Raw genomic sequence first — 72,089 nt, forward strand, 5'->3', positions numbered from 1 at the left:
TAACCGAAGCTCGTATACTCTTACATACTCTTCCACTATCAGCTAAACGCCTCTTCATTAAAGTCTTCTACAATGTGATTTATTAAAACTATGTTCTCAACGCTAAACGCTAAACCCTAAACGCCAAACTCTCACTGATTCGCAACTGACTCTCTCTCTCTTCTGACATTTTCAACAAAAAACTCACACCACCTTATCGGTAACCGAAGCTCGTATACTCTTACATACTCTTACACTATCAGCTAAACGCCTCTTCATTAAAGTCTCCTACAATGTGATTTATTAAAACTATGTTCTCAACGCTAAACGCTAAACGCCAAACTCTCACTGATTCGCAACTGACTCTCTCTCTCTTCTGACATTTTCAACAAAAATTGACTCGTTCGTATCCTAATGCACTGATTTTACCTTCGCATTCTAAGACACTTTTCACTCGCATTCAATACTGCCATAAATCTTCCGTTCATACGATCCTTGCACTCGGTTACTCGTCCTTCGTACGTACTCCAGCATCAACCTAAACGCTGAAGTAGAACCCGAGATCGTTGTTCATTGTTACTCGTTTTCGAGACCCAAGCGTTCCCATACACTCTACATTTATACTCATACAAAGGATAATGTCATCCAGGCGATGACCTCCTACATATTTATCGAGTATACCATCGATAAACACTAATTTTCCTGTTTCTAGCTGCCATGCAACCCCATACCGTGATATTGCTACCTCCATGTTTGACTATTCGTTTTAAATGCTTTGTTTGCAAATCTGTATTTAGTTCTCACCAAACATAATTCTGCCTATCCGAACTGTTGGGAATTTCGTGGAGGAAATAGCAAAACACGCAGGGAAATAACTGTATTTAGTTGTACAGCTATCTTATTTGTAAAAGGTTTATTATACACTATATAATTAAAGCGTATGAGTCTTTTTGAATGACATTATGGGTCACAATGTATGAACTAGCTGTTCTGTTTTTAACTTGGGAGTGAGGAGCTCTGAGGGACGGCAAGCCCTTTTAAACCCTCAAAACCGACCCCTTGAAGTTCAAAGATCGGTATTGCCCTGCAACCTTCGACAGGCATGTCGTCATCGTTGCATGGGCGTAGCTGACTTCCAACACGAACTGAAGACGTTGAATTTAGATTTGTCTGAGAATATGGATTATAAGGAGACTGCAAGACCTTTGGGCCACCGATTTAGTTCAAATTTTGTAGGATGGTAGATTTATTTTTCCAATTTATTTAAACTCCATTTTGCGTCCCGAACACTGCAACTCGCTCGAGGAGTTTCGCGGTTGTAAGGCCCGTTTACGCTGCTACGGCAATATTGCTGGAATGCGGTCTACCCTAACTTGATAGAGGTAGGTCTGGTTATGGTTGAACTGCAGAGAGTTCTATAGTAGACAGTCTCCTTTTTTTTTTTTTTTTTTTTTTTTACGTGGGAGAAATTTTCCAAAGATACCCGACCCCCCTAGGGGAGGGAGTGGGGTTATGTAGGATTTTTACACACTAAAACCCCCCCGATGACCAGCCTACCGTGGAGCGCCCTGAACTTCGCGAGCGACGCAATTGCCAGGACGCTCCCGCGAGACACACCTGATGGTTCCCACCCGGCGCGCTTTGGAACACGCACCGCAACCTTAGTAGACACTCTCCTGCGTTGAGTTAGTGAGTCTCGATGATGATAGTATGGTCGTCTCGAAGTTTTTAGGAAGAATCCTTCGTGACTGCCCCGTCGGTGGTTTTATAAGGTTCGTCTATCTGCTGATTGGTCTGTATAAGATGTTAAAGGTGGGTGTGTCATTCCGCGGTGGTGGAAGTATAAATAATTTGGGTCCTCGTTACGGTTTACCCAAGTGGTGGTTTAGATGACGCTGAGTATATACAAGTCAAAGGACGCTGACAATATGGACATAAAATAGTCCTCCACTTGACCTGGGACATTGCGGTGCTACGGCCGCAACACCATGGCTACAAGTGTGGTGTGGTGTTTGATAAATTCCATGTTGAATCAATCGGTAAAATAGGGAAGGTGTTATAGGACAGAAATACTGTTGTTTCCCGAACAACTCGCACGGTATGAGTTTCGCGGGGTTGTAAGGCCCGTTTACGCGGATGCGACAATGTTTCTGGAATGCGGCCTACTCTAAATTAATAGAGCTAGACCTAGTTAGGGTTGAACTAAAGAGTTCTATGGTTCTCTCGCGCTGAGTTGATTGTCGTAGGTCTTGACTGATAATCTGGTCGTGGTGCTTCTCTTGTCTTCTTGCCTTTTGACTTCTAACACTTTTGGTAATTGCTGTCTCGGTGGTTTTATAAGTTTTGTATGTCCACTGATTGGCCGATGCGGGTGCGCGTCTTTCGATTGGTTATTAATAATATCGGTGGAGTGTGCGCCAGCCTCAACGTCCCCCGGTGACGGTGGATGATCAAACAATTTGGGGCTCATTGTCTTCAGAATGATTTACTAACCCTTGCTAAGAATCACTCAAATGGTGACAGGCGGCATCGAGTGTGTACGAGTCAAAGGTCGCCGGCGATAAGGACACAAAGTAGTCCTCCGCGAAGACATGGAAGGTTCAGTCCTGGGACCGTAACAAATGCAAAGGACGTATATTTACGCCTTTCGTATATATCGATGGACTTGTGAGAGTGTATATACATACGCCTTTCGTAGTAGGGTTAATGGCTTCCACGGTTCTTTCTGGAAATGCTTTGGCAAGCTCTTGGTTAATAAATCGGACATTTGCTTTCACCATATAGGCCTCATGCCTCGCGAGGAGAGCTTCCTCTTCATCTTTCCAACGCACTTTTGAGAGAGAAGTCTTTATTTGGATGGTGTCACCCTGCACAGGGATCTATGTTTCCTTCGGGGAACCATCTAGCTTATCTATTCTCGAAACCGAGTTGAGTAACGCAATGGATCATCATAAGGCTTATAAGAACCTGGTTGAAGGGTTCACACTTTTTTACAATCCACCGTCTGCATCACGAATCTTAGAAGACTCGAATCTCCGTTCATTTGTGCCACAAAGAAATATAAAATATACCCAAAGTTAAAAGTTCAATTTTATAAATCCGATCTTTACTACACTTTCTTCGATGTTATATTGCTCTTAGCGTCATTCCAGTCGGCATATGCTCGCCTATGGTGAACATCTCTTCCTATGGCTGTATCGAAAAAGCTGCTGGATTCAGGAAATTTGCAAATAAATTTAGATCTGCCTTGTTCAGGATCGCAATTGGTTGTACATCCAGGATATCCACTATTAGAAGTATTAGTAGTGGTGGTTGGAGGAGGATGCCTAATGGTCTGAGGGCCTGAGGAGCCTGAGGCTCACCGTTTGAGCAGCTACATCCGAGGCTACTTTGTTCGTCTCGACCATCTGAAGCAGTTATGAGGGAAGGTAGCCCTCATAACCGAACGCAGAGGTGGTTCTTGGTTTCCCCTCCGAGGAGGGTACTCACGGCGGAAACCACGAGGAGGTGACCACTTGCTAAACTATGCTCTACATAAGGACTAGTCTCGGATACCAGGGCGGATAATCGCCCTGACACCTCAAACGACCGCCTTAAGAGAGTCATAGTTACTCCCGCCAAAAGAAGTGGAAGATACGTGCAAAAAGAAGCAAATGAACCCTCACTGAAACTCAGGAAAAACTTTTTTAGCATTTCACAAGTGATAAAAATGTCTACCATTACAAGCAACTCAGCTTTCACAAACACCTTTTCTGATTGCCTCGTCACAAAATATGATAGGAAACTACAGATCCTCGAACTCTTCTACTACAGAATTCACAAATTAGAAAAGGAATTAAATACTAAGTTTTCCTCTACTATCCCACAAAGTAAACAAGAATATCACTATGTATTATACGTTCGAGAAGAGATGGCACAGCGTCTTTAAAATCCTCACGACTGATTAACTCCACTGATTCTTCTTTGATCACAGGAACTATTGGCCGAAAATGGTGACGAAGATCATCAGCAGATCATAGCGATCATAAAATATGGCGGCATCAACGTAGTCTTTGGAGCTATTAACCCTTTGTACTCGGCGATTTTTTCGTTACAGGAAAATAGTAATTCGAAGACTTTTTGCCATAAAGTCGACGATATTTTTAAAACGGTAAATAAGAAATCGTATGAAAATTAAGACGTAGAATTATTTTACTTCGATATTCCATGCATCGTTGGGTAATTGTAAATTTGATATATTAATTAACATCCATTTTTAGAATCTGATTAACCCTTTCTGTGGACGGTCCGCGAGACCGATCGTCAGAGGTATTTGGTTTTCTGAGTATTGAGGTCCGTAATAAACAAATATAACAAAATACTAAAATACTATAGCAAAACAAAATACTCACACTGCATGTCCAGAGTGAGGTAATTGATGTGCAATAACTGCAGATGCTCGTCGTATATACAATATATGGCATTTTATGGAGAGCGACTATAGTCGCCCGTAGTAGCGAAAGGGTTAAATGGTGACTGAGAGGCGCCTCTCGAGTGCAAAGGGTTAAGAAACAAAAAACTAACGCCGATGATGCCATATCCTATCTCACTCAGTCTCACTACGATCCATCGATGATCTTCGTCACCTTTCGGCCAATAGCGGCTATTGCCTGTGATGATGGGAGTGTCAGCAAAGTCAGTCAGCTGTGAGAATATAAACACGCTGTGCCTTCTTTCCTCGAACGCACTATAATACCATGCATCTCTGTAAGAGTAAGCGAGCTCTGGTTACCGTTCAAGCGACGTGAGTGAGAAACACGCAACGGCGATAACCGAAGTCGCAAACAAAGCGACGATCTGCGGATAGACAAAGGAGGCCCACCTTAGAAAGGGCAAACCGAGAAGCGAACGAAAGCAAGTTTTATATGAGAGATGAGAGCGGCGTATGGTAGACATAAGAGAATATTGTATCGAGAGTTAAGTACGATCAGCCACTTAGAAATAGACTTATTTAACCCAGTCATCTCCTTTCCTTTTCTTACAAATTGTCATGTTTTTGATTGTAAGGATGCCTAAATTGGAAGAAACGGTTAGTGGGCAAAACTCAGAACCTCGAGGTGATTCTTCGACAACGTTCATTCGGCTGTGTTACAGATTCGCCGTTTTTATTTTTGCACGTGCGACAGAAGAGCACCTGTTTTGACAATAACATTGGGCCTGTGTTGTCGCGGGTGGGTCAGTTCGTTGCTTTCGACTATGAATACTATCCTAATTGAGGATATTCGGCTTTGACTTATTTTACTTACATGATAAACATATTCCATACATTTTTATAAAATTTGTATTTTGAGTTTAGAATCTGCTTAGGTGTACAATCTGAATTTCAAAAAAACAGAAGGAATCATCTTTATGCAAACACGAAAAATTTTTAAATTTTAATCCGCCATATTGGATTTGTTAACTCGAATATTTTATTTTTGATTTCCCGCATTTTTTTATTTTTGACCAGTTTTAGTAAGCTCCTGGTCCATTGTATGATGGACCAAAAACCGAAACGGGTACAGGATATGAAACAATTATCTTCGGCCTCTATTTTCCAATAAAATTAGCTCTAAATACATCAATTTTTACAGCTAAAGTAACTGCCTTATATTCGCGTCATTATTTTCAACGATTTCATGAATACCTTATTAGTTCTATAAAACATTCAATCAGACAAAGATATAATCTTCCAAACTCAAAAATCCAACACGAAGCCATTGAAAAAGGAAATAAAATAATATTGGATTACCCGTAGCTACGGCCCTGCCGAGTCTTGACACGTGAACAATGGCTACATGGTGACAAAACAACTTACGCGTTTCAAATATATATTTTACAATGCTATTAACATTGAAGATCATTCTGATATTTTCTCTGCATAATTTCTTCTACAGGAATATCTGCAGAATACGATACTGTATAACTAAGTTGTGAATAAAGAGCTTTCTGTAAAAATACAAAACTAGTGTGTACTCCGACGACTTATTTTTAAACTTTAAATTTTTATGACCAATTACAATTATTCAAAAGCATAAATAATTACAATTATGGACACTGATAAGCTCGCGAATCTCTCACCTAACTTTTAAGATAAGAATGAATCCCCTAACCTTTTTAGTTTTCATGCGTTTTTGGAAAAACCTTATATTTTTCGAAAACTGAGGTATGATGTAATTTGATTTGTTGAGTCGTATTCAGGAAGGTAAACACTACAAGAGTTACCTAATGGATATTACGGATCTGAGAAAAGGTTAAAATGTGTTATACAGTATTATTTGACTTTTTTTTATCTATTTTCATTAGATAATCTCTCTGCAAAATTTAAATTTATCAATATACATAGACTATTTCCAGTGCATGTGCAATTTTTTGCTGCAAATACCATAACAAAATTTCTTCTTTGTTGTAGTATTAATTGAAATGAACTTCCTATCCTTGTGACCACAATTCTTGCTTTTGCAATCTGATATATAGGGAATGTTATTAATATTTACCAAATGTAGGAAATATATGTTAGAAAATAACTGTAAATAAAAATAAACAAATGCGGAAAGAAAAATATAAAAATAAAGAAAAAAAATTTTTAAAAAGTAGTATCTCTTATGAGATTCAAACTCCAGAACCTTAAGGTACAAATCTACATGCATCATCATAATTGTTATAATTCAATGAAGAAGCTACATATATGTATATCAAAATCAACAAAATTAAATATTAAATATATTGCTTAAAAAACATTAAATATTAAACAAAATTAAATATTGAATATAGCATGGATATGTTTCTATTTATTTTTGCTTTGAAATCACTAAAAAAAAGTTTGAATAAAATCGACCACCCCATACTAGTAGGTACAACCTCTCCTTGTAAGAGCTCAGTGAGAAAAAGAGGAAGAAAGAGGAAGGAGAAAAGAAGGGGTTAAGAATAGACGAGGAAGGAACAGAATGGGAAAATATTGGAATGTTGCAGGATTACAAGGGAAGGATGATGAGTTCTGGAGGGACTTAGAAAAGTAAAATGTATTTGTTTTAATAGAAACATGGAGAAAAAGGGTGGGAAACAATATGAAAGGAATCTGTCAAAGTAGATGGGAGGTACAATGGATAACAAGGAAATATAAGAAGGGTAAAGTGAAAGGAGGTATATTAATAGAGGTAAGAAAAGATTTGATGAATGGGAAGAGAGTAAAGGAGCAAGATAAAATAGCAAAATGTATTATAATAAAGAGAATAGTATTAGATAAGAAGAAGTGGAAGGTTTTAGGTGTATATATAAACAAGGATTTGGAGTAGAAAATAAGAAAATTAAAGAATTGATTACATAAAGGAACTGAGGAAAAAATAATAATAGCTGATAACTTTAATGCCAAGACTGGTAAGGAAGGGGGAGAATGGAAAGAGAAGAAGATGAGAAAAAAGGAGGATAAAAAAAACTGAAGACAAACTAGTGAACACAGAGGGAAGGAAGATGTTAGAGGAAATAGGAGAGGTGGAATTTGAGGTTTTAAATGGAAGGAAGGTAAAGGATGAAGTAATAGATTTTATAAGAGCTTTTTAAAATATAAACTTTTGACAATTATTCATAAAGTACATGTAATGTTTATCTGTCATATTTTCAAATACTAATAAGTAAAGATAATTATGGAAATTATTTTGATTTAAAACATTTAAGTTATTTAATTACAATTAAAAATATAATACGAATTATAATATATAGAATACAGTAATGAACGAATATGAAGCATTCATACCTCCTTTCTTGCTGTTTTCATTTTCCATACTATTTGTCAGGCAATAGTCTTCAAATGTATCCACTGAAATTTGCCTCCTATTAGTGTCATTGTTTCATGTACACTGATATCTCACTCACACATCTCTTTTTATCTTTGCTCATTTCAAATTGCATTAGTTATTTATTTGCATACAAGACTTGTGGACTCATGGGTATTCACTTTGTGACAGATAATCAGACATGTGTATATCAGTTCATTATTTGTAGTTCTTTCTATTATTTTCCATATTATTCTGTATTTTTACATATTTTACTGAATGTACCAATGTTATACCTTTTAATTTTAAATAAAATTTTTAATAATTTTAATTTTAATTTTAAAAGTAGTGCAATAATAAAAGTTGCACTATTTAAAATTGCAAAACTATAATAATCATATATCCTTTTTCTACATAGTACAATTCATAGAAATATACTTGGTAAATGATTAATTTCAGCAAAAAAAAAAGGAAAACCTTTTCCTCTAAACCTAATATTTAAGAAACTTTTGTGAAAAATGTTAGATTTGTTTGTATATCAGGACAAAAATATATTTAGCTCATAGATAAGTGATTGAATTTAGGTGAAAGGAACAAAATTGCAAATGATAATAAGGTAAAGATCTTGCTGTCAGGCTAGCAGTATTCATAAAATGATAAGTTAATCAAGAAAAAAATATGATATAAAATGGAGAAAGAGAATTTCAGATACGTATTAACAGTTGTGTGTGTATGTACTGTATATATCCAAAAACTGTACACTATGAATGCAGAATAAATTATTATTATTATTATTATTATTACTATTATTAAACTTCCAAATAAAGATTTTGAATATAGGATTTTCTTTTAATTCTTCCAATAAAATTAAAATATGATGTGCTTTAATAAATTGCTCTTAATTTCAATAAACCTAATTTCTATAATTCTAAATTCCATTTTGTATTATTTACAATAAAAGTGTTAAACTTTTGAAATTTATTCTTATTCGATTCATACTATCATTATTTATTTCATATTTAATAAGTTATTTTGCTGTCAAAAAATTTAATTTAAATAATTTATTTAATGATTGAGTTACATAATTAACAAACCATAAAATGCTTCTAAAAATCTTATTTGATGAAACTAAAAATTTTCATATCATTTTGATACCTTATGATTACTTATATATGTTATTAATAACAGAGTTATCAAATTCATATGATTTTAGTAACTGAATTATTATATTTATTATCTGTATATATACCTGTATCTTAAATGAAAATACAGAAAAAGAAGTGAAGAGATATTTGTATATCGAACTCTATATTCTTACCACATGATCTTTCTATAAATGCATTACTCGGATACTATAATTATATTATTCTTGTTTTTTAATAAAATGTTTAATAGAGTATGCAATATATTTTTCTATTTTCTTTAAAAAAATATATAGATGTTTATATCTTAAAAACATTAAATGTACATCATTAAGAAATAATATTTTCTACTTGCATTAAATTATTTTATAAATTGATATATTTTATTTTAGAAATATAATTTTATTCTTATTATGTTTATATATTTCAAAATAAAATGTCTAATTGTGAATTGGTCAAAAAGGTTACATTACCTAGTAATATACAAATACACATACAAGAATAAAAATATAATATACACAAAAATGTACAAACATGGATCTACAGATCAATATAAATTAATATTCTTTTTTTAGTTCGTAGTAACTATCATTTGTATGCGTTATATTTCCTATTTGTATTATATTTGGTATTCATATAACCTTAATTCTTAGATAGTCTTGAAAAATTGAATCGTATTTAATATTATGCGGCCCACCTGTTTTCCTAAACATATATTTATTCTGTCTTTTATATTTAATAATGTACTTTTACATTCATGCTTACACTTATCAGACCCCTTATCTAATGCATTTAAAGAATATACGCACGTGATCATTTTAACTGTTACATTTCCACAAGAATGAAATACAAACTGTTTACATATAATGTACTATAGTACGAATAAAAAAAACTATAATTATAGATAAAAAATGACAACAAATTTTAACTTTTTCTCTAATCTGTAATATTCAATACGCGATTCTTATAGAGTTTACTTTCCTAAACACGAATCCATAATCGAAATTGCTCTATCACCCACAATTTTTCAAAAATGTCAGTTTTTCTATAAAGGCACGATTTTTATCTAAAATGAAGTATTACGTAAGAAGTAAGAACGTTAGGTAACCTGTTTAGGAACAATATTAGGATGGTGTTCAATATTGATAGGATGGTAAAATATATCGACAACCCGCAAGCAGGATTTTGACACCACACAGCAATTGCACGCATTGAACATTTAGTTTCGTCAGGGCCGTAATCACACGTAATCGACACCAAAACCATGGTCCAGTAAGTTTCATTTTTTTTATATATATCACATGTATATGTTTACGTATACTCTTTTATACTAATCGCAAAATCATAAGAAATTTCTTTAAATCACTTGCAATTTGAAAGTTTCGTTATTCGATACATTAATGACTGTTTAATAAAAAGTAGTTAAAAAATAAACTCCCGTCTAACTTTTAAGATGAGAATGAATCTTCTAACGCTTTTGCTTTTCGTGTTCATTTTAACCAAAGATATACAGAAAATAAAAATATTTTGACATACATACACATGTCACGGAAATTTATTTGTGGAAGCGAGAATGCAGTTTTTTCAGGTTTTAATTATTTTTCTTTCTTCAAATTTTCTTTCGTCGTTTTTATTTATTTTTATTTGAGTATTCAAATATTTCGTACAATATCCGAATTTTTCATCATTGGTTTGTTTATGTCCCTTCGTTGGATTGTTCATGTCTCATCGGGCTATTCACTGCATTTAGTTGACCTTTGTGGTTTATATTCATTTCATTTTTACTTTCTTTCCTCTTACTAATTCGTTTCATTTCAGGTCTATTTTCTTTTCAGCTTTTCAAGATTTTATTCAAAAGACATCGTTGGACGACGTGGATTACGTGCATTTAGACCTACGAAGTTATAAGATAGATCCCTAGCCTAACAAGTTTCTAACTAAGTTTCATGTGCGTGCCTTCTGTACAAAGGTAAGCTACCTAACCTGGAGCGAAATATATAAATTCTCTATCCTCCTCCTATCCCTCTTGTTTACCAAATAGAACATAATTGTTTTCGCGATAATCGCAATTGTACTTTAATACCGACTAGCTTACGCGATGTACTTTCGTGTACTATGCGTTGTAGACAAGAAGCCCGTTATTTCGACACAAGGGCAAGGGGGATATTCCACTCGCTTCGCCTAACATGCTCGCTCGTAGTCCCCACTCTTCTATAACGACGTTATTGTAATAGCTATGTTCAGGTTTGGTAACACTATACATTAACATAGATGTAAGGCATCCGTAAAATTCCTATACTCGAATAATACATTGCAAGCCTGCGAACATGAGAGTAATACTGCACGAGTAAAACATGATTATTTTCACTCATACTTCACAAATATTGGACACATATTTAATACGTGTATGAAATATAAGTATAGTTACATAAAATTCAGAAATAAACATTCATCGGAAGAATCTGAAGTTAATGCTTTAGGGATAAGTTTACGCTCTCGTATCTATTTCTTGCGTCTGTCTCACTTTGTCTAAATTGTTTCGTTCGCTTTCTTTGTCACACAGTGATATATGATCAGGCTAATAGGAAAAGATCATTTCTGCCAATAAGGAAAGCGCGTTTACTTCTGCGATAGAATTAGAATGGGTGGGTTGGTGAAGGTTGGTGGGGATTCGGTCCTATGTTTTGCTCAGCAGACTTCTTGTCTGTAACCTATAGTACACACCATTTGTTCTTTCTTTGTTAATAAGAGCTGCAAGATGGCCGAAAAGAAAATCGAGCTACAATTATTCATGGACAATGTAGTCATCATGGTGCAGAATGCTATCTGTGAGATAAACTGCTTAATCATGAAAGATATTCTTGCAAAGTTAATCACTTCTGCAAACACTAGAACAACGTAAATAATAATCTGCATCAAGAGAGGGCGCACGAAGAAATTTATAAAACTTAAATATGGGAACAGAAGACTAAAGAATCTAAAACAATACCTTTACCTTCACATTACGCTCTAAAGATCTGGTTTTTCCAATGCTGGAAAACATTTGAACAACACTGGTAGCGATCTAAGTCTAATTAGTTAGACACCTAAACTTGGACTTTTTGAAGACTTTAAAGTAACTTAAAGTTCACTGTTCAAATTAAAAATTCTTGTGCCTTCACAAACAGCCAATCACAAGCGTATCGCTTGCAGGTTAATACCTGATAGTCATAAGATCTTTCATTTATCACAATTCTAATAAGGGTTGCCAAGTGCATACATATACAGGGTGTCCCAACAAGAAAGAAAAGAATACAATTTTTTCATTCAAAGCTTCGTTGTCAAGAAAATCGACTTTGAATATTCACCGAGTGTGCGTGCACTTAACTTTAATTAAGACAGATGAACCATCTATGCATCAGCGTATTCGATGTATATTCACAGTCAATTTCCTTGACATCGAAGTTTCAAATGCAAAAATTTTATTTTTAATCTTCAATTTATTTTGTCATGTAAAATCATCCCCTCCTCGATTGTACTACCGATGCTGATGTGTTGATGGTCTATCCATCTAAACCATAGCTAAGTATACGTATACTTGGGGAATATTCAAAGTCGATTTTCTCGAAAACGAAGCTTCGATACAAAAAATTTTATGCTTTTTTTTAAATTCGTTTCTGCATCTAGAATTACCCCCTTCCCGATTGTACTACCGTTACTGGGACACCCTGTATATTTTCGTATAAAACTATTTTCGCTTAAAATTGAATGGTTTTTATTTAAATTGATTTCTAAACCGAATCTTTTTGTAAATTTTTTATTCAAAATTGTCATACATATTGTTTTTAGGATTTATATTATTGTAATACATATATAAAATCGATCACACGTAGCAAACTATACATTTTTCAATAATTTAATCATCCAGCTGACATAAACAAGCTACTCCCCTTTTAATCCAATGGGATTCTTCGACATGTGTTGATAATAAAATATACAACACAAAATTAGAAGAATGACCAGTGGTTGCCAAAACACCCCGTCTTTCACTTGTCTTGTATACGGGACAATGATATACGAATTCAATAGAAAATTGAGCTTTTATACCAGGTTTTAACCATATTATAGGAAGAAGATCAAACATTATTTTTGGTTTGGACTCATCAACTTCTTTCAATTCTCTGTTCCACCTTGCTCCTTCTAAAAATAGTCCCTGGAAATTCAAATAAGTTTCCTCAAAACTGTTATTCATTTATATGATTCTTTATTTACATATACAGGGTGGTTCATGCATCATATGCATCTCTCTAACTTCCAAAATATTCGTTTCGAGGTGTACACTGTTTAGTACATTTATTCTTTTTATAGATGGAGGCGCTTTAAAAATTTGAAGATCAACTTTGTTTTTTAAACGGAATACTATATTTTTTATAACAAAATATGAAAGAATATTGAATTTCAAGCAAAAAAGTATCGATCTTCATTAGCCCTAAAATTAATAGCTAATGAGTGATTTCACTTTATTTCTTGAAAATTTTCTTCGCATAATATCAAGTTAGAGATTCAACTTTATCACAGATTTCTACAGAACAGCGAGATGTTTAGATGACAATGGTTATATCACAATTTTTATTATTAGTATTACAATATATTATATTTTTATTATATTTTCAAGAAATTTTCAAGAAGAAAAGAAGAAAGTAGAAAGAAAATTTTCAAGAAATTTAATTATGTTTAGGGCAAATAATAGTCAATACTTTGTTTTAAACTTCATTTAATTGCTAGAAATAAGTAACTAATACTAAATTCTCTAAATTCGTGATCCAAAGCAAATACTCCTTATATAAATACGTGTTTACATATACATAAGAAATGTGACGTTAGAAGAAGATAATTTTCATGTCATTTACTTTAACAGTAAAGTTACCATTATACAAAGTGTTGTATATATCATGACAAAAAAATTTTAATTTCTTTAAAATTAGAAAGAAAAGTAATAATAGTAAACCATTTTATTACTTTATATCCTTTGCATCCACATTTTGCCAATTCTTAACCATTCATATACATTTTTCTTTATGTTTAAAGAATATTCTACATGACGAAATGCATATTCGCATAAAGTATGTAGCATAAGAATTTCAAATGTTTTCATGCAATTATCTAATTACAAAGAATAATTGTTAATTGCTCAATATATTGTACTATACATTATGCATGTATTATATACATAACTTCTGCAAATACAGTCAAGTCTCCTCTAACGCCATTAATTTGTACCACGTTATATGGGAACCGTGTTATAAGAAAATCAGAATTAACTGAAATTACTAAATGCGTTCTATGGAAACCGTGTTATGAAAAACATAGTAACAAGAGAAATCATATTAATTTATATCGTGTTATATAGAAATCGCGCTATAAGAAATGGGATGAATTCGTACCGCGTTATATGGAATCTGAGAAATAAATAAATTGTACATAAATCATACCTATATAAAAGCTGCATTCTCAAAGAATCAAATTGCGATTGATACTGTTAATAAATAAAATTTTATAATAGAAATGGCAATGAATATGTAGATTTTTACATATTTGAATTTAGGTTTATCGAATATAATACATAGTTCATATAATAAAATTATAAACTAAAAAAATTGTTTCCACCAAAAAAATTTAATTTGATACATATTAATGACGCATCCTAATTTAAAATAGTATTCTAACATGTTAAAATTAAACGGTTTATTACTTTGTTTTATATAATTATCTTTCGGGCGCCTATCAAAGCCCTTATTAAAATCTTTCCAATCATAAGTTCTCTTATCCATCATTGTTATTCCATATTTCCTCTTATTTATATTTATTTCTGCAACGAATGTTTTATACTCAAACACTCTTATGAAATCGCTTCAGTCTGGTCAGAATTCAGACATTCTTATCATGTGGTTTATATACTGAGGCTACCACAATTAGATTGTTTTATTATTCATCATCACTGTCAAATATTTGCAGGCTAACCCATTTTTTTCTAATTGGCCAACAATCCTCTTTACTCTGCAAACTTTCTTTTTGGTTTTCAAATGTACTTTTATTTTGTATCTCTTCCAAAACCTCTTTATACGTATCCAAGCAATTTTGAAATTCTTTTTTAAATTTTGCACTGTGCATCGTTGAAGGATCACAAAAATTGAACACATCGAGTATGTGCTATCATAGATAAATATTCAAAGCTATTTGAGCTGTTGGAATGTTCTTATACGAAAAACGCGTTATAAGGAGACCGCGTTATAGGAGAGCACGAATTTTCGCTCCACATTATATGGAAATCGCGTTATGAAAACACCTCGTTATAGGAGACTTGAGTGTAATGTAAAACTAAACAAGTGAAATATTCAAAACAAAGGCAGCACGATATTAAAAATCTTACCCTTATGTATACTCCATAAGATGGTATAGTGTCCACACTAGTTTCAAATTCTGTTACTTCGAATTCAAAGTCCAATCTATCAATTGGAATCTTGTACTTGCGGGCATAGTTTTGTAGAACACCCGTAAGGAAAGATTGCGTGAAGAAGAATCCGGATATCCAAAATACGGTTGGTGCATCATGATCTATCCAATCTTGGAAAAATTCTAACCTCTCCATTAAGTCATTGACATAACTTCCCAGCGGTTTTAAAGAAGGATACGACTTCCTGCTCCAGGTGTCTGGCACTTTACCAATACTCAAACTGTGGAAAACTTCTTCTAAATCGGAAGACATTAAAACCAATCCTTTAATAGCTTTCTGTAGATCCACCAAAGTAGTTTTAATCACGCCCACAAGGGCATTGAATCTGATAAGCTCTTGGCGAAGAACCGTGTTCATGCTATTCATATAAAGCACCGGATATTTCTTAGAAACTGCTAAGACATCGAATTGCAGTTGCAACTTGGACGAGATGTCGTCGCATAAACTGTAAACCATGGCATCCATGTCTCTCACTACCCCAACTCCAGTAATGTGTGGCTGGGTCAACAAAGTGCCCCTAAGCAGTTGTGCCGATTCTTGATTGTCTTTTGTTATATCTGCGTTTTCGTGCAAGCCATACACCTCTGGTTGTTGGTCAATTGGTAGAGTACGAATATATTCTAGACATCCGTGATAATCGGTATTTTCTGGTAGACGATATATACAACTCGGTGAAAAACAGTACCTATATTAAAAATATAGGAACATGTAATTTGTATTTTCATAGAAAATTGTTTATTTGTTGCGAAATTAATTTAATGCGAATTATTCGGAAACAACTCACTATATATATAAAAAAAAATTCAGACAAAAATTCAATACTTGTTTTAACTACTTGCGGTGGGAAGACGTGCCACGCACGTCGAGATGCTTCTGTTACCGTAACACCAGCGACGTGTTACACACGTCGTCAGGCGATTGTTGCAGAAAGAAAAATGACGTGCATGGCACATCAACTGTTATGAAATTCTTTACCAAGGCACAGTTTCTGCTTGCACTTCATCAGTTGATGCGTCTTTATCCGTTGGAGTCCCAGAGGGTTTTGAAAAAACAGTGTCCACCATTCCCAAACAGCGCGACCGCGCTGCCTCTAAGTGGGTACGGAGAGAACCAAGCAGCGCGATAGCGCTTCTTCTATTTTATGTCGATATATCCCAAGCGGCGCGATAGCGCTTCGTTTATATTATGGTGATGAATGGCCAAGTGGCGCGATAGCGTTTTGACTTCGACAGTCGGTGACGCACCGTCAGCTGTCGAGAAGGCTTGAAATGTGCTGGGTTTTCTCGACATGAAATCTGAACAGCGCGATTGCGCTGCTTGGGACTCAAACGGTTATATTCTCTTCTGGAACCCCTCGAACGCTGCCTGAACGCGCCCCGAAGTGATTTGCACTCGACTGTTCTGGCACGCGCAACCGTGAATTTCTTTGCACCGCAAGTGGTTAAGGGAAATATGAAATAGTTAATTTCCTAATGTTAGTTAATTTCTTTGTAGGCGAACACATAGAAGACATATGAAGGTCAACTATGATTTTTTAAATGGCATCGTGTTTCATAATGTATTAACACTAGAACTACCAACCCATAATTAGTAGCTACATATATTTTACACAATTGAAAATAATTGTAGTGATGCGGAGCAGACGTATAACTATAGAGTGGTCCAAACTTCGCGCAAGATTCAAATTTTGCGCCATTTGTGCAGTAAAGTGTTACCAACATAGCGTAACAGCTGACAGTTTACGGTTATTAAAAATGGAGCGTTACACGAAAGAACAACGCGTCTTCATTGTCAAGCATTATTTACAACTTTTAATTAATAACCTATGCTTTCTGTCAAAATTACTTCTTGCGTGAATTTTGAGATTCCCAATATAAACAATTATATTTCGACCTGAATAAAAGCGAGCATAAATTTTGTCAAAAGCAGTTCATATTTCCTGAGAAATTAGAAAAATAGAATATTTGAAACAAGTCATTCTGACCCCTTTGGTAGTTCTAGTGTTAATCAATGCAATTCGGTTTGTACGAAGAAAATGTACAAATTGTAAACCGTGTATATCGAAAAATTATTTTAAAAAATACTTTAACTTGGATATTACTAAGAAATCGTTAATCTCTTTCGATTTGTTGTCTAAAAACAGCATCCCACAATATGATATCTTAAAAATGTAAGCTAATAAGTTATTAGTTTATAATATTTCTTAAATATTTAGAAGTACGTATAAAATTTACCGTGGGTTGGTAATAACTTCCTCGTTGTAATATTGTGCTAATAACGAATTCAGTAAACGTCTGTCCTTATCATCAGTCACACGACCACCGTAATTGCACTCACCCGTTAAGTATAGAAGTGCATCAAATGGTACTTCTTCGTAATCATTTAAAAAAAGCTAATACAATGAGAGAAAAAATTAATTAATATTTTAATATTTTAATATTTTATTATCTTACAACGAGTTGTGAGAAACTTTTACGTTTGCAGTTGATTAGTTGTTAATTCCAAACAAAAACGCAAATAAAATAAATACAACTTTCTGATATTAACCCTTTGCACTCGGTAATCTTTTCGTTACAGAAACATAGTAATTCGAAGACTTGCTGCCATAAAGTCGACGATATTTTCAAAACGGTAAATAAGAAATACAAATTAATTGTAAGACGTAGAATTATTTTATCTCGATATTCCATGCGTCGTTGGGCAATTTTAAATTTGAGATATTAATTAACAACGATCTTTAGAATCTGATTAAATGGCGACTGAGAGTCGCCTCTCGAGTGCAAAGGGTTAAGAGGACAAGACAGTTTCACGCGCTCAAAAATTAGTGGTACATTAAAGAAACACCGGAGAAAAAGTAATCGCTTAATTAATATAAGCTTTTGTGACTTGTTTCAACATATTCTAAGCTATGTAAAACAATATTAAATTTTCGAAAGAGTTCCTTATTTAGCTTCGTGACGTCATCATTCTGAAGTAATTTTTTCCAATATGGCCGTTCAGTGTGCAGAATTACAGCAAAATGAGGTTAGTGACATAAAAAAATAAAAAGGATTTAAAGCTATAACATATTCTCTAGGCATTGACGTTGGAATATTTCAATTTTTTTGGAACTTGGCAATTATTTATAGTTGATCTATCGAATTTTTACGAAAAATTTTGTTGTTTTTTGTTTTGCTACGCAGAATTCAAGCCAAATAGGATTAGTGACATAAAATCGAAAAGGACTTGAAAGTATAATATATTCTCTAGGCACTGACGTTCGAACATTTCAATTTTTTCAAAAATTAACAAAATGGCAATTATTTATAGTTGATCTATCGAATTTTTACGAAAAATTTCGTTGCTTTTTTGTTAAAATTGTAAACAATTTTAAAAAAGTAGAACATCTGTGCCTAATAAATATTATCATAAAGATATATGCAAAATTTCATAGTAATTGATCGATTAGATCTCGAGATATCTTGCACACCGTTTTTAGAAACATAGTTTCGAGAAAGACGCGTTTAATCCTTTCCACTCGACAATCTTTTGGCTAAAGAAGAGTATTTTTATATTTTTCTTTGAGCAGTGAATAAGAAATCACATAATAATTAACACGCAGAATTATTTGATTTCGATACCTCGCACACCGATATATTATCTTAAATTTGATATATTAATTAATATTGATCTTCAAAATTTTATCAAATGGCAGCAGAAGGGTGCCTTTTGAGTGCAAAAAATTAAGTAAGGGTGCAAGAATGCGGGCGGGGCAGAGTGTCAGAAAAGAAAGTCAGTTGCGAATTAGTGAGAGTTTAACGTTTAGCGTTTGGCGTTGAGATCATAATTATATAATAGTATCGACTAATCTCAGATTTTGACTGTAACATATACAGAATATTATTTCTCAAATTAATTCCCCAAATATCTATAAAACTATTCTCAAAAAATTACGGCACGATATTCTATATAAATACTGTTTTTTTTTTAACAATAAAACAACAAGAAAACTTATAGAAACAAAAGATATGTCCTTTTTCTAAAAAACAGGAAAACAAACTAAATAAGTTCACGTTTGACAGAACGTTTAAACACACGTGCATACAAAAGAAGGGAAAAAGGAATCTTTTGAAAAATAAAAAGTAAAATAAAACTTATAGTGCAGATACTTTAGACACGTGTCATGCACGATTCTTAACCCATTTGCATCCAAGTGCGGAATATTCCGCGAACCGTGACTGTCTACTATCACCAAGCGCGGAATATTCCGCGAGCCCGCGACTTTACTCTCACCGAGCGCGGAATATTCTATTTATAAAATAATATTTGTTTCTTTCCCTTTTCATAAAGAAATGTAAAATGCGATGTTTGCGATGTAACATTGTGTATCAATCGTTTTACACAGTACAGTTTTAATAAACTCCGCGAACAATTTGGATGTCGTTTACTGTATATAAGACCGACCACGCGCGGTGATACGAGCCAGTCGTCAATTGAACTTCACTGATGTTTCAGCGTGGTAGTCTAAGTAGAGTCATGATGCAAATGGGTTAAAGCTGTGTCACGTTCCAACTATATTTGTTGTTATCAAAATATATAGAAATTACCCAGCTTCTTTTATGATAACCTTACCTGTAGTTGTAAAATACTAATACGAAGATCTGACTCATTGAATTCGTACGGAATGTTCCAACCTAATGGTCCGAAATTACGTCTTTCTTGCACAACTGCGTGGAAAAAGCACAAAGCAAAAAGGAGGGTCCTCCAGTTACTCATTTTATTGCAACTATTAAAGAACTTTATATCCGATATCGGATCATTCAAATAACTTCTCAGGAGATTATTCTTCAACCCTTTCGGTGGCTCGTTGGTCATTTTCACTCCATTTTGCAAGATAGAGATAGGAAAATCCTTGGATGGGTAACTAGTTAGCCATAAGCGAAATTTAAGGTGCGTGTTCTCTGGTATGATAACTTCGTCGCAAATTCTATCCAATTCTTTCATCCAAGAAACTGCCAAGTGACAATTCTGAAGCACCACCCACTCTCCACTCTTTATTCCTCTGTTTATCATGTTCACTGCTATCGGACCTTGACCTTGCCCTAACGATATAGTCATCAGGTTCTCTTTCGATACTCCGTAATCCTCTGAAAATCTGATTAAGCCTGCCATTGGGTCAGATCCAGGAGACAGGACAAAGATAAGAGGAGTTACGTTGCTGGAATCATTATAGCACGCTTGAAGGTCAAATGGCGGGGGTTCCACGAAAGCCTGCCCCATATTGTACGTAACGAACATTCGCACAGCAGCCACGATTTTATCCGGCCTTATACATTTCAGTATCACCAGTTTTCTCAAACTTTCCGGCTCATTCTGAAATGGCTGAGGAAAATGTTCCTCTTGAGGATTAGGCGAGTCGTAATAAGCCTTCCACTGTGCCGTCTGTGTTTCAAAAGACTGTTTTAATCTTTCCAGCCTAGGCAGATTTGTAGCTCTGACTACTTCGGACCAGGATTTTTCCGTTAGCCAAGTGGAATCAGGATTAGGGTAAGGATTATCTAGACCCACGTCACCTGCCAATAAGAACGTCCAGAGTTCTTCCTCTACCTTGTTAACAGCGCGTAACAGACCAATGCACAAAACAAAAGAGAATATCAACTTGTCCTTCTCAAACAAAGAACGACATACGTTTCTATAAATACTAGCCGTGAAATACGTGTTCAAATTTTCTATTCGAACCTTCAGGTTCTTGCTCCGTTCGCTATTGGCTATTGACATCTCGTAGAGGTGAATGAACCATGGTAAAGAATATTGGTACATAGGATCAATGTTACCTAGTTCAGAAATACAGAAAAATAGGACCGAACCATGTCCGGAGACAGGCTTATATTCATTACGAGCATTATCAATCTCTATTGCAGTCTTGGCAGCTACCTCTTGCTTAGCTTCGATATCCTCTGCTAGCGTTTTCGACGTTGACAGTATCGTAATAGCTGTTTCGTCCTCCAAAATGTTGCCCTCCGAGGCTGACAAAACTTCTAAAATTTGATTCTCTATCTCCTCCAATATCCTTTTGTTGTTCGCACCCTCCACTATCAACTGATTCTTACGTTCTTCTAGAACGGGCAGTTCTTTAGCCACGACGATACCTAGCAGCTGATCCTGCAGTCCTTGAGGCGTAATCATGAAATTCAACAACGTTACCTTCACGACTATCTCTGGTAGATAATGGGGATTCCTTAAACGCGTTGTTATGTAAAATCGAAAATTAATGTTATACTCGATCACGTTTTCCCCAAATTTCATATACAAGATACCACGTTCTCTGTAAACATTTTTCAGCAACACGGGTTCTAATATAGCGTCTACGTCTTCTAAAATATTTTCTAACAGGACCGGTGTGCCGAGTTGTATCGCAGTGTCCACTACCTTCACGTAGTTCGGATCAGAAAGCTTGATAACTATCAAATTATTTTCCTTCTCCATATTTTTTATCCACTTGTTTGCTTGGTTCTGTGGATCGATCATGAGCGGCCATCTATCGGCGTTCTTCACGATTATACCGTTCTCTACGGAAAAATTGTCCGCTGGTAAGCCAAAAATTACCCAAGCTCTGATCTCCACTTGTCTGCCTAAAATATCGATCAAATTGAACTTCTTCCCACATGGGATCCTCGCTTTCATACAAGACTCGTGCCACTCCGCGATTAATTTGTTCCTGTACTCTACCGTGAAAGCTCCAAAATAAGCAACCACTCCTGAAGAGAGTAGAACATCTCCAATAACATTATGAAGGCTCGCACCCAATGTAGCAGCTGCTTCTTGCCATCGATTTTTCTCACCACTTAATCCACCTAGCAACTTCTCAGCCCTTTCCAATTTCTTCTTGCAATAATCGATTTGGTCCTCGAGTTTCTTCTTTTCTCTCATACATTCGGCAAATTCATCGTTCAGCGACTGTAACTTCTGAGTAACCTCTTGAAGAAGGGCTCGTTTAGCGTTCAAAGCTTCCATTTGCTTGGCAAGAGCAGCTTCGGCTTCTGCCAACATAGCTTGCTTCGGTGCCACTACTTTAATCACGCGATCGTAGACTTCGATCGCTCGTACCCACTTGCAGAGGCCCTCGCAAGCAGTGGAAACCTTCTTGATAGCTTCAGGCTGAAAGCTCCTGTCGTTGATGAATTTTTCCCGAATTATCTTCATATACGCCGGTGGAATATTATCCTTGTCGAAGTTCTTCAGACTCTCGAGAAACCTCATGTCACCCAGTATCCTGATAGAAGCTGGCCAGTAATCCTCCACAACTCGACCTGTTGCTGGATCCTGAACTTTCTCAGGTTTCACCCCTTTCAACACGCAAACAGCTTCCATCACCAATCTTACACCTGCCGGTGGACTTTTCATGGATCGTACGATACTAATGTCAGCTGGTTTCAGGGTGTCCAATGCTGCCAAAGCAGCTTCCAGTGCAGGAGTGGCCTCAGCTAGGTCACTTTCGCAGTCGTCTTTTATAGCCTGTGCGGCAGCAGCAGCTTCGTTCGCTAAAGCCTCCTCAGCTCCCACAATTTCTTTCCTTGCTTCGATATTAATAGTATCTTGTTCGATCCTGACCATCAGCTTGTTACTTAGCTCGGACTGGGCCAGTAATTTTGGTTGCAAGGCTTGAAGCTCTTCCTTCATTACCGCTATTTGCCCTGCTGCGAAGTCCAACTTCTCCAGTCCCATTTCGTATCGCATTTGGTGGCCGGTGATCTCTTCGATTTTCTGATCGTATAATCTGCAGAACGATTTGATAAGTTGCAAGAAACTGGTCGGTGTTATGTAGTATCTTCTACCTTGCGTGTTATAATAATCTTCGCTAGCCACTGCGATACTCGTATGGAACTGTTTAGAAATACCGACACACTTTTCTCGCAAATCGGCGCTGATGTTAATATTTTGTAATGACATCCGCGCTACCTTTTCCAAGGCATCGTCGGGCCAAACGGTATACCAATCGATGGTACAGCAGTTTATCAGTGAAGGGAACATTCTCAGACGGTTCCTAAATTTGTCGCCTATTGGCGACATTGCTAGGATCCAGTGAAGATTCTGCATTATTCTTTCCAAGAATAAATTGTAAAGGATCAAGGGTGTAATTTCGACCTTCCTCCCGCTGGTACTGTGCATCACGTTCGTCATTTTGTCTAATATCTCAGCCTTCTCTTCGATGTCGTATAAATTTGGCACATCTGCCGTGTTCAGTACCATGTTTATATCCTCGACGAAAGATTCGCTTTTTATTTGATGATCGCCAAACAGAAAAGAAGTGGATTTCCCATCGCACCCCACGCGCAGTAGCAAGTTCTTCAGGTCTTCTCTCCACTCGGAAAATTCGTAAGTCGTAGTAATTTCGATCTGATACATCGCATATTCGCACATACTAGTTGCTAACTTGGCACAGGAACTTCTACCAGAGCCACCCATTCCTATCAGAAGAGCGTGGCCATTTTCTTGCAGTAATATTCTCGATATACGAGAAATATGTTCGATAGCATATCTAAACAAGACCAACGACATCGGTGTCTTAGAAAGCATATTATACTCCATTAAATAATGCTCCATTTTCTCTTGCAGGTCTTTCAAATCTACCACTTCGTCGTATATTTTAGGCACAGCATCGGGCTCTATATAATTCCCAAAGAAGAGATCACGTATGTGAGAACTCGTAATTTCTTGCTCTCCTTTGTGCAAAAGTCTGTTAAGTACTTTCCCCAAAGGCTGTCGTAATTGATCATAGGAAGTGTACTGAACCATTCGAAATAATGATTCGCGATCGTTATCGTCTATCAGTCTATCATGGAAAACCCTGTATACTTCGTGGACCCAAAGCCTAATCAGCTTATCCGGATCCTGCATTCTAGAAGCTGGTACCAAGAGTATGCCTTTAATAACACGACTAAAGTCACGCAAATTAAAGGTATAATGACTCTTTGCGGGGGTCGGTAAAAATGTTTTTATCGCGCCAAGGTATATATCCATGGTCGCAGTTACGATCATTTTTCCCAATCTCGAAACCTCCGGAGTAAATCCTTTCGCGAAGTGTGAATCCAAAATCGAAGAGAATATCTTGGTCATTGTCACCTCTTCGAAAAAGTCGATACCGATTATATGCATGTGTCGAGTTAACCTAGATGTCACTATATTCGAGCCTCCGCCAGGTGGCAGCATGGCACAAATTAAAAGCATATCTACCAAGTATAACATCGTTGTATCTTTTAAATCAAACCAGTGTCCATGATCTACCCATTGCCGGATCAGTTCAATTGGCGGCTGTGCGCCATATTGTTCTTTCTGGGGCATACTTAGGTCGTCGAGAAACAATACGCATTTCTTCCCCATTGGTGGACCAAACACACCTTTCCTTCTACGATCTAGCTTAGACATTACTATCTCTTGAGTTTGAGAAGCAGTAGTACGAGCACTGAAGTTCACAACGTTCTCTATGTATATATCTCTGGGCATAAATTGCAGGTAATTCAATACGATAACGGATTTGCCGGTACCAGTTGGTCCAACGAATAAGATAGGTATGGTTCTATAAAGAAGTTTTTTGATGAAGAAACATTGGATCACTACTTCGGTTGTTGGTACAATTAATTCATCGGATTTCACGTCTGGTAATATGGACGCCTAGAACATAAGAATTAGAGTTAAACATAACTCATTGATATTTAAAGTAATAAAGACAATAATTTGGCATTTAGTGCCAAAGTTGTTATTATAAATTCTTATTCGATGATAATTAACACTTTGTCGACCGTTATCGCGCAGGCGTGACCTTTCCTCGCCAACGGTTATCGGTCGCTGTCACGTACGCGTTACTTCGGTTCAGCGCGGCAACACTGCTTCCAATATACTTCTGTTTTAACTCTTTGCGGTACAGGATTTCAGATAATAAAGTAGACCCACGTTGCATAGAAATTTTATTGCGTTTTAAATGAAACAAAATTGGTATAGAACTAATTCTTATAAAAATTAACTTATTTTTACGATTTCTCACATAAAACCAGGAGAAAAAGATAGTCGCAATAAACCTTCCGCTTGCAACAATTGATGAACCTGTGCTGGCATGTTGAATGTTGCCAACATAAACGAATATATTTATAACGTTTGTTAAAGGTATTATCAACTGCTTTACGTAAAGAAGACGAAATATAAACCTATGCGCATGCAGCTATTGCAATATTTCGAGGTGGGACTAAAAATGTCCCACCATGCATTACGGTGCATCAAAAAGATGGGATACTTTTAACCCTTTCGTTACGGCGAGCGTCGCCGCGAAGCCTCTTTCACAGAACGCAAGGCGGTGTCAAAGATGGCGACATTACGATCGCGCAGTCTTTAGCATTCGGTCTTTTGACGCAAATCTTTTGAAGCAAAAAAGAAAAGGAAAAACTGACCGTCGCAATAGATCTTGCAATTCTTTGCGAAGAGAGCTAAGAGGAACGGTAGCACTTGTCTTAATTTTTTACTCAATTTTTGTGGTCGGTGACTATAGTCACCCAACGTGTGTAGATGGCGTCTCGATATAGTCACCCGTAGTAGCGAAAGGGTTAATCCCAGCGTGCTCCAAAAAGTTAACTGCCCCGATTGTCTTTTCTTGACATTCCCTAAGTAGATGCTTGTTCTTGCATTTGGTCTAAGATCTAGTCTCAGATCTTAGTGCCTTTTTTAATAATAACCATAACGCGTAAATATAACCGTCAGTGAGCAGTACAATCCGCGCGAAATTCGCCGGCAACAGCGTAAAGGCGATGCGAGAAGTGAACGGCCGGCAAAGTGTTAAGCATCAGAAGTGAAATGATAGTTATTATTATTAGAAATTATTACAATGTGACAAAAAGAAGAGATTTGATAAATTATTTTAATATTTTATAATATTTATATTAACGGTATTTTAAATTTATCATTTAGGAAGCATTTTAATGAAAATAGTCTATCTGTATTATAGACAAGGAAGGAGAATGTTAAAATAGGCCATTTCTGTTACCGCATTCAAATACTTTAAAATATTTTGTACACATATTAATAGATAAAATTAAAGTTGGACTGGAAGCTGTGCTTGCACAAACAGGTGGATGCAATGTTGGGAAACGCGTTGTGGGTGCTGTTCCCATGTAGCAATGCTTATATAGTATTTTGGCTTTGCTTGATTCTAACTTTCGGTTCATTTACTAGCTGAAATTCGCTAATTATTTCCAAGATGGTTCAGTAAACGACGAAACAAGTTTGAGTATGTTCGATCAATCTGATTTTCACATATTTCGACTCATTTTTAACAACTTTCCCATCATTTCTCGGCAAAGTGATACAAGAATTTTTAGTTCCTTGGAGGATGCTTTTAACCTATTTCATCATGGCTCTACTTAAGGTGCCGTATTCAGGCATCAGCGACGTTCAACTGACGACTAGCCCGTATCACCGCGCGCGTATCAGTACCTAAGTACTCATAATGGCAGTTAAAAGGATTTTCACAACAAAAGTAAAACTTGTTAAGAATATAATGAACCGATGTAGATGAGATGCTCACAAAAGGGATCAAACGTGATCCGTGGCATATGCAGAATATTCAGCAAGTGGTAATGGAAAAAGTCAGCTCGCGGATTATTCCGCGCTCGGTGATAGGCGACTGTCGTATCTCGCGGAATATTCCGCGCTTGGATGCAAATGGGTTAAATGTTCTGAAGGAATTTTTCATTTTCAGGCGATACCAAAAATGGCCTTTTTTAACATCCTCCTTTGCTATTTGATATAATACTGCGAAAGTCAAATTGAAATAATATTTATTAAAATATGTAATACTTGTAACGTTGTATCCATCCAAGGTATCCAGCATCCATTATTCCTTTTATCGTATATCCAATCGTAAATAGTTCCTTTATCAGGAAAAAGCTGCTGTTTCGTCAATTTAAATGCTTTTGGCTTAGGATACTCATCGTCGTTTCCAAGTAATAATTTTCTCAAATAAATATCGAAAGTCTTCCTACTATCACTCGTTAATGTCGAGCACATGCCCCAAATCATGCTAAATAACAAAACGCATTGTAGCCAAACCGTACTAACTTGTGTCTCTCCATCCAACATAGCAGTGAGTAGTTTCGTGAAAGACTAAAACAAACGTGTCTTTCAAAAATAAGTTTTTAAACAAAAAGTACATTTTTATCGATAACTATTGAAGTTGCAAAAATATATTATATTTAAAATATATTAGCACTTCAAAGTTTGATTCAGCATTTGGAAACAGTGAATACATATTATCTATTTTTAGGTAACTATCAATTATTACTTTAGACATAACATAGTATGAAAGTCTACTTCATAATACTCTTAGCAAAAGAACAAATTTAATAGATTCCTACAGTATTACAATACTATTCGTAAAATAATTAAACTGTTATATAAAAAAAAAAAATATTAAACTCAATTTATAAATAATTTAACAAAAAGAATTACATCAAATCATGCACAACTCGATATCATTTAATTTTATTTTGTGTAATTTTTGTCTATCTTCCACCATTTGAAAACTATAGTTGAACTCATTGTCAGTTGCATACACAATTGAGTCTCATATAACGCGATTTCCATATAACGCAGAGCGAAAATTGCGACAGCTCTCCTATAACACGGTCTCCTTATAACGTGTTTTTCGTCTAAGATCATTCCAATAACTCAAATAGTTTGAAAAATTTATCTATTTATGGCAGCACTTATTCGATGCGTTAAATTTTTGCGATCCTTCAACGACGCGCAGTGCAAAATTTAAAAGAAAATTTAAAAATTGCATGACTCCATATAAAGAGGTTTTGAAAGAACTAGAAAATAAAAATACATTTGAAAAAACCAAGAAGAAAATTTGCAGAGTGAGGAGGATTTTCGACCAATTAGAAAAAAATGGGTTAGCCTGCAAATATTTAGCAGTGATTATGAATAACAAAACAATCTAATTGTGGTATCCTCAATATATAAACCACATGATAAGAATGTCTGAATTCCAATCAGGCTGAAGCGATTTGATAAAAGTGTTTGAGAATAAAACATTTGTTTCAGAAATGAATATAAATAAGAAGAAGTATGGAATAAGAATGATGGATAAGAGAACTTATGATTGGAAAGATTTTAATAAGGGCTTTGATAGGCGTCCGAAAAATAATTATATAAAACAAAGTAATAAACCGTTTAATTTTTACATGTTAGAATCCTATTTTAAATTAGGATGCGTCACTAATATGTATGAAATTAAGTTTTTTGTTGGAAACAATTTTTTTAGTTTATAATTTTATTATATGAACTATGTCTTATATTCGATACACCTAAATTCAAATATGTAAAAATCTACATATTCATTGTTATTTCTATTATAAAATTGTAGTATCGCAGAATGCCCACCTCGTGTGTAGGTGACTTTGGATTGGAAAGTCGTCGAGGGTTCGAGGGCCAGGTCATTCGGAAAAACCCCGGCGATGCATTAGGCCCTTAGCATGACCATATTTGGTCGTGTTGGGGGAGGCTTTTTAGGGAATATATAAGGAAGGCAGAAATGGTTAGGGAACCCTTCTTTTTGAGAGACAGTGCTTGAGAGATAGTTAAGCAGGGTCAGTGAGTTGTAATTGTGTTATTAGTTGTAATCGTGTTGTTAGTTGTAATTGTGTTGTTAGTTATAATCGTGTCGTTAGTTGTAGTCGTAAGAGTTTACTTGATATATATATATCTATATTCGTAGTCTTTACCGTCACCGCACATTGTATTATTATTTTATTATCAATAAATAGAGACTATATTATTTAACAACCACCATGTCCCTACAAAATTTTATTTATTAACCGTATCAATCGCAACTGGATATAGGAGGCGTTATAGGAGACTTGACTGTAATACCCTTATATTAATACATCCCATAAAAGGTCTGTATAGCTTATACAACTTCATAAAATATTATATATACACTTGTTGGGAAGCTGTCGATACACGTCTAATATGTAATTAACATTAACAGAGAAAATATTTCTGCTTACCAGAAACATATGAAGTTCTGGTACTTCTACGAATGTTTTGCAATGAATCTGTACAAACGATAAAATTGGCTCTGTCAGCCATTCGATCAATTCCACAATCAATTCGTATTGTTCGACGAGTAACTTATTTTTCAAATACGTCTTGTACGAGTCAAACAGTGCATTCCAGCCAAGTTGCGATGGTTCCATGTAAATCATACCGCACCTGCTTACAGTGGCAGGTGAAGCATGCTCCAAATCAGCCGGCTCGAACATCATATTCATTTTATGCGACATTTGAATAATCTCTCCAGACATGAGACAAAGTTTCTTATTATCGTCCAGTACCGTGTTCATACTCTCGATCCATATTGCATCAACGGGACCATCAAAAACTATCCATTTTCGGTCTATCGACATAGATTGCGCAAATTCTCTAAAAATATTAGCCAGTACTCCGTCGCTCCATTCGTGCGACACTGGATCAAAACTGCCATAGAGTTGATCCAAGGTAATAGCTTTCGGGTTAATAATCTTGTAAATCGTCTGAAATTCTCTCATAGTAATTCGTCTTTTACTAGCTAACTCGCCCAAAGCCTCGGCTAAAGTTTGATACGCCTGTGTTTTCCCACTTAAAGTACGGCCTACGATCATCAAACCATGACGCACCAGCAGCATTTCGTAAATTTGAATTATCTTTTCCATGTACCAAGACGTAGCTTGAAGGTTTCGCTTCTTCAAGACAGTCTTTGCCAAGTTTATCAATTCGTCGCGATCCGGCTGTGGCAAACTGACACCAGGGAAGAGATCCGTATATATGCCATTAAACAAAGGAATATCCTGAGCCAAGAATTTCGGGAGATTAACATCGATGATCGCTTGAAGTACCAAAACGGATTCATTTTGCATGGGATATTTCAATTTCAAGTTTCCAGCGGCAGTGAGTACAGTCTTCACGGCTCGCATGCCGTAATCATAGTGATTCTGCGAGCTTAATTGTTCGGAACACAATTTGTACGTATGAACTATCTTCTCTGCAAGATTCTTCGCGTCAATGAAACCAAAAGAATACAAAGTAATTTCTCCTATCATAGCATAGTCTGGTACCATCATTGCCACTGTTCGAAAAAGGACCTTCAAATTGTCTGGAAGCTCTTGGCGCCCAGCATAGCCAGGATTCATTGTTATGATGACGTAGTAAGTAGGGTTCAGTTTTATTTCCGTTCCTTCGAACATAAATTTTTCCAAGTTCAAACTTATAGCCATTTGAATGGTTAAAATTTGCTGAGCAATTACCGACAGCACTTCTAGGTCTATCCTGTTGAATTCGTCGAAACAGGCCCATGCTCCAGACTGCGCGAGTCCTTTAAAGAATTTACCCATTGCTTTATAATCAAGACCCTCCGAGCAATTGAAAACTACGCAGTGTTTGGCAACAGCTTTCGCAAGGTCTTTTCCCGTTTCTGTTTTACCAGTACCTGCTGGACCTTCCGGTGAACCGCCTAGATTCAATTTTAACGCGCTCATCAAAGTTCTGTAGCATCGATCGGTTAACGGTGTTATCACGAGTCTCGGCGTATTTCCAAGGTACTCGAAGGCATATTGCACAGTGGTAGTAATCAGTGTAACCGTGATACTATTATCCAACCAATAGTACCTCAGTTGAGATATCCAATCAAAATCCATAATGTTATTCACCTGCTTCTCGACAAGCAGACGTAATACGTCTCGCGCGTGAACGTCAATCACGATCAACGCGTTGATCGTTACTCTTGCTCCAGGATCCAGCTTGCCTCTGACTAACGTCACCGTATTCTCTATTTGACGATTACATTTCTGTAAATATTCCGCAGTGGAGTTATCCTCGAACGATTCGCAAACCTCGCTAGTCCAGTGTATTTGGCTACAACAAATAACAATTTGACCAGGCCAGGAGAATATCCACTCTTCTCTCTTCGTGGTGAAGTAAGCGATGATGCTCTCTTCGGCAATGTCCCGAAGAGATGCTACCATGAGGTCCTCTACCTGACATAACCACCTCTCGACCATGCCTTTAGCATCAGCTGGATAAATTTTCCCGCTTAGGGGAACATATTCTTCCTCGTCCGACAACATTCCGATAATCTCCTCGTCCTTCGTGAATCGCAACCTGCTGATACCTTCGAAGCACTTCCTCAAGTGAGGCTGTACTCTCTGAGGATCTTTAGTCTCGGAGAGTATCTCTAATAATTCGTCATTTGACAAGAAGAAGAACCTTGGGAAAAATAATCGTTTCTTCTCGAGATAATCGTTCAAGCCTTTCTGTATTTCTTCCAATAACGTATTGCACAGAGTTAAGTTTTGCAACATATTCGTCATGTCGGTAGCATCGAGCACGCGACTATTTTTCACGGCATATGCCATTATGTTACGCCAGATCTTATCCATTCTTCGAAAATGCTTAGCCTCTGTTGGCATCTGACGCATGATATCCTCGCTACTGAATATAGGTTCTAAGTACATCCAAGTTGCTTGACACATCAACCACTGGTCAATAATATCCTGCATTTGCAATAATTTATCTTCCCACGCTTGCATTTCTTGTTCAAAAGCTTTTATAAATGGAGAACTTCTCATGGTCTGAGCTTTCAAGATATGATCATCCAATAACTGATGAATATCATCTACTGCGGTTAATATATGAACGCCTGTTTCGCGATATGGTATAAATTTAAACTCAATCTCGGCCCATTCTTCCTTCATCTTCTGCAAATTTTGTTGCAGTGCATGCTCTTTAACAGCGGCAGAGGATATTTCTTCGAGTTTACTTAGATGAACCAATAATCCTAAGTCTACCATGTCAGAGAGGCAACTGGTCTCCGTTGGTATTATATCCACGTTTACCACCTCGCTCATTTGCTTCCAATGTCGATCTTGTAATCCAGGAGTGCATATTATCTGTAGAAGTGGAATATATTGTTTGAATTTCTCCACCTTTCCACGAACCATATCAGTTATCCTTCGCGCGCCAGGGATATCGGATACGATGCGTGATATTCTGTACAACGTTCGCCAAATATTGTCAGTTTCTTCTTTGATTTCTTCGGCATCGAGATTGAAAAATGGACCATTATACCATCTATCGTAATTCCTGTGAAAATCTAATACCGTATTCCAGAGGGTATTTAGCGAGCTAACTATCGTGGACATTGTGGGGATCACCAGATACGGACTTAGTTCCATGTCTAACAGACTTTCCTCTTCGTTGATCTCTTCAACTTCCTTCCTAATTTCTTCCATGTTCGTAGAAATTTCATCAATTTCCTCCACCGCCTCTTCCATTTCTTCCATAGATAACACTGGTGGATCCTTCCTCTTGAATTGATCAATCGCCACTTGCATGCTATGTATTTTCTGTTCAAAATTCTCCCTTCTTATACGTAGCACCTCTTCCAGATATTCTTTTCTCATGTTTAATCTCACACTCGCTAAATCCATTACTGTCTCCATTTCTTTCGGCCAAGTTATAGTACGAGTATTCAACTGGATATCCTCGTCAGTGGGTGGTTGATAATTAAATAGGAATAAAATCAATTCTATGGAATGTGCCAGTTTTCTTTTCAGGTTGAACATGGTAGAATCTCGACTTTCGCACAAGTAATTATACAACTCGACGACATCTTGAGTTTTCTCAGGCATTTTTGAGATATTCTCCGCCATTTTGTCGAAATTGGAACATAGATCTCGGTTATTCGATCGTAATTCGTTTGCAAAGTAATCGCAGACCTCTGTGCGAAGATCATTAAGGATTTGCCGTAGAGTATTATTTATAATAGTACAATCAATCTCTATCATGTTGAGAGGAATCTAAAATAAGATACATAATTGTATAATATACTCGCAAAATATTTTTTTTCGTTTGTTTACCTTGTTACGAAATATAGAAATTTCGTTTTTAAGCTCGTCATAGTCTTTTATTTTTTGTTCAAATTCGTGTAAAAACGGTATGGGCTCTGTCTTAAAAAAATCATCTAAATTTTGTTTAGCTTGACCATCTATAAGGTACAACAAATTTTCGTAACATTTTAAATAAATTTGTGGACCCATGATGTGAGCACTGATGACATTCAACACGTCAGAGATGATATCTAAAACCTGTGACATTTATTTATTATTACAATAACAAATTCAATAACAATAAAGCTAATAAAATATAAAATGGATCATATCATATGCTATTGTAAATTACTACAAAATCAATAGTTTAAGCACTTGTTACAATCGTTATTGCAAGAAATGAGAATTTTTGTTGGTTAGGTTTGGGTTAGGTTAGATTATGTTAGGTTAGGTTAGGTTAGGTTAGGTTAGGTTTGGATTAGGTTAAGATTTTAACGTAAATTAGTGCCAGTACAATTTTACATATTATATGTAACCCGAATAATAATTATCCCATTTATTTATTTATTAAATAAATCTTTTAATTTTAAAAGGATAGCTTTCTAATTATATATTTAGAAGATAATTAATTTAAAAACAGTTATAAGTATTAAATGTAACATGAAAAAAATATAAAAAAATACACATAACGAATGAATAAGAATTATCTGCATAAATGCAAATATTTGATTTTACAAAATAAAAACGGTTATATATTTAAATATACAGACTGTACATGCTTTGTATACCATATTTGCTTTTTCTCCCCTTTTCTAATTAAATATTCTAACTTTTAAGAAACACACAATTAGAAATGAAGTAGTTTATAAGAAAAAGCAACTTTCTTCATTTCTTTTTTAATGAAATAATGAATTTTATATTTTTCGGATTTTTATTGTCCGAAACATGATTATAGTTATGTATACTTATCTATCTTCATTATAGTATGTTAATTTAATGCATGTGTCAGTAATTCTAGCATTAAAGAGTAACTCATAAATGGTTTCTACTCTCTTAATGAAAAGTTCACCGTTGATAATTTTTATAATTTATCTACGACAATGAGTATGTTAATAAATTCTTTAATAATAATATGGTATAATTTATCCGAACTTATCTAATATGTTTAAATGTTGCAGAAAAATTGTTTTAATATAAAACATTTCTTGTCATATTTTTTCAACTAAAATATTAACATATGTCGTTGTTAAAAACTATAAACAAAATTATTGAAATTTGCAAAATTTTACCTTTAAATGGTTATTTAGTAATGATTCCTAATGATTCTGCCTTTAATGAAACAAATATAAGAGTTACGAGTTTTTTAAATACTTTAGTTTTGATACAACGGTTATTAAATCACACACATTTGAAATTTTACAAACAATTCTTTCATAATATATTCATATTAATAAATATGAATATAAATTGAAAAATTGTGAACTGAAAAATTTAAGTCACACAGTCAGTTAATACAGTACAATCATCAAAGTACGCACTTTTTATTTCTCGTAATTTCAAACATCGATAAATTTGTATTATTATATAAATTTATTCTAAATTTTATATAAACTTAAGAAACTGTATATTATTAATAGAAATAAATTAACTAGTGTCTATTATCAATATATGTAATTTTCTAATACCGAAATTATACATTTTTATCGGATGTTCAGTAGTAACTGTGCTTAGAAAACCGTATATTTAATTTCCTATTTTTCTAAAATAATATGATATGGTTTCAAATTGTTGGATTTTTGACTTAATTAACACTAGGTTTACGGACACTATTTGTATACCTATTTCTAAGGACACCTGTCAAATTGACAGATACGGGAATCCACGTGCCATTTTTTTAACGATTAGTTTAATTAAAAAACAATTATATATTTGTTTTATATATTAACAGTCTTAATATAAGTTAACTAAATCTGTTACCATCGTATAATTGGAGCAACCCTTCCGTCAAATTGACGGGTTCCGTAAATCTAGTGTTAATCTTATGCAGATAGAGTTCTGCGCGTCTAATAAACAACTCTCTTTTTATAAAACAGATTTTATTTAACTAAAATGTTACACTAAGTTTGTCACACGATCCCCTATTCGCTACGTCTCTGCCACACACATTCAGTCCTCTGCCTTCTGATTTCTCTCTACTCTGCCTACTCTCAACTCTGTGTTCTCTACCTTCTTCTCAACTCTACCTTCTTCTTTCTTCTTCTGAACTCTGCTCACCGACTTCCTTGCGCCCTTGCATCCTTACTTTAAGCCAAAACTATCTCTTTTCATACACAGGCTTTCCTTCTCAATCATTCGACATAGTCACAGATATCCCAACAAAGAATATCGCGCTATCGTTTGTTCTTTCGCACCGAACGTCTGAGTCGGACCTGATGTCGCCGTTCGCTATCCCTCGCTTTTCGAGAAGCCACCCAAACGTTTCCATGCACCCCCTTACAGAGTATCTCTAACATACTGTTAAAAGTAAGACCGCACACCCATTCGCCCCGCTACTACTCTAATTTTAAAACGACTTTTGTTAACAATTTGTGATATTTCGCTATAAGATTTTCGAATTTTATACAAATTTAGTATTATTTCTCTCTCTTCACTTGTCGTTTCTTTCGCTCTTCTTCACATTATTACTTTTTCTTACTTTCTCTGTTGCTAAACGACTGAAGATTAGTATGATTGTTATTAAAAATGACAATCGGAGTGTCACCTAACTAGATTTTAAAACGACGATCGGAAATTTTTCAAACAAATGCGGATATACTACATTTAGCATCATGTGCCAATACTTTTGTCCACCCATAAAATGTTCAATAAATGCATTTTTGTTACTGTTTCGTGAATCAATGTATTTAAATTATTGCTTCTACTATGTAATAAAACTAGAATAGATAATAAATGAATATGTGAAAAAGTTTTTCCTTCAAATCAATTTGTTTAGTAGTTATAAGCACTTGTACCAGAACAACCATGCTGTGCCAATACTTTTGTCCAGCACTGTATGTATAGTAAGCAACGATAACGAATATAGTATGAAATGTGTCAAATGTTCTCGATTTGTATGTAAAAAACATGCAATGAAACATAATTATATTATATATACCCAGTGCACATAAATAAAAAAGGTTTATAAAATTTTACATTTTTTAAACAAACTCCTCTCCTCCCGATATTATAAATATTATTACATAATATCCTGCAGCAAAAAGATTGATACATTGCAAGTCTAATAAAAATATAGATATGGGTCAAAAATGACCCAGTATCGGCTCGCCTCGTCGCTCATCTACGGTTAACCCTTTACACTCCAGAGGCGACCCTCAGTCACTATTTAATCAGATTGTAAAGATCGATGTTAATTAATATATCGAATTTAAAATTACCCAACGATGAGTGGAATATCGAAATAAAATAATTCTACATCTTAATTTGTATACGATTTCTTATTTACCGTTCTAAAAACATCGTCGAGTTCATGGCAGAAAGTCTTCATGACAGAATTACTTTTCTTCAGTAACGAGAAAGTTGCTGAGTGCAAAGGGTTAAAATGACTTGATATAGGTGTAGGATTGAAACGAGTACGGCCCTGAAAGAATGTTAAGAGTGGTCATAGGACGAAACTGATCCTGTGCATGACAATAGAGTGTAAGGGACATTTATGACAGAGTCGAGAACGAGAAACGAGCGAAACTACGAATGCATTCTGAGTGTTTGAAGTCCTGGTCCACCGAGTTTGCATGGGAAATTCGTGTGTATCGCGTCCACAGATCACTATCCGGATCAAAGGATCAAAAAATGTCGCGTCGCTTCGCGAGTGAAGTCTGTAAAATTCGACGGGTTGTAAGGTTGTCTCACGATCACGTAATGTTGCCCACCAAATTAATATTGAGCAACTGTTTCAGTTTGCACAAGCAAAAAGAAGATCGCGGCTGGAGTCGAACGATAGACTCTTGTACAACGAGAGGAATTAAACTCTTAATGATCTCGATAAGTAGGCTCGAAAATTCTCTATTCGAGATTTGATTTGAACTGATTGACGATTCTATTAAAACTGCTCTCTTTGACGATTCGAAGAGAACTATGCTCCTCGATTTTCCTAAGATCGGTCTGAGGAAAAATCAAGAGCTCGCCAAATATTATTGGCTGATTTGGCCAAGGGCGTTCTCTTGGTCCGCAAATCGATCACCATGAAAGAAGGGAAAATTCCCTCAAAGGAAGACGGTAGTGGAGGAAACCCTCCACTATCCACCCGCGCGCTGGTAACCCCATCAGCCGTTTATGGCCCCTAACTAGGGCCTGAAGTTTCCAACGTGTGCGAACCACATGGAGTCCTCAGGCGTACTGTCAGCCAAGTCTTAAGAGCCGTCGTCTAATTTCGTTAAATTAGAGATTTCCATGATTCTCGTGTTCCGCGACACGTGAAATCATGATGAAAGTGAAGACTTTCAAACATGCAGAAGGCATGGAAAGGAAAATTCCGATGCCGAATTGTTTGACCCTAAAGACCTGGCTGTTGGAAGACCGTAACGATGTCTTCCTTGTTCCGCGTCGGAACAGCGTAATTGAGGAAAAAAGCCAGAGTATGAAAGAAGACAAGTGTAACGGTGTAAAGGTGTACAAAAAAGGTGTACAAAGGTTAACAAATGTAAGGTTAAATAAGGGTACGAGAATGCAAGTAAGTCAGTTTAAAATCAGAAGTCTTAGAATTCGGTCGCAGGAGCCAGTTTGCAGTCAGCAATGTGTTTTAAAGTCAATCGTAGAAGACAGTTTAAAGTTAGTTAGTCTAAAAGTCGTCTGTTGCAAGTCGTAGAAATCAGTCTTAGAAGTGAGTTGTAAAAAAGTTGTCAGAACGTGATAGTAAAAGGTCGAATAAGATCGTGGTCAGTCGGGACAAGCGTTGCATAATTGCTATTCTGTTACATTAATCCGTTATTCTATTAATAAAGCTTATTTTGTTCTATTAATCATTTCAATATTATTCTAGTCGATCTCTCCAAGTACGATCCTAATTAGATGAAAATTTCGTAAGGAAAAATTAGTTAAGTCATGTAACGGGACATGAAGATCCGAAACCATCGTAAACTCAATTAAAACTACTAGTTGTAAGTATGTAGAACTGGCAAAATGTGGTACTTATTAGCCATAGTATAATAGGCTCAAGTTTCCTAACGCAATCGTAAAGATAGATCATATGAATTTTCTGCAAGTATTAAATCTGCAAATAGAATTATATCCTATCACGTAACTAAGAGGCTGAACAGCGATAAATAGGATAAAGCGACACAGCACCGATGTAGAATCAGTATTAACCTTTTAATGGCTTCCGTGGATATCATCAATTTGAACGGAACACCACTATAGTGGCTTCCGTGGATATCACGAGTTTAGACAGTATTGTACGTTTTTTGCTTTATTTCTCATTTATTTCACCTAAACCACGTTTCTCGTCGTACTGTAAAATCGTTAAAACCAAGAAAATGTTGCAAATTTGTGTGGCGTGCAAAAAAAATAATATAAAACGAAAATCGCAGTACCTGCGTTTTTCCTGAGTGGCGGACGAACACGGCGTACCTAAGAGGTTGACATAAGATAATCAGATCTCACATAAGATAAAAAGAACTACCGATGCATAGTGGTTTGGACTGACCAAAACACGAATATTAATCTTTTGATGTCGATGAAAATCCATAAAATTTTACCTATATAGCATTTCATAAATATCTTCCTTATTTTCTCCTTTTTCATCTTCAATTACTCTCACATTTTCTATATCTTTACCCCTATTCTCAGGTTCTTTGTTTTCTACTCTTGTTTCATTGCACATAATTCTTCCAATCCTTTCTAACCTTTCCCATTAAAATCCGTCTTTGCGAGGCTACCCTTCTTTACCCTGCTCATTTCAATCGGTTCTTTAGATAACTTACCGGTTTCCCTTCTTACCGACCTAGCTGCCATATCGACCTTATCTATTCTGCACTCACCTAACCTCTAAAAGCTCAATTTAATTTTCACTCTTTTCTTTATGAATATCACCCTCCTCACATTTGTACTTATATTCCACCTTCAGTTTGCTACTCTATTCCCTTTTATACCTAGTCAGCACCCACCAAACACTGTTCCTAGCTTCTAATTTCGCTTTTTATTTCACACCACTCTCGCACACGTCACGCTCGTTTCCATACCCCTAACCAAGTCCCTGAATTTTACCTATGTATTCTCATTTGTATAAAATAACACATACGCATACACGAAGATTGCTATAAGTTGTCTAGAATTCTTTTTAAAAGCTTTAAAAAAAGTATAAAATGTCTATTTTAGAATGATCATATCTTCTACTGAAATTGGCATTCTCGCCTATAGTATATCTTTATAATGATAAAGATTGGCTTATATCTATCGATGTAGCATTAAAATATGGTCTCTTAGCTATATGTATGTAAAAGGAATTAGTAAAATAAATATATTTTAGCCTTAAAAGGATTAAACCCTTTAAAAAGGGGTCTTGCTGAATCCATATTTCTTTTTATTTTTGCCTATATACAATTAGATCCCTAAAGAAGTCACAAGAAATCACGATAAATCTTATATAAATGTATTCGTTAGAAGTTACTGAAGATAACTGAACAAGAATTTTTCGCAACCTTCAAAATTATAATAATATATTTGTAATGAGTTCACCAAAGTCGATTAACTCTGTACAAGTATGGATTAGAAAACTTGAGTGAGTTTATAACAATCACAACTTATTTAAAATTCTAAATACAGTTATTACAGGTATTACATTTTTTGCTATTTATTGCAGATATACATATGTTTTTACAAATTAAATAAATAAAATATGGAACTTGATTTTTGAAAAAGTTTATAAGTCTGATGTCTTGCGATGGAATACTTAACATTATCTTGGAGATAGGATTGTGATTTCTTTCGCATTGCAAACTCGATTTGTTCGTATTTCGAAAATAGATTTCTTTGCTTATGATTTGTGTCTTTCTTAAAGTGTTTGCGACTCTCAAGTCGTAAAAATAAGAGTCATCGTTAGATACTGTGATCTAAGGTACGTAGTTCTATTTAACAGTGTAATATAAAGCGTGAGATTTGCTTTCATCGTATGTACAAACAAATATGAATATAATACCGTATCTCTTCTACAAGTACTATATTGTATCATCGCTCAAATTTATTTTACAATTTTACTATGCAGTTTAAAATAGTTTATAAGAGCCTATAAAATAACGGAAATTCATATGTTAAAAATATAATACAAATTTTAATGGTAAACCCCATGCGAATCTGGATAATTTTTTAATCTATTAAAAAAATAATACCAATAAACCTATAAAAACGATATCTTTTATAATAAAAAAAAAAACGTTTAAATAACAGAACTAATTTAGTTCGTGTTTTGGTCAATCCGGCCCACTGTGCGACGTCACCTATCTTTCTATCTATTTCTACAGAAATATAGGTTTCATTAGATAATCTCCACTGATAATTGCGGTCAGACAGAGTTGCGAACAATTCGAACGAGGACTCGACTATTGAAGAGATCACGATCGAAAAATTACTGCTTATCGTGATTGATATAAAATATTGACATAGTGTCCAGGAGACCTAGTTGACCTACTTAGGGGATATAGCTTGAGATGTAACTATCGATAATATTATCGATGAACCAAATACAAGCAATTGAAATAGATTGCAACGTATTGACTGTCATAAAATTATTACAAAAATATTAATTATCTGGACTTGTCGCAGTATCATATTAGTGTACTTACTAATGTACTTTATCTGTAACATTGTTTTCCTATTTCAACAAATTTACATTCGTATATTGTGAATTATATGTCAGAAATTTAAAGATATGCCTTTATAATAAACTATAACAAAAAGACAAATTTTATACGATTTTATCATAATTAATGCATTACATTTTCTTTAATCACATTTATTCGCCTTAACCATGTCTCAACGATATCTTAGCCTTATATCGATATATCGTTGAAATTTCGATAACATATCGATAAATTATCGATAATCGATAGTTACATCTCTCGTGACGTGGAATGAGGCGTGGAATGAGGGAGTTTCAGTAACGTTCCTCTCGAGTTGTTGGAACTCCTATAACGGACTACAGATAGTGTACAGTTTGGCTCGTAAATAAATTTACGCGCGTATTAGATCTGTCTTACATAATTTAAAAGGAAACAAAATAACAAAGTCTTTGGTCAATTTAAATTAAAAATTATAATGTCTTAACTGGAACAACTGAAACAAACAGAAAGATTCAAATTTTTTCTATACAGACTGAAACGTATTCTCATCGCACACCGGTGGTGCCAACCTCTCCGGTCGATTTTCCTTAAAACCCTAAAAATTTCCATTTAATAGCTAGCCACTGCAGGAATTTTAGTGAATAAAAATCTCACATAACCTTAATCTTTGTAAAATATATTTATTTCGAGTGACATAGCAAAGTCATAAAATCAGTCGAATGCTAAAATATAATTTTTCAATTCAATTAATACGATGTTCATTTCGATTGAATTCCTTTGTTGCCGAGTTTACAAAATGTTCCAGTTTTTTAAATGTTCGAAACATTAAAGGAAATTCAGTGCTAGTAAATTAATAATAAATTATACTTCATAAATAAAATTAAAATTAGAAGTTTATTAACGATCTTTTTTGTTTTACTAAATACTATAATTACAAAACAAATGGTTCTGAGATTCGGCGCCATTAACGATATTATTTCAACATTAATCAGAATCAGAATCAGAATCAAAAATAGGTTATTTAGAAATAAAATAGGCATAATTATTTAAATACATTAATTTATGGCCTCGCTGTATCTCTCGAACTAACTACTATGCGTTACAGACAAGAAGTCTGCTGAGCAAAACGTATAACCGAATCCCCTCTAACCCTCACCAACCCATCCATTCTAATGCTATCGCAGAAATAAATGCACTTCCCTTATTGGCAGAAATGATACCTTCCTATTAACCCTTTGACTGCCACATCGAAATCACATGTTTCGCTCAGGACGCCACAGGAATGCACAGCTAGATGCGAGATTTTTTGTAATATTTTTTTATGTTCTATTAAAAATTTTTAATTTTTCAATGACTATGCACTTTTTTTTCAAAGTATCTTCTAATTAGCGGTTATATTCAAAATGCACTAACTGTTAATTTTCATTCAATGTTGTTCAATGCAGTTCAAGTAGTTCAAGCGCTCCGATCACCAATGACCACCGTGGTGTCACAGGACTTAAAAATAAAACCTAACCTAACCGTGGCCGGTCATATATGACCAACGTGGCAGTTAAAGTGTTAACCCGATTATATAGTACCGTGTGATAAAGGAAGCAAACGAAACAATCGAGACAAAGTGAGACAGACGCAAGAAATAAATGCAAAAGCGTAGACTTATCCCTAAAGCATTAACTTCAGATTTTTCCGATGAATGTTTATTTCCGAATTTTATTTAACTATACTTATATATTATACACGTATTAAATATGTGCCCAATATTTGTGAAGTATAAGTGAAAATAATCATGTTTTACTCGTGCAGTATTACTCTCATATTCGCAGGCTTGCAATGTATTATTTGAGTATAGGAATTTTACGGATGCCTTACATCTATGTTAATGTATAGTGTTACCAAACCTGAACATAGCTATTACAATAACGTCGTTATAGAAGAGTGGGGACTACGAGCGAGCATGTTAGGCGAAGCGAGTGGAATACCCCCCCTACTCTTGTGCCGAAACAGCGGACTTCTTGTCAGCAACGCACAGTGCTTACATATGAGTTCCTGTAATACACATACGTATGATACATATAAGTACCACATGTGAGTCGTTTGTTTTGAAAATGGCTTAAGTCCATTTTCCAAAAAAATCAAACTAGCTATTTTAATATTTACATTTCTATATTATCTTTTCATTTTGAAGCAAATTGTAACTAATATATTTAAAATCACTAAGATTTTGTAAAACAAAAACTTGCTGGTTAATGAAATCATAAAAATACGTATTTTGAAAGTGACTTAAGTCCTGCTGTGAGAGTTTCAAATGGATATGAAGAATATTATGCAATAAAATTTTATTATTATTATTGATCACAGCTTTATGTTTTATTATCAAAGTAGTTTTGTTTGATTCTATTAAATATATATAATTTTAATATAATTTTACCTTGACACACCTACCTGATTTCATTTCAACTAAACCTCTAGAAAATGCGACTTTTAGAAGTTTAAAAGATACTGATCGAAAAAGGGTAAATTGGTTAAAAATATGTTGAATGAGATTTTTGCGAACTGAACCATATAAAATGTTCCATAAAACAGCAGTGCATGAAGATGCACTATTCTAAACTCTGGATTTACTACCACGGTGGGGAAGACCAAGAAATTTTAATAATATTAAGTTGACACCACTGTACGAGAAAACGAGATCAATCACAATGCTAAAATACAACGATTTAATGGATTTATTGGACAAGATACCACGTGAACACCATAATTATTTTAAATCCCTTTCGCATACGTAAATTGGAGAAAAATAAATAATTAATCATAAAACATTATTAATTTTAATGTAAAAATTCTCTAATAGAGAATAACAGTTGAATATTTTTTAATGTTATAATTTAAAAGTGCATACATTACGTTTTATTTCAAGGAAAATTTATTTTTTCCATGGATTTGTGCTTTTTCAAGAACTGAAAATATTATTTCATTAATTTTGAAAGTGGCTTAGATCCATTCATAGCCGTCAAAAACATTATTTCTTAAATAATGTTAATTATGCCAATTGGGCTGATAAATTATATTCCCTTAGAAACCCAAAAACATTATACTACTATATTATCAGTCACCAATATTTTTAAATTTATTGAAACGCGATTCCTTAAATATCTCGATTTTAACATAAACAGCTCATATATGTCAATTGAATGAGTGTTTAAGTTATTATAAAAATCAGTATTCTAAAAATCATTAAACAATTAAGCTTCTGATCACAGTTAAATTAGTCCACACATTCAGTCTAGTATTCTCTCAAATATAGATGGCGCAATTGTGTATTATATGTAGTCGGAATTGCCAATCCCTAGTGACATTTAATGCTCAATTAATGCAGAAAACATCACAAGCAGTATAATAAAATAATATGATAAAGACTGTATGTACGTTTAATTTGTGTCTTAATTTATATGCTTAATAATAATTCGATAAAAACATAATGAGCTAATCACATATTTACCAAATCTTCGTATCGTGATACAGGGAATAGAAATTCCTGTTTCTCCAGTTCAGGAAATAAAAGAGTTTCAATTTTCGGAATCAACGTTCCAATTTTTATAATCTTATCAAAACATTGCGAAATTATTTCTCGCACTTCTAAGATACTCGGTTTACAACTTAGTCTATCTGTACCAAGTTCTGGTTCCACTGTTACTGTTATAAAGGGAGTTCTAAAATGCATCTAGAATAAACATTACATATACAAACTATCGAAACGTATTAAAATAACGTGTCACTTACTTGCAGAACATGAGATCCTTGTAATCACCTTCAAAATAATTTCCGTCGCTATATTCCATAAAAAAATGTCTAATATTATTTAGCGTTTTCATTATCATCATTCGCAATTGTATAGATAAAAGGGTATTTACACTTCTAAAGTATTTTTCGATCATAGCTGTAGATGCATTATAATGTCTTTGAACAAGACAAGACCAAGCGTATTTCTTCTCTAAAAAAAATTCAGCAATATCAGCCAACCAATGTCTGATAAGTTTGTCTACAGCTTTATTACAAAGTAAATTTATTTTATGTTCCACTTCATTTGCTGGTATAGGAAAAGTTCCTAGATCTTCAAGTTTGACGATTGTCGTATCATGATATCTGTAAAAATAAATCATCTTAATATTTACCGATTTTTAAGATTCAATCATTTTTATGATCAATTTTGTCGATTATTAATTAATCTGTTCTCAATCATCATTAATATACAGGGTGTCCCGTTGATACAGCGAAAAATTGTATACATAACTGTTATAAATAAAGCAATCTTTTAGTAGTTTTAACTGTAAAATACAAAAATATTAAATACTAAAAAATACGTGTCACCTCGTTATATTTAAATCATTCGTTTAGGAGGTTTTCGGTTGTACAGTCAAGTCTCCTGTAACGCGATTAATTCGTACCGCATTATATGGAAATCGTGTTATACGAAAATCAGAATTAATTGAAATCAGAAAATGCGACCTATGTAAACTACGTTATGATAAACATAGTAATAAGACAAATCAGATTAATTTATACCGCGTTATATAGAAACCGCGCTATAAGAAACTCAGAAATAATACAAATGGAACGAATTCGTACCGCGTTATACGGAATCTCAAAAATAAATAAATTGTACATAAATCATACCTATATAAAAGCTGCATTCTCAAAGTATCAAGTTGCGATTGATACGGTTAATGAATAAAATTTTATAATAGAAATGACAATGAATATGTAGATTTTTACATAATTGAATTTAGGTTTATCGAATATAAGACATAGTTCGTATAATAAAATTATAACCTAAAAAAAATTGTTTCCAACAAAAGAACTTAATTTGATACATATTAGTGACGCATCCTAATTTAGAATAGGATTCTAACGTGTTAAAATTAAACGGTTTATTACTTTGTTTTATATAATTATCTTTCGGGCGCCTATCAAAACCCTTATTAAAATCTTTCCTATCATAAGTTTTTTTATCCATCATTGTTATTCCATATTTCTTCTTATTTATATTTATTTCTGAAACAAATGTTTTATTCTCAAACACTCTTATGAAATCGCTTCAGTATGATCAGAATTCAGACATTCTTATCATATGGTTCGTACATTGAGGATACCACAATTAGATTGTTTTATTAATTTAACACGTCAAGTAAGTGCTACAATAGATAAATTTTTCAAGCCATTTGAGTTGTTGGAATGTTCTTGTACGAAAAACGTGTTAAAACGCGTTATGAGGAGACCGCATTATAAAAGACTGACTGTATTAACATAAATGGGACACCCTGTATACATGATATAAAAATTCTTTTCTTGTCTAACGAATATCTGTATATTTCAAACTAAAATTCTGCGACACAAATCTACCATCTTCTTGGCATGTTTGTTTACTTTATGAAACTTTTCTCCAACCCTATATTATATTTAATACTACGTTTTGACCTGAATCTAAAATAGGTCTTACTCTTTGTAACAACACGATAAAATGCACGGCCCATCTATCAAAGAAATATAAGGAAATTAAACTTGAGTTGAAATACGTCACGAATAAAAACATTTGTTTTAGACTGGAAAATATTATACGGACAAAACACTGAAATTAAAAGAAATAACACCTGCAAAACAGATGAGAAATAATGACTTGACGATGCGAAGCAAAATCATATGAATCTTTTCTTCTTTGAAATTATAAGGCCCAAATGAAATATAATACGATATATTCCTAGTATTTAGGGTCACCTGAAGATTATACTTCAAGTATACTCGAAAATATTTTTTTACCTACTGCGTAATGCAATAAAAAAAAAAAAAAAAAAAACTTCTCTAATAAAAAATACACACGACCTTGAAAGAAAACGAAAAAAAATATTCAATAAAATAATTTTTGTTCCATGATATTTCTCTTTTGAAATCACCCAAATTGTACCATATACATTTCTTATGACATTAATTTAGATATTCGAACTAACGCTATAATATTGAGATTGAAACATCTAAACTAATGACTTTTTAACAAAAAGCTTAATACTTTTTGTAAACAATACGAAGTGTATGTCGATTAGTATATTAAAAATTATATAATTTCGTTTAAATTTACATATGTCATATGATTTTTACCCGACTATCTAGAGAAACAATAGTTACACCAAATTATGTCCATCCTGAAAACATGTGAAACATTTAATTATACAGCAGATAATTTAAAAGTAATTCGTATTTATAGATTGACCTCGTGCACTGCGTTCAAACTACTGCAGAGACATTAATAATCTATAATTTGTTATTTCGTTTTGTTTTCGTTAGTAACATCATAAAAAAAAAGAATTATCATTCTGTTTTAAAAAGCCAACTTTTAAATCTTTCTTGGGAATTTTCTGCAAAAGATACTATAAGACTTCTCATCATGATGTTTGGAACACATATTCAGTACTATTTAAAATATATAAATTGTCTTTTTTCAACTGAAAATAATGAAAACTAAATTGGGTAAAAAATTATTTAATAAGTGCTACTTATTATATATTATTTTCTATTTTTCTGTAGCCAGTTATTTTAATGATTCACCCATAGTTTGAATTTAATATACAATTTAATATACAATTGCATTGGTTTTTTAATAACTTCATATTAAGAAGTCATTCGTATTTACGTATTGAATATCGAAAATATTTAAAATTATAATAAAATATTTTTAATTTTTTTATAATTTATAGCAAAATTATATTAAAATAATAAAATTATAATAAAATAATAATTATTCACAAGTGATCGAGGGAATTTTTTTATAATCCTCAGATCAGAATTATGCCTAACTACGGCCCTGATGAAACTAACCGGGCGAACAATGGCTGCGGTGCGGTGAAACACCGTATGTAAGTTACTGACAAATATTTTCTTAGTCTGATCGAATTGGAAACCACCCAAATAATTTTGTTGCATGACTTTTTCTGCAGAAAAGTCTACAGAATACGATACTATGTGGAAAATTCGTATTAGATAAAGAACTTTTTGTAAAAATGCAAATATAGTACGCGATAAGTACGCTGGACGGTTTATTTTTAAATTTTGATGACCAATTATAATCATTCAAAAGTACAAATAAGTATAATTAATATTGATAAACTATCTTGATAAACTCGAGAAACTTTCAAGATAAGATCTAACTTTCAAGATAAGAATGAACCCCCTAACAATTTTAATTTTCACGTAATAGCACATTTTAGGCAAACGTAATGCGTTTTTATAAAAACTCGAGTTTTCGCGAAAATTGGAAGTGATGGGGCAATTTCGTTTACGGATTCGTGTTCAGAAGAGCGACCTGTATAAAATCGCCCAATGTATATTACAGATCAAAATTCACGTTGGACAGTGTTATAAAATGTAAAATTTACAATACTTACTTGAGAAAATATAAATCTTTAATATTTCTCAGTATTTCGTTTCCAATAAATAAATTATAATGCATAAAATGATTTGCCATTAATTTATATTGATGCCATGGGACAGGTGCTCTTATAATTATGGTTGGATACTCTTTATATGGAGGTTTTGTAAGAAATTTTTTATAAGTGTCAATAACTTCTAACTCCAATTCCGTTAATAATTCATCAAAACTGTAAGAAAAATTGATTATCATAGATAGTTATTAGGCATAGAAACGAATATAGTAATTCAAATCTTCATAAACCAACTCTTCTAATTTTCGTAGTCGACCAGTTATACGTTTCCTTGCTTCTTCGAGGTGAGTTTTATCATAATAATCTAAATCTCTGTCATTTATGCAGTAGTTTTTAAAATATATTGGTTTACTATATTGATTTATTATTTCTTGCTTAACGAGTTCCTCTTCTTTCTTCTTAGCTTCTCTCAATATATCATCTATTTTCTCTTCCACCGATTTTGGAATTTCAGCTTCAATTATTCGAAACACCTGTAAATATAATATATTATGTAACAATACAGCGCGGGCGGGCGTGTGTGCGTGTATACAGGGTGTCCCATCCACGGTAGTACAACCGGGAAGGGAGTGATTCTACATGCAGAAACGAACTGAAAAAACAAGAATAAAATTTTTTTATTCGAAGCTTCATTTTCGAGAAAATCGACTTTGAATGTTCACCGAGTATACATGCACTTAGCTATAGCTTAGATGTATGGACCATCGATAAATGAGTATCGTAAAAATGAGTAATATAATTATTATTATTATTCAAAAATATCGATGGAAATAATTGCTTATATAGGATGTCCCAAGAACGGTAGTACAACCTAGAAGGGGACGATTCTACATGTAGAAACAAATCAAATAAAACGAATAAAATTTTTTGATTCGAAGCTTCGTTTTCGAAAAAATCGATTTTGAATATTTATCGAGTATACGTTCACTTAACTGTGATTTAGATGTATGGATCATCAATACATCAGCATCGAATAGTACAACCGAGGAGTGAGTGATTCTACGTGAAAAAGCAAATCAAAAATGAAGAATAAAATTTTTTCATTGGAAACTTGGTTATCAAGAAAATTGATTTTGAATATGCATGAAGTACACTGGTATACTGATAGTCCATCCACCTTAGTCAAAGTGCATGTATACTCGTTGAACATTCAAAGTCGATTTTCTTCACAACGAAGCTTCGAATGAAAAAATTTTATTCTCTATTTTCGATTCGTTTCTGCATGTAGAATTACCCCCTTCCCGGTTGTACTACCGTTACTGGGACACCCTGTATATGTATGTGTGTTACATCTTTCATTATATATAGGTGTATTTCGTATACGTCGTTTTCAAGAAATGACGTTTTAAATTTAACCACCATGATGTATGGAGTATATGAAAATTAATCATCGCGGCCATTACAGCGTGATTCTACATCTTCAGATCGATGAGAACTTGCTCAAAAAAAAAAAAAATAGTTGATCTCGAATATTCGATTTTCAGGGTCAAATTTTTTATTATCACATTGCATTCTATTCATCCTGAAGATTAAAAATTAACAGCAAATATTTTAACATACAGTAAAACGTCAATTACATTGTGCAACAAATTTTAACGTTTTCTTAAATCTGTAATATCCATTAACTCTTTTAGAGCTTACCTCCCTGAATACGAATCCGTAAACGAAATTACTCCGTGACCTTCAGTTTTAAAAAAATATGAGTTTTTCGGAAAACGCACGATTTTTGGCTAAAATGAAGGATTACACGAAAATTAAAAATATTAGGAGGCTCATTCTTATCTTAAAAGTTAAATAAGAATTTCCCGAGTTTATTGATATCCGTAATTATAATTATTTATGCTTGTGAATAATTGCAATTGGTTATCAAAGTTTAAACATAAGCCACCGACCACTGGTTGCGTGCTTTCCACGCAATATTGTTGCATTTTTACAATAAGTTCTTTATCCAACACAAATTTGCCATACGGTATCGTATTTTGTAGACTTTTTTGAAGAAGAAATTATTCAGAGAAAATATCCAGATGATCTTTAATGTTGACAGGACAGTAAAATATGCATTTGCAATGCCCAAGCTATGTTTTGCCGCCACGCAGCCATTGCTTAAGTGTTTCGCCTCGCAGGACCGTAGCTACGCGTAATCAACGTACGTCGATAGTACATGCTCGATTAGGTACCGTTTAACATACATATATTAATTGTTTCACGTATTCTTGAATATATATAATAATGTATTCATTATAAAATCATAAATAATATTCCCCATTCGCTTTTACTTTTGAAAAATTTCAGTGTAAAGTATTCAATGCATAAATGTAAATTATATGTTTCAACACGACAGCTAAAGAATAAACCTAATTACTTAGGAATTTATAAAATTTCTAATCAGTTCTATACTATGGAATCGCTATGTGAATATTTAAAATTCATAAATTGATGTCACGATAGGAAATTATGATTAATAAATATGCTTAAATAATGCTTAAACGCTATGTTTTGCATCATCTTCAAATCCGGTTATTAAATAACATCTAAACATTGCCATGTTTGAGAAAGCGTTATAATCCCGATTATAGAATTCCTATAAATGCATAAACAATTATATTTCTTCTTCAACTTTATATTAAAAAGTCATTTGTATTAAATTACAAATGATTGATAGAAATTATTTATAACTTTGTAATCAGTATAAAAAAATTTATGAAACCATACGTGTTATAGATATAAAAAATGACATATATTGGACGACGCATTTGGTGACGAGTATGCATGACTATGGCCCTACCGAGGCAAAACACGTGACCAATGACTGCGTGACGGCAAAACACAACTTACACGTTGCAAACGTATATTTTAACGTCCTGTAAACATTAAAGATCATTCCGACATTTTCTTTGGATGATTTCTTCTTCAGAAAAGTCTACAGAATAGATAGAATAGATCTAGCGTCTAGCAAATTCGTACTGAATAAAGAACTTTTTATAAAAATGTAAGAACAGTGGGTAAAAAGTACGCTAGGTGGCTTATTTTTAAACTTTAATAACCAATTGCAATTATTTACAAGCATAAATAATTATAATTATGGATATCGGTAAACTCAGGAAACTCTCATCTAACTTTTAAGATAAGAATGAACATCCCAATATTTTTAGTTTTCGTGTAATCCTTCATTTTAGCCAAATATTACACATTTTTCGAAAAACTCATATTTTTCGAAAACTGAGGATCACGGAGAAATTTCATTTACGAATTCGTATTCAGGGAGGTGAGCTCTATACGTTACCAAATTGATATCACTATTGAAAGTCAAAATCATTGAAATCGAAGATGGGCCAGTTCATCGATAAGTTTATGAAAAAATATTAATATATAAAATTCAGAGTATTTTATCTGAGTGTTAGAACTGTTTTATTTGTATATCTATCTGCATATTTTATCTGTTAAGCTGTTGTATCGCAATCGCGAAGCCTTATAACCAATATTAGTTTACAAAACGCCTCCAAATTTATTTCAGTAACATTTCATTAATCTATGATATTGTTAATATTGAAATATTCTTCTCATCTTTGATTTTTAAAGTAAACTTTGTACTTCTAAATGAATGACATTTACTTTTATAAAAAGGTAAAAACACCCAAGAAGTGAATTCTTTGCATCTTAAAGAGATAAGAATTTCAAGAACACCTTAACGTATAATTAATTAATAAACGATGATCCAATATTTACCGTTCCGTTCAATTTATCGCTATTTGATTGAAAATAACACACGAGCTCGATCCATTTAATTTCAAGAAATATGCGAGTGCCACAGGCAAAAGATTACAAATAGGTAAAGTGTTTACGTAAATATCAGCCCTGTTGATTTTCTTGGTACCGCTTTAGGGCCTTAATTATAACGTCAGTGTCCGTTTTCAATATCCCGAGCAAGTAGTGAATTTTATCCGTTCATGTTATAAACCTGAACTTACAAACCTCCTGAAAACGTTACATGAATTCCTCTTCAATAGTACAAAACATTTGACAAATGCTGTATATACTGATAATATTTTTTAGACTTAAGTACACAATATAAATACAAAGGTCATAAATGGCAAAACAATGTTGCTACACTGCAAAAAGGTTTATAATTTTATTATAAGTTTTGATACGAATTTACTTTAATGACTTTGTCCCAAACATGTTTTTCTTTTTCTGATTTTTCCAAAAAATACTATATTTCAACATCAATAAGAAATATAAATCAGAGAAGGTTAAGAAACTAATATATTTTAGCTTCTTTTTTGCAAAAAATACAAAATTTGAAAAATTTACAGAATACGTGATCCAATCCCGATAATTTTAAACTGTGTTATAAAGAATAAAATTTTGAACCATTTTTATTTGAAGAATAATTGGCGTTTGGCCTTAATTTTCAAGATATTTGGTAAAAATTGTTGGTACTATCACATTGAGGTATTGAATTTCGCCGTGTGTCAATTACACAAAGTCTGGAAGGGGTCACTACTATATAACGAGTGGACAAAAATGGCTGACAATTATATGATGTGAATGTTAACTTGTTCTTCATAGAAATTCTCTAACCCAAAAGTTTTAATGAAAATTTATATGTACCCAAAGCATAATGAGTAATATAAATGAAGTAATATCTTAGTCAATAAAAAAAATTTTAACAATTTTTTGTCTTTTAAATGAGATTAGATAAAGAGAAACTTCCACCATAGGATGATAAGGTACTAAAAATTAAACATTTTTTATTCGAAAAATTTTACTCTATTTCGCATACTTATGTACATTTAAAAAAAAATGCAGAAAACAAACTTTGAATAACAATTACTCTTATTTGAAATAACATCTACAAAAAAAAATTGATCTATATAAAACTCATTGTGCTCTACATACAGAAAAAGTTTCATTAGAAACTAAAAATGTTTTTTGAAAAGTTAAAAAGTTAAAAGAAGCTAAAAAAATGTTTAATCCATTATTCGACTATCGCTGTTGGTCAGTGTAATTAATCGATAAATATCAAGTGAAAAATGATCCTCGTACAAAATCCATTTCGTACTGACGACTTTAAATGGCTCCAAAATTATGACTGACTTGTTATGACCTCAAAAAGTAAAAATAGGAAAATTCTATTCTTATAGGCATATTTCATATGGAAAAACATGCTAAAAATTTTCTTACACTTTTTTTTATCGTCTACCAATCAAAACTTATATCAAACGACACTTATCGTGAGATACATTGTACATGAAACAAATTTTTTGTTTTACAAGATATTATTTCAAAAGCTTGAAGTCAATGTTCAAAATTTTAGTGAATTTTTGTCTTTCTGAGTATTATTCTGTAATTATGTAAGAGATTCTCATAACAAATTTTTTCAATAAATTGATCAAATTCAGAACACATTTTTATTCGCATTACTTTTAGTCGCACATAAATAACATAAAATGATATAATTATTTAAAAAATCAGATGCATATTTCATTTTAAAATAGTAACCTATGATAACCTAAATATTTATCGATTTAAAAACAATTCTTTATAGTAACCAAAATGTAGCAAAAAAATAGTATCTTAATTAAAATTTCTTTAATTCAATGCAGTATATATTATCTAGATACTTGCTTTTAGAACTTTTTTGAGTTGCTATAAATATTAAAATTTTAGTATTAATATTTAAAGTTAATACAACATGAACTTAAAATTGTATGCTTATAACAATATAAATATAAATTATGTTCTTTTTACAAATAACTGATCTGTTATAAATGTTACAACAATTTAATAATTCAAAGCCTAAATTATTCGAAAATAAAACAAAACATTAATATATAATATACTACAATAAAATAATATATTATAATATTAATTTATAATATCTAATTTATAATGTATTATATTTTTATGCTAATAATAATAGTAGACATTGTAAACACATTATAACTCTTTTTAATGTATCATAATGTACTATAAATCCATTAACGTCAAATTTTATATCCTTGATGAATAAAAAAACTTACTTAATTATTTTTTGTCAAAATTGTAATTACACTTTAAAATTGAAACCAATTTCATATCAAAAATGACTTTTTTAATATAACATATATTAATAACATATAATAATAACATATAATAGTAATAACATATATTAGAAGTAAAATTTACAATATTTATAAAATAAGTATAAATTTGGAAATTAACACTTCCATTTAGTAAATTACAAGCAATTTTAAAAGAGCATGATCCCAAATGTTTCATGAAATATATTTATCTTCGTTAAATAAATAGTTTTCTCAGAGGTATGATCTTATAAAATCAACAATAATAGAAATATTTGATACAATTAAAAAACAATCTAACTATCTTATGCAAAAGTTATATAAACCAAATATATCTATGAGATTTTAATAATACTCATTTCTAAAATAAGTAAAAGGCATAAACAATATTAACAAACTATATCAAATATATATTAATTATAGAAAATACCCAAATTGAATGTTATAATTTAAAAAAACAATTATAAATCAAAAATGCTACACGTAACAAAAAAGGAATGTTTATTATGTAAAATAAATAAATATAATAAATAGACATTAGCATGCATAAATATAGTATAATACACAAAATATAGTAAAATATATTTTTAATCAAGTACTTGATATTACGTTCATAATTTTCTTGACTAAAGAGAAGTTTTTTTTCAATTTAATCCGTATATTAGTAAATAATAAATTATTGTTACCTGCTTTCCTCGTGACATTATGTTTCCTTGCTTTTCTTTTTGAATTTTTGAATTTTACATCCCTTAGATGTTTTAATATACTCTTTTTTTCTCCACAACTATTTACCATTTATTAACTCTTTCAAGCTAATTATGTTATTGGATAAAGATTTCACAAATGGTGGCACAATTTCTTTTTGCACGTTTTTTCTTTTTTTTACAAACTCTGTAGGTGTGTTAGTAATCTTCTGTTCAAAAGTAAATAAATTATATTGTAAATATTTTCCTTTCTTTTAAAGTTATAAACATTCTATATAGAATATCAATTATTTAAATATGATTATAATACTTATTTGAACACATAAGATAATTTTTACCAATAAATAATTATCTAAAGAGAAATATACAATATTTTATTAATATCACTTTATAATAGCAATTACTTACTTTTAATGACATTAAAATTTTATAATATTAAATAACTAAAATAAGCTAAAAAATATATATATGTACAACAAGTAAAGAAAGATAAAAATCCACAAAAATACAAAATATAAAATATATTATATACAAATAAAAAATATTACATCAAATGTAGTACATCTATGCTTATACAATTTACAACTGATATTTCTAATAAAATTATAACATTCATTTATGTATTGTTTCACATGTGTGTATAAATATTAGTATGAAATACATAAAATAATTGTTGTTTTTTACATATATTACCTTCATTTAAACAAATATATGTTAAATGTGTTTAGAGTCTTAAAAAAGGTGTTTGAATCATAAATAAAACGGTAACTATGGTAACCACACAAATATTAAAACTTGCATAAGAATTGCTTTAAGAATATTAATGTATAAATATTAATATAGGAATTACGTAAACAATTATAAAACAAAATTTATTAAACGAGATTAATAAATTTTATACTACATAATTATAATAATAAAGTTGACAATAATAAATGTATCTACATATATAACAATAATGAAAGTATATGATAATTTTATTAACCTACAAAATAACTTCAATAAAAGAAATTTGAAAATATTAGTAACTATAAGAAAAGGAATATCATTGATGTAATTATAATGAAATTTTAAAATATTAGTCACAAAATGTTTAGATAAGAAGTTAATGCAAGTATCAAAAATGCAAGTAGAAAATTAACAATATTTATCAAATTTATTGAATTAATAACAATATATAAAAATTAAAGATGTTAAAGATATTATTTTAAAAGATTAAATTATTTTTGAACGCTTTTTTAATTGTACATTCTTGATATTTATTATTCCAATCATCTATTTTAATATAACATATTATAATTTCATAAAATAGTAAAATTATATATGGATATTTAATGATCATGTCTATTATAAATAAAAATAAGAATATATATAGGTAAAAAATGTGTAGCATTTATAATCATGCGAGAACAAAATAAACAATTTAGTTGTAACATGCTATAAATTTGATACCAAATATTTACAGGTCTTGGCTACAAAACTATGTCCATTTATGTTATCATTGCGCATTGATTTTAGTATCAAATTTTATTGTATATTTTAAAAGTGAATATTTTGACATCCAATTTATACTTAATACAAACCAAGATTTGGTGCTATAACCTGCTAAGTACCTAGTGTTCGTACAAGCCTAGTTATTAGCAAGTTAAGATAGTTATTGGCAAGTTTGTTGCCAATATTTTAATATAATTTAATAACCAGTTTCTGCATTAAATTTGGCAATATTTTATTTTTATTTTTCCTACAATTCTTACAATTAATGTTATTATTACTATGTATTTTATTAACATTACTATACCCTGTCCAATTTTTTCTTTCATATTAATATATGTAATATATATTCACACATGTTATAGGAAAAATAAATAAATATAAATTATAATATTGCATGTAACCTATTTTTTTCCTAAAAATATTTTTCAATTAAATTATTTAAAAATTGGTTTAGACATTGCAATTTTTAACTCGTTGAAAGAGCCAAATTTATTGCAACCCTGTAACAAATTTATTGTCATTTTCCGATTATAAAATATATTTTGTTTTTGACGTCAATGAAATAATCGTTTATGACACATAAGTTTATTGTGTTTTGAGTATAAATTTGGTGTCAAAATATTGGTACCTACAAAATTTGCCAAAAGATTTAATAGCATCTTACAATCTAATCTTGTACACATTTGATGCCATGTTGTGACTAAATTGTTTTCTAGGTAAATTTTTCTAAAACGTATAATTAAGAGAAATATATAGTTGAAAAGTAAAATTTTTGTTATTATAATGTTTATCTCAATATAAACTTCAAAAAGAGGCAACTTAAAGAGTGAAATGACATTTTAAGTGAAAATGTTTCTTTAAAATCAATCAATTTGCATATTATATTTAAAGTGTGGTTATAATAAAGAAGTTGTTTGTAAGAATGATATGAAAAAAGTATCCTATATAAGAATAAACTATGTTTTAAATTAATTTATAATCATATAGAAATTATTTTTAAATATATTTCAATACATTTTTTAACAACTTTTTAAAGTTTTAAATATGATAATTTTTATTAATATTTTATATAGGAACTATTATATTAATTGCAGGCAAAACATTTGCAAAACATTATATAACAGATCAACTTACAGTTCTTAATTTGTGGTTATTAACTTTAAAAATAATAGAGATATGAAATAATGTAAAAAATTGTTTATTTATATTGCTTTCAAGAACTTAAATTCAATAAATAGTAACATATGAAATTTTACATGTTTCAGCATAGTTTATGTAAGTTTATGTGAATTTTATCCAAAGAAGTTGTTTATGAATAAATTTTTTGTAGAAATATTTAAAAAAAATTCATTATTGTTGAAATTACAATATATAAATGAGTTATAAATGTGGATTAAAAATTGTAATAAAAAGGAAAGATATTCTAATTATAAGAATCATATATAAAAATGCTTCATTATATTTTTACAATTTACTATTACAATTGAAGAAAATATATATGCAGATGGAATATGGAGAAAAATTAAAAATAAAATAAAACTTGATCAAAATAAGGTAATTGAGAAAATAATTAAATTCTAGATTTCAAAGAAAAACAAACTCTAATATAAAAAAGCCAACAAAAAACTACATAATTGGGAAATCAAAGCATGTTGAAAAAACAAATTTTTTTTCTGTAAAATAAAAATATATAAGATAGCAGAAGTATTAAAATGCAAAAGAACAAAATGAAAAATGAAAATGAATTTCAAAATGATTTCAAATAAGATTAATAATATGTATCATAATATGTATAACAATATAACAATAATCTAAAAATTATTTATTACTAAATATGATAAATAAAACAATAACGAATTTTTTCAAACAGACAATAAACTATGATATATATAGAAAAATAGGAAATTGTGACACACAAATAAGAAATTAACAAAGAATATTTCTATATTAAATTTAGTCATAAATAGAAGTTAAATTTAAAGGAAAGTATTTGATATTTATACATTTTAAAATAGAATTTAAAAATGTTAGGAAAACCATATTAATTGCAAATTTTTAAAGATATAAAGAAATTAAAAAATTTATTTGAATATTTAGGAAAGATATATTAAAGATATGACAGTATACATAACTGAAGAAAGTAATAGAAAATTTAAGAGAAAGACTATCAGAAAACATAAGTCGAAATATACATAAAGTCTGAAAAAGAAATAAATCAATCAACATATAGATAAAACATAATAATTAATGACATATATATTCATAAAAATAATCTAGAATTAATAAGAATAAAATTAAAACAAATAATAAAATTACAAAAATTAAAACTTAAATTAGGAAAAAAAAGATATAAGTAATGGGCATTAAAAATAAAATGTAAATCATACATGTATAAACATATTTAAATGCAGTAGCAACTACTAATATAATATAAGCAAATTGTGAAATAGAACTAGAAAATTATAAATTGTCTTTATTTGTTAAATGTACTATTTGAATCCTTAATAATTGCTAAGAATATAAAAGTATATAATAATAAAACAATAAATTGTCTTTATTTGTTAAATATACTATTTGAATCCTTAATAATTGCTAAGAATATAAAAGTATATAATAATAAAACAATGTAAAAAATTAAATTAGAAAATATTATTAATGTAGACATTTATAACCATAATTAATAATATCAATAACATCTTTTAAATATATCTTACTTACTATGTAATCTTCAATTAATGAAAAAGCAAGGTATGTACATAAAGATACAACATATTACATTTAACATATAATTCACAATTTTATAATTTAATGATGTTTTATAACATAATAATGTAAAAAGTACAAGGAAAACAATAATTTTGTAATAATATTATATGATCAGATATATATTGTTTAAAAACCATTGCACCTTACCTAAAATAAAATTTTTAATTATTTCTGATATAATAAAATTTTTCCTCTTTTAACTCTGTAATATATTATTTTTATATTTTAATTTTGATAATCAGTTATCAAATATTTAATGATTTCATATTTGACATATTAAAGACACAAAAATAGAAACATTTATAATTTTACTTACAATATTTGTAGACACGATTAAAGCATTCAAGAGAATATTGATGTAATTTCTATATTTATATTGTTCACATTTCTATAATTTTTAGCCCAATGTCAAGCCTTGATATTACTAAATCATTTTCTATCAAGTTATAAAAAGAAATTAATTATATCTTAATTGTAAAATTAATCGCACCTGCAATATTATTATTAATTGATAAATTATTTATATAGGAATAATGGATGAAGTTTTGAGAACTCATCATAAAAAAAACAAGTATTTTATTCACTATTGCTTTTGGCAGATAAAGCTTAATGTTTTTTTACAAAGTAATCATTTATCCTAAATTTTAATACTAGTAGTTATTATTTTTATAATTTTTAACATGTTCTCCTCTATTTTAAAATTACTTTTATGCTGAAAATGCTTTATTTATATTTCTTTGTATAAATTATCTGTATTCATATAATTAATTATTTAGACATTAAAAATTTGTCTTATTTTGGTACATAATTAGAATATTATTTAGGATACATGCTTCTTATATAAGTTTTTTATATTCATTAAATATAAAAAGAATTGTAACATTCAGCTTAAAATAATATGCAGAACTCGTAATAATTTCTTACAATGTAAGGACAAATTAGTTTATTGATGTTTACATAATATATCAGTTATTAGCTATTAATATATTTGACAGTTTCTCAAATGACATTTAGCTATTAATTTTATAATTAAATACATATTTTAACACAATAATATTTTGTTCGTCATCTTTATTGAAAAAGTCTATATTGAAAAGTTTCAAAAATATCTTACAAAATAAAATTTGTGATATTTGATAATACTTAAACATTGCAATGTAGAAAACCTGTTTCCGATTTTTCTGTTTCTGACATAACTTAGATTTATTTTACTTTTATATTCAAAGTTTAAAGATTGTCTATCAAGATATAATCTGTCGTTTTTAATCGCGATAAGATATAAAATTAATATCACATTTAACATATAACAACATACAGTTAATAAGAGGTTACTTGTATACAAGTGTAGTAAGTTTCTATATACAGTGGTGCCCCCTTAACTGTTGCAGGCATTTAATGAGAAAAGTAGGTATTCCAGGAATTACTCACTGTTATCTATTTCTAACTCACTTGTGAAATAGTAGTTAAACAGTAAGAACGAGTGAAATAAAGTGAAATATTCTTTAGATGATACTTAATTTTATGTTACTGTCTTTAGAAAATTATTCTAATATTCAGAATCTGAAATTGTATGTAAACCAACTATTTTATGGTATCATTAAATAATAAAGAATACATATCTATAAAAATAACAAAAGTGTTAGGACTATTCAACCACCAAGTTATGATACAATATAAGCGTAGTTTCAAATATTTTTTAACACTTTCCTGTAGTAAACACCCAGAAAAGAAGGCCTTGACACAAAATCGTGTGATTCTGTTGTCTGATTGTGTATGGCATTTTGCTTCTTTGCAGATATAATAATTAATTTATTATAAAATCACGTTGTAATATATATGTATATATATTATACAATTATCCATACTGTGTTATAACTTCTGGATCTTGTTTTTTATCAGAAATCTGCAGATTGTATATTACGTCAGTAAAAAACAGCTAATAATAAATGATAAAGAAATTTTTTGAATCATGTCATCACCATTTAAATACAAATTAATATCTAAATCAACAAATCAGGTATTTTATAAGCACAAACCAGATGAAAATATAAAATTGTCCGAATCCATCGTAGAAGAAGCATCCACTTCTGCACGAAAAGAAGAAACGACAGTTGCAAAACGTTTAGAAATTCTACAGAAATTAGAAAAAGGTGTAACAATTGATGAACTTGCTATGGAATATGGTCTTCATAAAAGAACTATACAACGATATCGCAAGAATATCGAATCAATCCGAAAATTTTCAAAAAATCCAAGACGCTTGGTTATGAAAAGAAATCGTGTGCCTTTACACGAAAATATAAATATTCAATTGTTTGAATGGATTTTGGAAAAACAAATGAAAGGGGATGTTTTTACCGACAGTCTTCTGCAAGAAAAAGCAAAAGAATTGCATAACAAATTTGGTGGGTCGACAAATTTTACGGCAAGTCGAGGTTGGCTATGGCGTTTTAAAAAAAGATACAATATAAATGGTTCGGATGTTCATGAAAAAAAATCTGAGATAGATGAATTAACAAAGAAAAAATTAATAAAAATATTAAGCGAGGAAAATGTCGATAAGGAAAATGTATATAACATTCACGAAACAACTGTAACGTGGAGAGTTCTTCCGCAAAAAAAGTTATTAGGGAAAGAAGAAGAATCGGTGCAAAACAAAAAAAGGCAAGATTATGTAACTATAGCCCTTTGTGCCAATGCTACGGGTACATACAAATTACCGCCACTTTTTGTCAATAAGTATATTACTCCGCAAACTTTAAAATATAGTAAACATACGTTGCCGGTAATTTATACTAGTCAAAATAGTGATTTTATTGACGATGTTATTTTCAATGATTGGTATATCAACCATTTTAAACCCAATGTAAAAAAATACCAACAACAGAAGCATTGTGAGTATTGTTATTCGTTGACAATTTTAAAGGTCATATATTTTTTGAGCAAGAACATCAAGATTCTTATTTCAAATTAATAGTCTTATCATCTGATACATCTTCAGTTATACAACCAATGAGTGAGGGCATAATTATAAATTGTAAAAAATTATTCCGTTAGAAGTTATTTAATCGAATCCATCAATACGATGATGGTATAATAAAATTTTATGGCAATTACGATATAAAAGACTGTATTGATTTAATTAGTGAATCTTGGGACGAAATAACAGTAACAGACATCGTAAATTCTTGGAGAAAACTTTTAGATCAGCAAGATTCCGAAATTATTATCAAAGAAGAATTAAAACAACTCTAAGAAAATATTTTTTCTGAAAAAATATCGGAATGGGTCTCACAATGTAAAGAGGAAGAGTCAAGTACTGAAGAAATCACGCAAGAAGAAACAAACATAGATCACCATTGTTCGATAAAAAGAGAAGAAATTGACCGTATGTTTCATAATTTGGAAATTTGGGCTCAGACGCCGCAGCCTGATTTTATTAAACTATATGCGAAGGTTTTAATACAATATCATAATCGACAATAGTATTGTGTATAATAAAATAAAAATTTACTGATTAAAGTCTGAAATATTCTTGTGTACAATTTTTTATCATCATTTTTACTTTTTTATGTTTGATAATTTTATCCTATAGAAAAAAGATTAATTATTTATGTCAAAAATAAATTAATTAAACAAATTTCTTAATTTTAATTTCGCGAAGTAGTACTTAACTATATGTTCCCATTTTATGTCCTATATGCCTTTCCTTGTTTTTGTGCTTTATCGTATTTCAGTAATAAAATTAAAATTCAGATACTCTTGATATTAATTGTTTTTACCTATAAATACTTTAATATCTTTTTATAGAAAATCAAGAAATGTATCTATTGGTGTAAAAATTACGTAATATATCTATTTTAATTTTTATTTATATAATAATTACAACTCCACTTATTATAAACGGTTGGATTATTTCTACTATAGTTGGTTACTTACTTACTGTGAAATAGGAACATTTTAATATATAAGATTGTTACTTAATATTAGAATCTAAAATTTTTCTCTTCTTTTTTATAATAAAAAAATGTTTTGGGTAGAAAGTACTAATCATGAAGGAACATACATCATACTAAAATAAATTTATTATTCTAATCATAATTTAAAAAATTTCAACCTTCTTTTATTTATTTGTGTTAAAAATTGAATTATAATAAATTTCAATGATCTTCAAGTATTAAAATTGTTTAATTGTTATTTACTATTTTAAATATACTCAAAAATATATTTTCAAGTATTACAAGTAATACATAAAAAATATATCATAAATGATACTAATATATTTTAAATGATATATGAAAAAGGTATCTTTTTATATAAGAATAAACTATGTTTTAAATTAATTTATAATCATATAGAAATTATTTTTAAATATATTTCAATACATTTTTTAACAACTTTTTAAAGTTTTAAATATGATAATTTTTATTAATATTTTATATAGGAACTATTATATTAATTGCAGGCAAAACATTTGCAAAACATTATATAACAGATCAACTTACAGTTCTTAATTTGTGGTTATTAACTTTAAAAATAATAGAGATATGAAATAATGTAAAAAATTGTTTATTTATATTGCTTTCAAGAACTTAAATTCAATAAATAGTAACATATGAAATTTTACATGTTTCAGCATAGTTGTGCTTCAAATTTTATCCAAAGAAATGTGTAAAAGTTTTAATTCCTCAGAATCTGAAATTTTAATTATTGGATAAAAATAGCAAAATAATAATTATTAACTTTTAGTATTAGTTATCCCAATACTATCTATTATAATATTAATATCTACTATGTTATAAATGACTTATGGTACTATGTATATTATGTAAGTAATATACTATAAATTTTGCGATGACTTAGAATCAACATATAACTGTCAGTCTGTGCAGTATATGATTTACATTCTTCCTTTTATCTTGCAAAAACCTGGAAATATTCAAGTTGTATATACAGAAAGCAGGAGATGAATTAAAATAAGATATAACTTAAAATATTACCATGTAAAATTAATAAATAAGTACCATGAAGTACAGCATTTTAACATGTATTATATTCGAGTTCGTACTGATCGGCTACAAATAATCCAATTAGAGTTAGATACACAATAATATTACCTGCTAAAGTCAAGTAACAGGCACTCCATTGTATCTAAAAATATAGTAAAAATGTACAACATCAATTACATTAATATATTCCTTTATATTGTATGTTCATAATAATATAGAAATACAAAACAATAATTAGACTAAAAACTATGTATAATTTAGACATACCACTGGATCATTCATTGGAGACCGTGCTAAGACAATAGGAAGACCAAAAGATGACACAACAAAACCCATAGTAATAAATATTGCCAATTCCAAACATGGATTAGGGGTATTTTCAAAATAATTTATGTTGCGACGTGCAATCATAGTTGGAATTGGTGATAATACATAAAATAATACAACAAAAAATGGCCACCATACTCTAAAAGCAATATATTATAAAAATCAATATATTTTTTACTATTATAACTTTTATTATAATAGTAATTATATGTCGATATAAATACTTACTTATTTGAGGGTAAAGCACAAGCAAGTATGATGAATGTCATACCAATAGATCCACCAAATGCCAAAAGTACTAATCTATAAAAGGATCTTTTGTTATAATTCATCTCTAAAAGATATTTTACATAAATTATATTTTAAAATACTTACCCTGTTTATTAACGAAGACCATTAACAGCATGAAACAAAATCAAAAGTAATTTATATAACTTATTATAAATAAAACTTCTATACTATAAATATTTAATTTTTCAAATTTGTCCAATGAAAACTTCGTAAAAATATATTATGATTTTAAACAAAATTATTAATAATGATTATTATTAAATAAAACTAAATAATTAATAACAATATAAAGGTAAGGTGTGAACAATAAAAAAATTTATTTAAAGACCTTGAACATATAGAACATTTTACACATCTTCTGTATAATATGTACTGATAAATACTCATTTTTACATTTTACATGTAATTTGAACTAATACATTTTATATTTTAAAAAATTAACATGTAAAAGTGTTTTTAAAATCTTCATTTCTTTGAAAATACTTTATGAAATAAACATACAAATCAAATAGTTAATACACATAACAATACATTAGTTAACAACATATAAATGTACATAAGTATTTATGGTATCCAAAAGTAATTAGTGAAAAAGAAATGAATATAAAAATAGGTATAATAAATAAATATTAAATAAAAAGTAAAATGAAATGTACGTATATGTAATTAAAATAAGTTATAAACATACGATGCTTATAGATAAAAATTTGACAGTAATGACAATAAAAGTAGTAAGGTTATGTTTGGACATATCATTTTTTAATTCAGCTTTCTCATTAAACTCTCATCAGCAATATTTATATTCTTTGATTTTGTAATAAAAGCATATGTATTTATATTATCAAAAATATGTCAAATAACCTTTAATTCCAACCATCATAGACCGATTTGACAAGTATATTTATCGTATTCTCACTTTGAGAATGTTGTGACGTAAGCTATCTAAAGCCTAACACACTTTTAAAACTAAATACTAGTAGATTATTTAATGAATATAGCATAAATTTAAAAACAGAAAATAATCATCATTTTTTAAGAATATCTATATTTATCACAAATATTACATTCCATTTAATATATCTCGAGTTAATAAATATCTAGTAATACTGATGTATTCAAAAATTTGGCATTCAAATTTTAAAAAAAGTAAAAATTATATTATAAATCATAAAAATTTATAAATTCATTATTGACAGTAGTTTAAGTTTTCAGTAATTAGTAGAGTCTATAAGAATAGAAGTACGTGACGTAAAGTCGAGTTTATTGAAAATTTGCCTTTAGCTTTTGATTCGACAACGGGGGAATCCAATGCAAGCCATGGAAGTTCAAATGAGAATGTTCATTGGATCGGCTATAGGTGTTGCTGACTTGTACGTGTTGCGATACTGAGTTCTGATCGTTGCTTGTGCATTTTCTTTTGCGTTGAAGTCAAGTGAATAATGGGCGAACCAAAAAGGTAAGTCAATTTAATAGAAAAAATGTTTAATTAGGTAATATTTACAACGATTTAATACTAATACTTAAAAATTGAAACGTGAAGTATGCAAATAAAATGCATCCATGCTGGCTTCCAATTTTACGTTGTCATCATGTCGACGCAACGCGTCTTTTTATAGATTCTTATGAAAATAAATAAGATTTATTGAATTTTATGCTGTAAAAAATAATTATTGTTTATAAACTATTATTTTTATAAGGTAACAACTTGTAATGATACAAATTACACTTATCATTTTTGCGTGCCGATTGTTCATGGCCAAATACTACACTGAACGTGACAAAGGAATTTTGCTGATATTGATATTTATTTTTTATTATGACATTAGTTAATTTTATAAAATATTTTTAGTAAAAATAGAAATTCAGCAATTTTATTTTTATTTCGATATAATTGTAGTATAAAGCCATGTGCGAAAATTGTATGTTTAGTTTTAAAAGAATAATTACATTAATTTGTATTATTTGATAACAATAATTGATATGAGTAAATAAGTATATTTTGTACAATCATTATATAATTTTATTTACAATAAGTACAATCGAATAATTTGCAAAATTATTTTTTATGGGTTAAATAAATATGCAATTTGTATATTTTAAATACTTATTATTTATTTGGTAAAAATAGAAATTGAGATTATCAGAAATAACATTTATATGAACATTTAAATATTATTATATTATTTTATGATACAAAAGTATTATTTTATTTGAACAATGTTAAATGTTAGATGAACTGGATTTCTAAAAAAAAAATTAGTTTTAGATAAATTTAATATCTTTGATTTTTGATATAACTCTGATATTAATATAATTACATTGTTAATAATATAATAATATTTGATATATCTGAATTGTTAATAATTTCATCGAAGTATATATGTACTTATATAATAAAAATGTTAATAGTTTAATGCAATTAATTTTTGAAATAAAAAATAACTTTTCAATTAAAATATTTTATATTATTAAATAATAAATACATGTACCTGATATTATCGAGTTCTAAAGATATAATAATAATTATTATTATTATTATATCATAATTATTTATCATAAAATATTATTGGTATAAAATATGTTATAAAAGAATTTTTATTAAAGAAGCTATTGTTGTTGAGAACTAAAGTAAATAAGATAGTAAAATTATATTAAATATAACCCAGAATATAATTATAAATTTAGATAATGTTTTTATTTATCTGCATGTATTGTTACTTTGTTTATATTAATTAAACCTATTGTGTTATAACAGTGAAAATTTAGCAACTGCAATCCTTCGAAAGAAGGATAAGCCAAATAGATTATTAGTGGATGAAGCTATTGCGGATGACAATTCTGTTGTGGCTTTGTCCCAAGCAAAAATGGATGAACTACAACTTTTCCGAGGAGATACTGTATTGTTGAAAGGAAAAAGACGTAAAGAAAGTGTTTGCATTGTACTTTCTGATGATGCCTGCCCTGATGAAAAAATTCGCATGAACCGTGTTATAAGAAATAATTTGCGTGTACGTTTGAGTGATATTGTATCTGTACAAGCATGTCCAGAAGTTAAATATGGAAAACGCATTCATGTACTACCAATGGATGATACAATAACTGGTCTTACAGGGTAAAATCAATAGTTTGTAAAAAAATAAGATAACTAATAATTATTTACCTTTCTTTTAAACAAAATTTGTATTGTTTTAATTTTAATTTTGACTTATGTATTTAGTAATATTTCTTTAGCTTTCAATTATTATATTTATACGTACACGCGTACACATACACACACATCTTTTTAATTAATATTTGAAGTTTATAAAATAAGTATAAATTATAATAACGAATTTAAAGCAATATTTTTATAAATTTAAAATGAAAATAAAAGTACATATACTGTGGTACTTGATATTGCATGATATTTGTAAAAAGTATTAAATAGAACATATTCAGTGAAATAGATTATAGAATAATATATATTGTTGAATTGAAAAAATTAGACAATGAGATATATTTAAACATTTTGATTGATGTATTTCATTTATCTTACTTATTTATTTGAACCATTATTTTATTGATACACTTTTTTGAAGATCATGCAAAAAATTATTAAATGTAAGTACTTTTTATGTGTCATTTAGAGATTAAAATTAATTTATAATACTTACAAAAAAAAGGTTAATAATGGATTATATATTTAAAGTTTGAAAAAATTAATATCTAGAGAATGCAATGTTTTTGAAATTGCTATTTTATCTCTAATGAAGATTAAAGAACATAAAAAATAATAGATGCGTGAAATAAATTTCTTTACCAATTTAAAGATAATAGAAGTAAAAATATGGACATAGCAATCATGTGTATATTATAAGGAATATAATTTAATAATATACAATATAAAATATATATAGGAGATGTAGTTTTATAATGTATAACATAAATGCAATGCAATATTCTGATTCATTTATTAGATATTTATACTTTTTATATAATAAATACTTAGCTCTAAATATTTAAGTATTTTTTTTATAAATGTTGCAAAGTATACCATTTTATTTTCATTTTAAATTGATATATATCATTATTAAAATTCTTGAAAAGTTACTATTTTATAACATAAAATACATGACAGACCAACAACAGTACAAATACATCTAATATATTTAGGTAGTTATAAGACTATTATTATGACTATTATTCTAAATAAAATACATAATTTGTAATGTGTTCTGTGTACATACAAATATGAAAAGATAATTTGCATTATCAAAATTTACTATTATTTTATTATTTTTTAATAATTTATTAATTATTAATTATTATTTTTCTTTAAGTATACATAAAGATTATTTATAAAATAATTTACTTTTTGTTATAGAAACTTATTTGAAGTATATTTGAAACCATATTTCCTTGAAGCTTATCGCCCTGTTCATAAAGATGACACTTTTATTGTACGTGGTGGTATGCGTGTTGTGGAATTTAAAGTAGTAGAAACAGATCCTGGACCATTTTGTATTGTAGCTCCTGATACAATTATTCATTGTGATGGTGATCCTATTAAGAGGGAGGTTAGTTAGGTATAATTTTTCAATAACTATTTATTTGTTCTGTATTGTAATACCAATATATAAAAACATTGTAGGAAGAGGAAGAAGCATTAAATGCTGTAGGTTATGATGATATTGGTGGTGTTCGTAAACAATTAGCTCAAATTAAAGAAATGGTAGAATTACCTTTAAGGCATCCGTCTTTGTTTAAAGTTATTGGAGTTAAGCCACCTCGTGGTATTCTATTATATGGCCCACCAGGCACAGGAAAAACTCTTATTGCTCGTGCTGTTGCAAATGAAACAGGAGCATTTTTCTTTCTTATTAATGGTATGTTAATTTTAAGAATTTTTTTGTTTTTTCTACTGTAAAGTGTTGCTCAATCTGTTATATTAAAAGGTCCGGAGATTATGAGTAAACTTGCGGGAGAATCGGAAAGTAATTTAAGAAAAGCATTTGAAGAAGCAGAGAAGAATTCACCAGCCATAATTTTCATCGATGAGCTTGACGCTATTGCTCCAAAACGAGAAAAGGTTTGTATTATTTTAGTTTTTCAATTTACAAATTAGTTGTATGATTTATATTATATTTTAAATATAATATTATTAAATATAGACTCATGGAGAAGTAGAAAGACGTATAGTATCTCAGCTGTTAACTTTAATGGATGGTATGAAGCAAAGTTCTCATGTTATTGTAATGGCTGCTACCAATCGACCTAACAGCATTGATCCAGCATTACGTCGGTTTGGACGTTTTGATAAAGAGATTGATATTGGAATACCTGATGCTACGGGTCGTTTAGAAATTTTACGAATTCATACAAAAAATATGAAGCTTGCAGATGATGTTGAATTAGAAGAGGTTTATATAATTAAGTTTGAAGTTGTCAAATTGTTAATTTTAATAATATTTGCAGAATTAATCGAATCATTTAGATTGCAGCAGAGACACATGGACATGTAGGAGCTGACTTAGCTGCATTGTGCTCTGAAGCAGCATTACAACAAATTCGTGAAAAAATGGATCTCATTGACTTGGAAGAAGAACACATAGATGCTGAAGTTTTATCTTCTCTTGCTGTCACTATGGATAATTTCAAAGTACATAATTTATATATATTAAGCTTTAAATTAATATTATAAATAATATGAATAATCTCATATTTGTAATTTAGTATGCTATGACTAAGAGTAGTCCCAGTGCTTTGCGAGAGACTATTGTAGAAGTTCCAACTGTTACGTGGGATGATATTGGAGGTTTACTAAATGTTAAAATGGAATTGCAAGAGTTGGTACAGGTAAGAAAGTTGTTAGGTAGTTACTAAGTAAATACTATATTAAATTTTCCTTATTTTATAGTATCCAGTTGAACATCCAGATAAATTTTTGAAATTTGGTATGCAACCATCGAGAGGTGTATTATTTTATGGACCTCCTGGTTGCGGTAAAACGTTATTGGCTAAAGCAATAGCTAATGAATGCCAAGCAAATTTTATTTCTGTAAAGGGTCCAGAATTATTAACAATGTGGTTTGGTGAATCTGAGGCGAATGTCAGAGATGTTTTTGATAAAGTAAGTAACTTAAGTTCAGATAAGTAAAAAATTATTTAATTTATTTCAATTCACTTCAATACTTATTTTTGTTTATTATTATTTAATTATAGGCACGAGCTGCAGCTCCTTGTGTGTTATTCTTTGATGAACTTGATTCTATTGCCAAATCTCGTGGAGGTACAATAGGGGATGCCGGTGGAGCAGCAGACCGCGTAATAAATCAAATTTTGACAGAAATGGATGGAATGGGTGCAAAGAAAAACGTATTTATCATCGGAGCTACTAATCGCCCTGATATTATTGATCCCGCCATTTTACGACCTGGTAGATTAGATCAGTTGATTTATATACCTTTGCCAGATGAAAAGTCTCGAGAAGCGATTTTTAAAGCTAATCTTCGAAAATCGCCTGTAGCAAAGGTAAAAAGAATTTAAATATGTTCATATTATTAATAAGCATTTACATTTTGTCTTATAAATATTTGTATTGCAGGATGTAGAATTAAGCTATATAGCTAAAGTAACACATGGTTTCTCGGGCGCTGATATAACAGAAATTTGTCAGCGTGCATGTAAACTTGCTATTAGACAAAGCATTGAAACTGAGATTCGAAGAGAAAAAGAGCGTGCTAGTAATCCATCTGCATCTATGGATGTAAGTATTTTTTGACACTACATATTTTATTTATGAATCTTAATAATTTCAATTTTTATTTGCTACTGAATAAAGTA

General features: G+C 31.1%; 3 protein-coding genes across 3 annotated transcripts in view; 1 reads left to right on the forward strand and 2 right to left on the reverse strand.

Annotated features, from left to right (window-relative positions):
• Positions 1-12,806: 12,806 nt before the first annotated feature.
• Positions 12,807-50,542, reverse strand: Dnah3 (dynein heavy chain 3, axonemal). Its single transcript, XM_017903979.1, has 12 exons — positions 50,507-50,542; positions 48,849-49,087; positions 48,558-48,770; positions 44,905-45,267; positions 44,624-44,834; positions 33,326-33,553; positions 29,441-33,265; positions 27,228-27,533; positions 20,016-25,055; positions 17,639-17,796; positions 15,321-16,089; positions 12,807-13,103 (listed from the first exon to the last, which is right to left on the reverse strand). Exons 1-12 carry the CDS (start codon positions 50,540-50,542, stop codon positions 12,807-12,809), a joined length of 11,685 nt encoding a protein of 3,894 aa, XP_017759468.1.
• A 14,123-nt stretch (positions 50,543-64,665) lies between these two features.
• LOC108550331 (leptin receptor overlapping transcript-like 1) lies at positions 64,666-66,199 on the reverse strand. The gene is made up of 4 exons (XM_017904056.1): positions 66,128-66,199; positions 65,205-65,279; positions 64,917-65,115; positions 64,666-64,791 (listed from the first exon to the last, which is right to left on the reverse strand). Exons 1-4 carry the CDS (start codon positions 66,145-66,147, stop codon positions 64,681-64,683), a joined length of 405 nt encoding a protein of 134 aa, XP_017759545.1. The 5' UTR covers positions 66,148-66,199; the 3' UTR covers positions 64,666-64,680.
• Positions 66,200-66,603: 404 nt separating this feature from the next.
• TER94 (transitional endoplasmic reticulum ATPase TER94) overlaps positions 66,604-72,089 on the forward strand; it is a 6,456-nt gene continuing 970 nt past the window's right edge. The window contains exons 1-11 of the mRNA XM_017903987.1: positions 66,604-66,723; positions 68,023-68,379; positions 69,631-69,823; positions 69,898-70,132; positions 70,202-70,335; positions 70,418-70,666; positions 70,741-70,905; positions 70,980-71,102; positions 71,164-71,376; positions 71,469-71,777; positions 71,851-72,012. Coding sequence (XP_017759476.1) covers positions 66,707-66,723; positions 68,023-68,379; positions 69,631-69,823; positions 69,898-70,132; positions 70,202-70,335; positions 70,418-70,666; positions 70,741-70,905; positions 70,980-71,102; positions 71,164-71,376; positions 71,469-71,777; positions 71,851-72,012 — 2,157 coding nt within the window. The 5' untranslated portion in view covers positions 66,604-66,706. The remainder of the gene's footprint in view (positions 66,724-68,022; positions 68,380-69,630; positions 69,824-69,897; positions 70,133-70,201; positions 70,336-70,417; positions 70,667-70,740; positions 70,906-70,979; positions 71,103-71,163; positions 71,377-71,468; positions 71,778-71,850; positions 72,013-72,089) is intronic.

The sequence above is a fragment of the Eufriesea mexicana genome, unplaced genomic scaffold (genome assembly GCF_001483705.2).
Source record: "Eufriesea mexicana isolate 0111107269 unplaced genomic scaffold, ASM148370v2 scaffold2646, whole genome shotgun sequence".
Lineage (NCBI taxonomy): Eukaryota > Metazoa > Arthropoda > Insecta > Hymenoptera > Apidae > Eufriesea > Eufriesea mexicana.

Bases quoted from the DNA above. Each gene is read 5' to 3' on its own strand.
- Dnah3 (XM_017903979.1), bottom strand. From the start codon at position 50,542: ATGCAACAATATTGCGTGGAAAGCACGCAACCAGTG. The intron at 49,088-50,506 runs GTCGGTGGCTTA...TTATATTTACAG, and splicing joins TGGAAAGCACGCAACCAGTG to GTGTTTCGAATAATTGAAGC. The intron at 25,056-27,227 runs GTATTACATATT...CTTATGTTCTAG, and splicing joins GGATGGATACAACGTTACAA to GCGTCCATATTACCAGACGT.
- LOC108550331 (XM_017904056.1), bottom strand. From the start codon at position 66,147: ATGATGGTTGGAATTAAAGG. The intron at 65,116-65,204 runs GTAAGTATTTAT...TATTGCTTTTAG, and splicing joins TGTGCTTTACCCTCAAATAA to AGTATGGTGGCCATTTTTTG. The intron at 64,792-64,916 runs GTATGTCTAAAT...CTATATTTTTAG, and splicing joins CTCCAATGAATGATCCAGTG to ATACAATGGAGTGCCTGTTA.